General features: G+C 41.5%; 2 protein-coding genes across 4 annotated transcripts in view; one reads left to right on the top strand and one right to left on the bottom strand.

The window, feature by feature from the left end:
* Nucleotides 1–19,213: 19,213 nt before the first annotated feature.
* Nucleotides 19,214–37,702, bottom strand: RCN2 (reticulocalbin 2). The gene is made up of 7 exons (XM_023197635.2): nt 37,364–37,702; nt 36,885–36,990; nt 33,641–33,837; nt 24,924–25,037; nt 21,583–21,679; nt 20,557–20,699; nt 19,214–20,037 (listed from the first exon to the last, which is right to left on the bottom strand). The coding sequence occupies exons 1-7, from the start codon at nt 37,505–37,507 to the stop codon at nt 19,885–19,887; spliced, it is 954 nt and encodes a 317-aa protein (XP_023053403.1). The 5' UTR covers nt 37,508–37,702; the 3' UTR covers nt 19,214–19,884.
* Nucleotides 37,703–71,913: 34,211 nt separating this feature from the next.
* The window catches only part of SCAPER (S-phase cyclin A associated protein in the ER), a 597,115-nt gene continuing 596,939 nt past the window's right edge, over nt 71,914–72,089 (top strand). For 2 of the 3 annotated variants that reach the window (XM_023197631.1, XM_023197627.1), the window contains exon 1: nt 71,914–72,052. The gene's annotated coding sequence lies outside the window, so the exon portion shown is untranslated. Of the gene's footprint in view, nt 72,053–72,076 lie in introns of those variants that run through there. The other variant, XM_023197630.1, reaches the window with a different exon arrangement.

The following is a 72,089-nucleotide window of genomic DNA, read 5'->3' as shown; positions in this document are numbered from 1 at the left end:
CTTGAGCCCAGGAGTTCAAGGCTGCAGTGAGCTAAGATGGCACCACTGCACTCCAGCCTGGGCAACAGAGCAAAATCTGGTTTTAGATATTTTATACACACACACACACACACACACATATATATATATTATATAGGTATATTATATACACATACACACACATACATATATATCCCTAATGACCAACAGAAGCCCGGTGGTTCTATGGGCTCAGTAAATGTTTATGGAATGAATGAATACTTGTCTTGCCTTTCCCTTCAAATAAACAAAAACAGCTCCAGGTCACAGCCGTGCCTCTTGCCAACCAGAGAAGCAGCTGCACTATAACGAAATCTCCTTGGTGTTATTCTTTCTGTTATCCTTCTGAAGGGAAAACATTTTACTCTTGTTAGGTGTTTATGAGAAAGGCTGGCGCTATCATCATTGTGGGGGTGGGGGGAGGAGGAGACTTTCTAATCCAGAAACTCAAGTAGTCCAAGAATTTTATGACAAAGTTCTGGTTCTGTTGGAAAAAACAGACTCAGAGCCAGCAAGTATTGGGCAGACAAAGGCAGGCCCTGGCTGGCGGCCCTCCCCTCTGTGGCAAGTCCATGGGCCTTCTCACATTTGGGTCCTTTAGAGTCTGGGAAGTCCCCCAGGTTCACCTCTGAGATCCCACCACCAGGGCAGACCCTGACAGTCTCCTAGGCTACCTTCAAGACAGGTTTCCCCCAGCATGGCAAACCAGTTCTACCCATGCCCTTCCCATTGGCCCAGGCTTTGGGGCTCCCTGCCTTTTCTCCTGTCTGCACCAAAGGTGGTGAAATGCTCGGTTAAACTCAAATTGCAGCCTCTGCCATCTGCTGCCACTGTGATCCTTAAGCCCAGCATGGAAAGCCCTCACTGTGTGCCATCCCTGGAGAGGGGCATGCGAGGTATGTGGCTGCAGCAGCGCACACACTCACGTCTTTCCCCTTCCCCGTAAACATCTCCACCTTGGTGACACGACATCCAAGGAAGTGTGTGGGCAGCCCAGGAAAAGCCTGGGAGGGGAGCAGAATTTCCAATTTGGAAAGTTCTCAAAGAACCACGGAATCAGAGGAGCCCCTGTCGGAAAGGACTTGATACTCACCCAGGATATTCCAAAGGGGTGTCCACATGGGAGGGCTCCAGATCCCTATTCCAGGGATCACCAAAGAGGCCCCGCTTTGATTGTTTTATAAATTGTGGTACCACGGTGTATTATCTCATTCGAAGAAAGAGTTCTGCTTTAAAACATGTTTTTAAAGTCTGCAAAATATTGACCCTGGTGCAGTTTCTTACCTGATATAAGAATTGCCTTTATTATGGCATCTCTGTCACACAACCATACAGACTTACATACTCCCAGTGCCAGGAGCTCCTTTTTACTCCTAAGATGCCATCCCATTGTTGGGCAGCTCTGTTTATCAAAAGGAGCCCCCAACCGTTTTTTCATGGCTCACTGCATGCCTCCTGTTCCTGGTCCTCTTCCACATGACAGGGCTGTGGCTCCTTGAGACAGAGCCCACATCCCTTCCCTCTCCCCAGCTCATCCCTTCTCCATATTAAGTGTCCTCAGGTCTTTGGTCTGCTCCTTTGATATTTAACAGACCATTACCTGCCCTAAAGGGACTCTCTTGTCAGAAGTAAAAATGTTTTATGGTTATCACCTCAATTTGCTCTGCTACTGTTTCCAAATAGCAATTGCTTTTCTCTTTAGAGTAAATGTTGTTGTTTTTTGCTTGTGAGTTCTTGCCCCTTTTAAAGGTGTGAAGATTGAAGGCTGGCTCCCCCCACCTTCCCCCTGCCCCCCACAGGTTTCAGATTTTTCTCCCTAGGCTTTCATAGTACTCCCCACTCCACCCTCCCCTCCGGTCACAGTTGTTGCTGACAGGGTAACAGCAGCCCTACAATGAGGATACTTCAGGTGCACAGAGTTGTGAAGCAAAGAATAATGACTAAACTACAAGTAAAGCCATTTGATGAACCATCCCAATAGAATCATGTTGAAATCAATGGTTCTGACTGTGCATGAGAATCCCCCAGAGGACTTGTTAAAATGCAGATTTCAGGCACGAAATCTGCACGGTGGCTCACACTTGTAATCCCAGCACTTTGGGAGGCCAAGGCCGGCGGATCACCTGAGGTCAGAAGTTCGAGACCAGCCTGACCAACATGGTGAAACCCCGTCCCTACTAAAAATATAAAATTAGCCGGGCGTGGTGGCATCTACCTGTAATCACAGCTACTCGGGAGGCTGAGGCAGGAGAATCGCTTGAACCCATGAGGCAGAGGTTGCAGTGAGCCGAGATTGTGCCATTGCACTCTAGCCTGGGCAACAAGAGCGAGACTCTATCTCAAAACAAACAAACAACAACAACCAAAAAACCCCACAGATTTCTGGGCTTTCTTGAGAGTTTCTGATTCCGGAGGTCTGGATGGGGCCTGGGTATTTGAATTCCTATCTGTTCCCAGGTGATGCTGATGCTACTGGTCTTGGAACTGCATCCTGAGAGCCACTGGAGTACACAGCTATATTAGTCCACTTTCATACTGCTATGAAGAAATACCAGAGACTGGGTAATTTATAAAGAAAAAGGGGTTTGTTTAATGGACTCACAGTTCCACATGGCTGGGGAGGCCTCACAATCATGGTGGAAGGCAAAGGAGGAGCAAAGGCACGTCTTACATGATGCCAGGCAAGAGAGTGTGTGCAGGGGAACTGCCCTTTATAAAACCACTGGATCTTGTGAGACTTATTCACTATCACTAGATGAGCAGAGGAAAAAACCCACCCCCCATGATTCAGTTACTTCCCACTGGGTTCCTTCCACCGCACGTGGGGATTATGGGAGCTATAATTCAAGATGAGATTTGGGTAGGGATGCAGCCAAACCTTATCAATGGCCATGGAGAAATATCCCCAAAGAGAGCAAGGTTGCAAGGCACAGAACTGTTTCTAAGTGCCCAGTAGGAAAGCGTGTGCCTGAGCCTGCACAATCCACAGCTGCCTGGGCTTACCTGGGCTTCTTCCTGAGGGGCTTCCTCCCTCACCAGCAGCACCCCTCCCTTCCTGAGGGGCTTCCTCCCTCACAAATCAAGTCTCACAGGGCTGGATGCAGAGCAGTCAACACATCTAACCTTACCTTGCTGACCATTCTATCTCAGAGAGCAAAGGAAACTTCTCCTTTGGATCCAATTTTGGCCACTTAAGAAAGAATTGACAAGAAAACAGCCATTCTTGTCTTGGAGGTGGCAATACCTAAGCATGGTCATGCCCTCATCATGCATTTAAAACAGCTGCATATGTTAAATACCTGCAGACATTTCCTAGAGACCTTAAAAAGGCAAATTTCAAAATTCTGAGAACACAGGTTTTCAGGATATGTGACATCCAATGGATGAGAACTACTTTAAAGTAACAATAACAATCACAGCTCTGGAGAAAGAGAAGCCAGATCTGGGTTGACATCAGGGCAAAGAGATGTTAGGATTTGGAGGTTTCTATTGGTTTTAAAATATTTAACACCACCTGAGTATCAAAGACTGACAACAAACTGTGAAATTTCTCAGACCAAGAGGGAAGGCAATTATGTTCAAGGGGCAGAGCTGTCAATTGGTGGCCAATATATGCAGACAAGGAGCCTTCATCTTTTGGCATCTTAACTCCAGTTGCTGAATTCATCTCACCTTGCAGCCTTATCAAAGCTTTGCCCCTACCCTGACCCTGTTTTTTTGTTCCCCCCTCCCCCGCTAGAAAGTCGCTTTACCAAGATCCCGAAACGCCAACGTTTTCAAACCATCATCAGCTCTTATCAGAACTTAGATGGGCTTTAATCAGAATGTATGTATTTCCTGTTTTAACCTTTAAAAGCAGTTGTGCCAGTACCTGCTGAGGTTTGATGAGGATTGTTTTATGACAGCAGGTTCCAGAGCTTTCCTTCGCTTTGTGTTTTGGCCATGCTTGCCTCATCCTTCTGTTATTACCTAGCAGGGAAAGAATTTCCTTTTCTTTTTCTAGTCTAAACATTCTCCCAGGAGAAAAGCCGTCGGCTTCTCTATTGACTAATAAGCCCAAAGAGCCCATTAATAAAAATTAAAGTTCATTTAGAAATTCATGGTAGGTATGAATCAATATCATTCATTATTAATCTTATTTTTGCTACCTGGTAGAGCATGAAAAGTGGATCAGCTTCCTAAGCTTGCACTGAAGGAGCGGATACAGGGTTTGTTTTTTAATGAAGCATATCAGACTAGTCCTGTTGATGGTTCGGCTGCCAAAATGTGCCCACTCTGTTCCCACAACAGTTGCTCTACCCAAGGGCCCATTATTCCCTTCCAGAGGCGTCTACACCCTCCTACTGATCTCCCGACCTACTAATAATCCGTTCTCCACACACTTTCCTCAAAACGCAGATCTGGGCACCAGTTCCTCTCTCATAGCCCGCAGGATCAAATCCAAACTCCTCCTTGGGGAGTGCTACAGAGCCTCCGTCCCCGCCTGACCTGCCTTCCCAGCTTTGCTTCACCCAGGCTCCCAGCTCAGCACACCTGACCTGCTATTCCAGCCCCCTTCCAGCCATTGCTAGTCTCTCAGGCAGGCAGGAGCTCATTCAGTCATTCGTTTCTTCCCTCAGCACACATCAAGCCCCTATTCTGTTCCTGGGCAACAGCTTTAAGAACAACAGTAATAGAGTCAGGAGCAGTGGTGCTGGTCTGAAGTCCCAACTACTCTGGAGGCTGAGGTGGGTGGATCACTTGTGGCCAGAAGTTCAAGTCCAGCCTGGGTAACATAGTGGAAACCCCCGCCTCTAAATATTTTTTTAAAAATTAGGTTGGTGCAAAAGAATCATGGTTTCTGCCATTACTTTTAAATGGCAAAATCTGCAATTATGTTTGCACCAACCTAATAATTAAAAAACAGTAATAACAGCTAACATTTATTGAGGACTTTTTGTGCCAGTCACTATTCTTCAGGTAAGAACTCATTTAATCCACACAATGACCCTATTAGGTAAATACAGGAACTTAACCCCAATTAGCAGTAATTAAAATAGAGACCCAGAGAAACTAAGGAACTTGCCCAAGGTCAGACTTCACAGTTTATGGGTGAAGATCCATAAATGTTGTGGTGGAAGTGTGAAATTATAGTGGAAGACCAAGGGGCTTCAACCATTCATTCATCCATCCATCCACTCATTCACTAAGTGTTTTTTTTGAGCAGCTATTATGTTCCAGGAACTGTTCTAGGTGCTTGGAAATATGAAAGAAGAAAACAAACCTGCCCCCCGGGATCTTCTTATATTCTAGTGGAAGGAAACAGACATTATAAATAAATTATGTAGTGTGTTTGAAGGTGGTGTGCTGTGGGGAAAAAACAAGGGCAGGATTAGGGGCTGGGGATTAAGTATGTGAGTGGCAGGTTGCGGTATTAAATAGGGTGGTAAAGGGCAGCTGCATGGAGCAGATGACTTTCACTAAGAGCTAAGGGATGTAACGCAGTCACCCTACAGCTATCTGGGAGGAACATTCTTGGGAAAGGCAACAGTTCCTGCAAAAGTCCTGAGGCAGAAACTTGGTGTGTTTGAGGAACTATGATGGTGTCCAGTGTGGAGGGAGAGGAGTAAATGAGGGGAAAACAGTAGGAGATTATCCTGTAGGGCTTCTTAGTTATTGTAAGGACTTTGGCTCTTACCCTGAGTGAAATGGGGAAGGGCGGCAGGCATTCTATGCTCTGGTGCACTGTAGAGAGTGAATAATGGAGAAGCAGGTGGAGGGTGGGGAAGAGGCAATCACGTTAATGCAGCCAAGAGATGACCCAGGCAGTGGCAGTGGGGATGGCGAGAAGTGGCTGGATTGGACATGAAGTGAAAGAGGGGAGTCAAAGACTCCAAGGTTTCTGGTTGGGACAGTAAGGAAGGCTTCACTGGGACTGACTAGGAGATCTTAAGGACCTGTCTCCTTGACAGGTAGTTGTGTACAGGTCTCTTCCTCTGATTTGATAGTTAGCTATTAAAGGGCAAGGCCCCTGTGGCAGCCATTTTTCTTTCAGGACCACCATTTTGCACAACCCCAGGGTGCTCCATTCACAGTGTAATCTACGGGCAATGCACAGCTCCACCACAATGTTTCACCTGTGAACAGCTCAATAAACAACGTTTGAAGGAAGAAAGACAGGCAGGCGGGCAGGCAGGCAGGCGGGCGTCTCTCTGGATTATCACAGATTCATTTGAAGTCACACACCCCAAACTGGAAATCGCTCATTTAAATTCATTTAATACTAGCTTTACCCTTTTTAAAAATAACATCTACTTTTTAAAAAATTCCTACAGACTTTTTTTGTCTTTGAAAGTTAAATTGTTAAATTCATCATCTCCACTTTTAAATTCCTCTCATAAAAAGGCAGTGTTTCTTCCTGTCTGTTTAAATCATATTCCACACTGAAATTGGTTATGTAACTTAGGAATGAAAACAATGTCAGGCCTTACTTTTAGTTTGTCCCCTGGGAGGTTGGGCATGGGGGAGGGTGTACGAGAAACTTATTAAGGTAGAGGTGGAAAATCAATAAAGTCACAAACATAAAGCAATTTAATTAACTCATTCTTAATTAACTGGGAAATATAAAATTATTTTCAATAAATGTATCTAGTGCAAAATACACTCCAATTCCAACTGGTTACTAGGGGAAAGCAGGCAAAGAGAAAATGTCAGAGCTGGAAGGAAATGGAAAGATCCACTAGTTTGACCTCTTCCTTAGCCCTCTGCTGGAGAAACAGACCCAGGGAATATGAGAGAGCTACCTGGCAACAGTTTTAATGTTGAACATCCCACTACTGAATGGCGGTCAGAACTTCTGACATCAGTTCAGTGCTTTTCCCAGACACTGTTCTGCAGCTTCCTGTGAAGGCAGACACAGAAAACAAGACGATGGGCTTTCAAAACCAGTCTTTTTGTTTTGTTTTGTTTTTTGAGACGAAGTTTTGTGTTGTTGCCCAGGGGATCTCAGCTCAACGCAACCTCCGCCTCCCAGGTTCAAGCTATTCTCCTGCCTCAGCATTCCCAAGTAACTGGGATTATAGGCATGTACCACCATGCCCGGTTAATTTTGTATTTTTAGTAGAGACGGGGTTTCTCCATGTTGGTCAGAGTGGTCTCGAACTCCTGACCTCAGGTGATTCGCCTACCTCGGCCTCCCAAAGTGCTGGGATTACAGGCGTGAGCCACCGTGCCTGGCCTAAAACCAGGCTCTTAAAGCACCTCAGAGCAACTAGACCAACGGTTCTAAATAGAAGGTGATTTTGCACCCCTGGGACACTTGGGCAATGTCTGGAGACATTTTTGTCTGGCACACCTTGGCTAGGGGAGGGAGATACTAGCATCTCATGAGTAGAGGCCAGGGATGCTAAGATACTACTAAGCACAAGACAGCCCTCCCCGCCCCTCGTGAAGGATTATTCTGCACAAAATGTCAACAGTGCCACCACTGAGAAGCCCTGAGCTAGAACGAGCTTTCGACCCTAGCTGCATATTAGAATCACCTGGGCCACCTTGGACCATCTGAATCAGAATCTCCAGGGAGGGGAGCCAGGCATCGATATTTTTGAAAAGCTCCCCAGATGGTCTTTAATGTGCCCCAAGTTTGAGGATCACTGAGTAAACCTCCACAAATTGGAAAATGAACAAATAATCAAGCATATAAGACATTCATGGGCTGGGCGCGGTGGCTCACGCCTGTAATCCCAGCACTTTGGGAGGCCGAGGCGCGCTGATCACGAGGTCGGGAGATCGAGACCATGCTGGAGAATACTGTGAAACCCCGTCTCTACTAAAAATACAAAAAAATTAGCCGGGCGTGGTGGCTGGCGCCTGTAGTCCCAGCTACTCAGGAGGCTGAGGCAGGAGAATGGCCTGAACCCGGAAAGTGGAGCTTGCAATGAGCCGTGATCACGCCACCGCACTCCAGCCTGGGGGACAGAGCGAGAGACTACGTCAAAAAAAAAAAAAAAAAAAAAAAAAGACATTTAGCCCCTATTACATGTCTGACGGAAACTGAAGGAAACATAAAGAAGTCAGTAACAGTCCCTGCCTCAAGGAGCTTACAGCACGGATGAGAAACAAACCAAGAAGAACTGTCATTCATTGAGGGTAAGTTAGGCAACAAATGAAGAGCAAGGGTGGGAAGAGTGATGGGAAAGGGGGCAGCGCACAGCGCACCGCAGCAGTGGGAAACCAGGACTCCCCGTGGTCTTTGCCAAAGCTAAGCCTATTCGGTGGAGACTGCCTCATTCATTTTGCTTCTTGTTACACCTTTACTTCTATGATCAAAGAATTACTTTCTCACTCTGCTAGAACCAGATTCACCGCTTATCTTTCTCCTAAAATTATAATTGTACATAACTTAATAATATTAAATATAATATATTCTATGAGTAAATCCAGGCCGCATTATTATTTTTCTTTAACGTTATACAAGCAATTTTGTGTAACTGATACATTTAAAAAATAATTGTCCTCCAACTGTGATTAGGTTAAGCCTATCTTTCCTAGTGGGAAGTTGGTTCCTTAAGGATATCTTGGTCAGATTCCTTTGCCTGCCTGTCGTTTTTGTGGCTATAGCTCCCTCATTTCACTATTTAAAACACAGTATTTAAGACACAGTCTTCTTCATTTTTGACTGGTCTCTATTCAAAACTGGTTTCCCTTAGAGGCCCTGGTGGTTCTAGGCAGTGACTGATTGTCAATCCTAAAGAGATTCAGTGCTCCCTTGCTATAATTATGTAGTAGTATTTGCTTTACAATCTTGAAATGAAATTCATGGGTAGTATAACTTATCTACATATAAAAATTTAGAAAGATCAATGTGTACTGCTTACTTCTCTTCCCCTCTCTATTCTGTATCCTCCTATGGCCTGGTCTGCCCTGTGATTACCTCCACAGATTGCATTGGCCTACATCCCTAGCTCTCTGGCTTCATGGTGCAGCAGGCCAGTGGGAGGCACAGACAGGAGATGCAACAGAGGAAGAAAGAGATGAGGGCATTTATTCCCTGACCCACCAAGATACAGGCCTGTCTCTCTGGTCACAGCTCATGGAGGTAGGGGGAGGAGCGGCTGGGCTTCACCAACATCATACCTGTCCCAGGCCCCTTCAGGACAAGGGGCAGTAAGGACTTCTGCTGTTGCTTATCCCAGGGTGTCCCACCAAGCCCAGTTGGTTCCCTTAAACCTGCCCTCTACTCTGCAAATATTGAACCCCCCCATTTTCTGTTGTAGCAGGTGGTAGGGATGGGGGCTTACTGATACACAGTGTACTGCTCTAATTAGAATAGAAAGGAGGAAAAAAAGGAAAGTAATTTTTATTAAAGGAGTATTATTTCAATATGTAAATACTTGAATATGACTTTACCACAGACATATTGAAGTACTGTGGTCACATGTTTGCACCACAAATGGGCTAAGGACAAATGCAGGCAGTGGCAATGTCATTTGTGACTTGGTTTTCTAAATGGCAAATAACTCTTGAGAATGTTCTGAATAAAACAAAGCATCACATTCCTTTGATTTACATAGTAGCTGAATTTCTGGAAATGCTATGTACATGAAAACTGTACAAAAATAGTTTAAAATAGAGTTTAATTCTAGGCTTACATGATCATAAGCAGGCCTTTCATCTCCATCAGGGGTCCACAACCCCTGGGCCACAGACCAGTACTGGTTCATAGCCTGTTAGGAACCAGGCGCACAGCAGGAGCTGAGTGACAGGTGGGCGAGGGAGTGATGCTGCATCTGTATTTACAGCTGCTTCCCATCACTGTCATCACTGCCTGAGCTCCGCCTCCTGTCAAATCAGTGATGGCATTAGATTCTCCAAGGATTCGAACCCTACTGTGAACTGCACATGCAAGGGATCTAGGTGGTATGCTCCTTATGAGACTCTAATGCCTGATGATCTGTCACTGTCTCCTATCACCCCCAGATGGGACCATCTAGTTGCAGGAAAACAAACTCAGGGCTCCCACTGAGTCTACATTATGGTAATTATATTAATATAATTATTTCATTACATATGACAATGTAATAATAATAGAAATAAAAGCACAATAAATGTAATGTACTTGAATCATCCTGAAACTATCCCCACAACACTGGGTCCATGGAAAAATTGTCTTCCACGAAACCCCTCCCTGGTGCCAAAAAAGTTGGGGACTGCTGATCTATATGAATGTACACTGGGATGTTCTAAAACCATGAAAGACAGAGTACAATTAGCTCTTGTACAAGACTGTCTCATAAATTGCAGCATCCTAGGATTCCTGATCCTGCTTTTTTTTTTTTTTTTTTTTTGGGGGACGGAGTCTTGCTCTGTAGCCCAGGCTGGAGTGCAGTGGTGCGATCTCAGCTCACTGCAACCTTCCTCTCCTGGGTTCAAGCGATTCTCCTGCCTCAGCCTCCTGAGTAGCTGGGATTACAAGCATGTGCTACCACGCCTAGCTAATTTTTGCATTTTTAGTAGAGACGGCGTTTCATCGTATTGGCCAGGCTGCTCTCAAACTACTGACCTCAGGCAATCCGCCTGCCTCGGCCTCCCGAAGTGCTGGGATTACAGGTGTGAACCACTGCGCCTGGCCCACCCTGCTCTTTAAATCCTTTCAAAATGTCCGAAGGGTGCTCTCATTGAGCACTAAATTTCAGGGGATTGCAGTGGGGTGGGGTAGTTGTGTAGTCTGCTGGGGGGCAGATGGAGCTGCGGAGGGGGTTGGTGACCATCTCTGGTGAGGATGTGCTTCTCTCTCAGGTGGTCATCACTGTTCTTGGCTCACACTGATTAGTGAAGCCTTCTGAGGAGTGGCTTTCTGGTGGGGAAGTCATGTGAGTTATGTTTTTTCTTTTCTTTTCTTTTCTTTTCTTTTCTTTTCTTTTCTTTTCTTTTTTTTTTTTTTTTTTGAGACGGAGTCTCGCTCTGTCGCCCAGGCTGGAGTGCAGTGGCCTGATCTCGGCTCACTGCAAGCCCCGCCTCCTGAGTTCACGTCATTCTCCTGCCTCAACCTCCTAAGTAGCTTGGACTACAGGCGCCCGCCACTACGCCCGGCTAATTTTTTGTGTTTTTTTAGTAGAGACTGGGTTTCACCGCGTTAGCCAGAATGGTCTCGATCTCCTGACCTCGTGATCCGCCCGCCTCGGCTTCCCAAAGTGCTGGGTTACAGGCGTGAGCCACCACGCCTGGCCTGTTTTTTCTTTTTAAAATGGGCTTATGATGATATAATTCACATGCCTTAAAATTCACTCATGGCCGGGCGCGGTGGCTCAAGCCTGTAATCCCAGCACTTTGGGAGGCCGAGACGGGCGGATCACGAGGTCAGAGGATCGAGACCATCCTGGCTAACACGATGAAACCCCGTCTCTACTAAAAAATACAAAAAACGAGCCGGGCGAGGTGGCGGGCGCCTGTAGTCCCAGCTACTCCGGAGGCTGAGGCCGGAGAATGGCGTAAAGCCCGGGGGCGGAGCTTGCAGTGAGCTGAGGTCAGGCCACTGCACTCCAGCCTGGGCGACAGAGCTAGACTCCATCTCAAAAAAAAAAAAAAAAAAAGAAAATCACTTATTTACAGTGCACAATTTGAGTAAATAAAAATAGAATGATTAAGACTTACTATTTGAGAGCACAACAGGGTAACTATAGTCAATAATAACTTCATTGTACATGTTAAAATAACTTTAAACACTTAAAAGAGTGTAAGTGGATTGTTTGTAACTTAAAGGACAAATGCTTGAGGGGATGGATACCCCATTCTCTATGATGTGCTTATTTCACATTGCATAAGTGTATCAAAACATCTCTTGTACCCTATAAGTACATATACCTACTATGTACCCATAAAAATTAAAAAATAAAAAAAATTTAAAAAATAAAGTGCACAATCCAGTGGTTTTTAGTATACTCAGAGTATTGCGCAACTATCACCATAATCTAATTTTAGAATATTTTCATCACCCCAAAAAGAAATCAGGTACTTATTAGCCAACACTCCATAGCCCCATCCTCAGCTCCAGGTAAACATTAATCTACTTTGTCTCTATACATTTCACATAAATGGAATTATACAATATGTGGACTTTTATGAGTGGCTACTTCACTTAGGATAATGTTTTTACGGTTCATCCATGTTGTAGCACATATCACAACTTTGTTCCTTTTCATGGCTGAATAATATTCCATTGAATATTCCATTGAATACAGCACGTTTTATTTTATCCATTTATCACCTGATGAAAGTACAGACTGATTCCATTTTGGGGGCTATTATGAATAGTTATGCTATGAACATTCTTGTACATGTTTCTGTGTGGATGTTTTCATTTCCCTTGGGTATATACCTGGGAGTGGAATTGCTTGCTCATATGGCAACTCTATATTTAACTTTTTGAGGAACTGCCAAACTGTGTTTTCCAAAGCAAATGGATCATTTTGCCTTCCCACCAGCAGTGTATGAGGGTTCCAATTTCTCCACATCCTCTTCAACACTTGTTGTCTGCTTTTTCATTATAGACACACGTTTAAAAGGATCCGAAGTGGTATGTCAGTGTGGTTTTTATTTGTATTTTCCTAATGAGCATCTTTTCACGTGTTGGTTGGCCATTTGTGTATCTTCTTTGGATACATATCTATTCAGATAATTTTCCCATATTTTAATTGGGTGATTTGTTGTTTTGTTTCTTAGTTCTTGGGCTATAAGAATTCTTATATGTTTATATATTCTAGATATATAAATATAAATCACTTAGCAAGTATATGGTTTGAAAATATTTTCTCTCATTCTATAGGTTATCTTCTCACTTTCTCGGTGGTGTCTTTGAAGCACAAAATTTTTAATTTTGATGAAGTCCAATATATCTATATTTTTGTTTCATTCTTTTGCATGTAGCTATCCAGTTGTTCCAGCATCATTTGTTGAAGAAGTTATTCTTTCCCCATTGAATTTTCTTGATACCCTTGTCTATAAATGTGAGATTTTATTGCTGAACTCTCAATTTGAATCCATTGATCTATATGCCTATCTTTATGCCAGTACCATACCACGCTGTCTTAACTACTGCACCCACATATGTTTCTAAATGGGCCTTACAAGGGCTTCCCCTAATTCATACTTGTCCTTACATGGGGAATCCAGCTCCTGCTCAACCTGTCCAAAACTGACAAAACCCACAGGGCTTAACAAAGAAGTAAATTGGAAATCATGCTGCGCAAGGACACTTCCACGGTCTTGGACACACCCGACTCCCATGAAAACAGCTCATTAAGATGCAGTCAAAGTGTGTAAACCACATGCGAGTTAGTGAACTAACAGATGGGAACACCACAAGAATTAACAGAATAATCCCAAAGTATTTTAAGATATATTTAAATATCCAAAGAGATAAAGAATATGAACATCACAAGAACAGACTAAAAGAGACATTAAAAAATACAGTCACTGAAATAAACTGATATTGTGTCAGCTCTCTCTCATCTTGTATCATTCCATTAGTAAATTTATTCAATGACTATCTAGTATGTCCTAATCACATGCTGGTCAGGGGAGATACAGTGATGAAGAAACAGTTGCAGCCCTCAAGGATCTTACTTTTTGTTTCTTTCTTTCTGAGACAGGGTCTTACTCTGTTGTCCAGGCTGTCATCACAGCTCACTGCAGCCTCAACCTCCTGGGCTCAAGTAATCCTCCCACCTCAGCCTCCTGAGTAGGTGGGACTACAGACACAAGCCACCATGTCCCGCTAATTTTTTGATTTTTTTTGAGGAGATGAGGTCTTCCCGTGTTACCCAGGCTGGTCTTGAACTCCTATTCTCAAGCAATTCTCCCGCCTCAGCCTCCGAAAGTGCCAGGATTGCAGGCATGAGCTACTGTGCCTGGCCTTTTTCACTTTAATGTAGGACAATTGGTTTCCAGATAAACTTTTTACCTTTTCTTTTTGCCAAATGAAATTTTATAAATTAGATTTTCTCACATCTTTAAATTTAGCAGAAGGAAGGTGGCATCAAAGTAAATCATTCTTGCCTCTTTCCTTCTCTAAGCTCCTAGTAATAGTTGTTTTGCTTTGGTGGGTTGTTTGGGAGTTTAGGAGAGTTTTGCCTAGTCATTTGGCATAATAAAGTGGAAGGGCTGAAGACTAATTGCTATATGACAGCGAGGTAAAATAACTGTAAAGTAGCTTAGTCATAGCTCAGCCTCAGCCTAGCCTCCTTACCACCATGAAGGCAGTCCACAATTAACTTCAATCAAGTTTTTCATTACAGAGTAGTCTTACAAAATAAATCACTTGCATGACATCATTTGTTGTAGATGGAACAACAAAGCATTCAGACAGGCCAGCAGCTGGCACAAAAAGACCTTAGTTTATGCTTTTAGTGTGTCATTGTAATGGAACAGTCTCTCTACTTAGGTTACCAATCACTGCTAATGGTACAATAACTGAGCAAAATGGTGATGCCCTCTGCTCATTGGAACCTGGTCTCAGAAGAAAAATATCTCTGTGGAACAGAAAGCAAAAGTAGGGTTTTTTTTAAGGTATGAAAAATCATGATTAAAAGGTATGAGATTTTTAAAAATCCCCGTAATCACTTTAAAATAGTTTTATAAGCTCAAATGGTTTTCTTTCTACAGCTCAGGAACTAACTGGTTAATTTGAGATAAAGAGAGGGCAAACTCTAGGTATTTAGCAGTACTTGTTTTTCTTTGTGCTTGGATCAAGGTTTTGTTTTTTTCCCCCCAAATAAAATAGAGACGTTTTAGTAGCTGCACTGGAGGCCCTTAGGTAATTGGTTACTAGTTATAAAAAATTTTATAGCAGGCAGGAAATCTGGCCAAATATTTATTCGACAAAACTCAAATGTTGCAATGAAGCAAATTAGTTGTTACAGTTGTTTAAAAACTTTTACTCTAAGTGGCTTTCCTAAATCATCTTCCTAAGTGAAAAAGATCTTGTAAGTTTGAGTTGAAATTTCTCACTCAAAAGGAGGTACTGTAACACAAAAACGTTTGAGAAACAATAGCATAAATTTATCCTCACATTTAAATTGCAAAGGAATGATATTCTGGAACAGGAAAAACTGTACAGACAGACCATTAGGGAAATGCAAATCAAAGCCACAATAAGATACCACGTCTCACCCATCAGGATGGCTATTATTAAAAAAACAAAACAAAACAAAAACAGAAAATAACAAGTGTTGATAAGGATGTAACGAAACTGGAACTCTTGTGCACTATTGGTGGAAATGCAAAATGGCACAGCTGCTATGGGAAACACCATGGCAGTTCCTCAAAATATTAAAAATAGAATTACTAGCCGGGCGTGGTGGCTCATGCCTGTAATCCCAGCATTTTGGGAGGCTGAGGTGGGTAGATCATGAGGTCAGGAGATCGAGACCACAGTGAAACCCGTCTCTACTACAAATACAAAAAATTAGTCTGGTGTGGTGGCGGGCGCCTGTAGTCCCAGCTACTCAGGAGGCTGAGGCAGGAGAATGGCATGAACCTGGGAGACGGAGCTTGCAGTGAGCTGAGATCGCGCCACTGCACTCCAGCCTGGGCGACAAAGCGAGACTCCATTTCAAAAAAAAAATAAATAAAAAATATATATACACACACACACACACACACACATAAAATATAGAATTATGTGATTCAGCAATCTCACTTCTATGTATAATATATATCCAAAAGAACTGAAAGCAGGGTCTCAAAGAAATATTTGTACACCCCTATTCATGGCAGCATTATTCACAATAAAAAGTGGAAGCAACCTGTGTCCATCAAAGGGTGGATAAGCAAAACGTGGTATTGCATACAATAAAGTATTATTCAGCCTGAAAAAGGAAATTCTGGTAACAATATGGGTGAACTTTGGGGACATTATGCAAAAAGACAAATACTATATGAGTCTATTTTAAGAAAGACAAAAACTAGAATGGGGCCAGGCACAGTGGCTCATGCCTGTAATCTCAGCACTTTGGGAGGCCGAGGTGGGTGGATCACCTGAGGTCAGGAATTCAAGACCAGCCTTGTCAACGTGGTGAAACCCTGTCTCTACTAAAAGTACAAAAATTAGCCAGGCGTGGTGGCAGGCACCTACAATCCCAGCTACTCGGGAGGCTGAGGCAGGAGAATCGCTTGAACCCGGGAGGTAGAGATTACAGTGAGCCGAGATTGCACCACTGCACTCCAGCCTGGATGACAAGAGAGAGACTCCGTCTCAAAAAAGAAAGAAAAAAACACTAGAATGGGAGGCTGGACATGGTGGCTCATGCCTGTAATTCCAGCACTTTGGGAGGCTGAGGCAGGTGGATCACCTGAGATCAGGAGTTAGAGAGCAGCTTGACCAATATAGTGAAACCCCGTCTCTACTAAATATAAAAAATTAGCTGGGCATGGTGGTGCACGCCTGTAATCCCAGCTAGTTGGGAGGCTGAGGCAGGAGAATCACTTGAACCCAGGAGACAGAGATTGCAGTGAGCCGAGATCACGCCATTGCACGCCAGCCTGGGCAACAAGAGCAAGACTCCATCTCAAACAAACTAGAATGGTGTTTGCCAGGTGCTGAAGGGAAAAGGAAAGGGGGTGTTACTGTTTAATGGATATAAACTTCGGTTTTACAAATGAAGTTCATGGAGATGGAAGGTGGTAACAATTTCACAACATTTTAAGTGTACTTAATACAATTCCACTGAACTGTACAATTAAAAATGGTTAAGATGAATTTTGTTATGTGTATTTTACAATTTAAAAAATTATGAACAGTAAAAGATCAGTGTTGCTAGGGGTTACAGGGAAGGGAGGGATGAATAGGTGGAGCAGAGAAGACCTTAGGGCAGTGGAAATACTCTATGACACTACAATGGTGGGAATATGTAATTATACATTTGTCCAAACCCAGAGCATGTGCAGCACCAAGAGTGAACCCTAATGCAACCTATGCACTTTGGGTGATAATGATGATATGTTAATATCGTTTCATCGATTTTAACAAATGTACCACTCTGGTGTGGGATGTAGGATAATGGGGGAGGCTGTGCATATGTAGGGCAGGGGACATACTGAAACTCTCTGCACTACTTTTTGCTCAATTTTGCTGTGAACATAAAACTGCACTAAAAAAATAAAGCCTATTTTTAAAACTGCAAAGGAAAGAACTAATTAAGGCAAACATGATATGCTGGTTTTTCCTCTGAATGTCCTGGCTTCCTTTAAATTTATATCATAATCTAGACAGTCATTTTCTGTCCTGCAAATTGGCCCAATCAGAACTATGGATGAGCCAACATGTGTACATCCCATCAACTTTTCCCCTCTGAAGTTGTACCTGAAGTCAAATAATGGAAGTGATTAAGTCCTTCAGGCAGAATCAGCCAATGATTCAGAAAGTCTCAAACTATTTTTACTCTCATGCTCAAGGATAAATTCAAATTATCCTAATTATATTAAAACCAAAATAAAAGTTTTATTTTAAAACAGAGTCTTATTTAAAATTCAAATCCAAAAAAAAAGCCTTAAAAAGAAAGTTTTCTATTTTGACTCAGCAGTAGATATAGCATCTTTGTTCAAGCAGACGATTCTTTTTCTCTGCATGCTTATAAAAAGCCAATTGTTAAATGTGAAATCTTCACTCAGTCACAGCAGGAGGGGCTCTGCTGTGGCTAAAAACAAAAAAGCACAACCAAATCTCAGTGGTTTAACATACTAAAAGCTTATTTTTTCATCATACAAAGCCCACTGTGGATCCAGCTGACCTACACAGACTCAAGATCAAAGCCACTTTGATTTTGTGGCTCCACCATTTCAGCTGAGGCCTCCTGCACAGTGCTGTGGCAGAGGAAAGGGGTTTGTCATGAGATAGTCTGATACTGACACACACTAATTCCAGCCATGTTTAGCTGGTCAGAACTAGCCATCGCCTACCTACAAGAGGGCTGGCAAGTGTAGTTTTCTTTATGCTAGGAAGGAAAGTAGTACAGATATTGCATTTCTGCAAAGGACTGAAATAGAATCCGTATCTGATGATCTATTCTGGCATAGATTTTGGAGAAGCTAGAGAGAAAAACAAATAGTTAACACACTAGTCAAACTGGTGATTTCAAATATGCCAGCTTCAGTGAGGCTGACAAATGACAGATAAGTGATAGTGGTAAATTTGTAATTCTTAAACTGCTATAGCTAGACATATATTGTAGGTTAAAATGAAAACCATGTACTACTTTAGATACCTGAGTAAGCAAGTACTCATTAAGGTGTGAAAGCTTACAATTTGCAAGCACACCTCACATCAGCAAAGATGCAGCAGTAGAGAGGTATATAGGTGCAGTCGATTCTATCAAAAAAGTTTCATATCTTCTCAAAGTCATAGGTACTTGCTAAGCCCCCGGAATGCGAAGTGTGCTGTATATGAGACAACTTTAGCCTGGAAAGTGATTAAGAGAATGCATAGCTGATCTCTTCACCCACAAATAAAAGTGATTTAAAGAATGAAAAACTAGAGGCCAGGCACGGTGGCTCACACCTGTAATCCCAGTACTTTGGGAGGCCGAGGCGGGCTGATCACGAGGTCAGGAGATCGAGACCATCCTGACTAACACAGTGAAAGCCCGTCTCTACTAAAAATTCAAAAAAATTAGCCGGACATGGTGGCAGGCGCCTGGTAATCCCAGCCTGGGAGACAGAGCGAGACTCTGTCTCAAAAAAAAAAAAAGAAAGAAAAAGAAAAACTATCTCTGTACATCAGAACTAGAAAAAAATTCCTCCCTTTACTCTTCCCTATCCCATCTCCACCAAAGGTAAATAAATTGACCTACTGAATTAGGTTAAAATTGATTATCATGCTTATCAAGTATGATTTTAATTTCAGTGAAACTGATATTGAGCTCTACTGTTGATATCTGACCAACTATATTGGTAATTCCAACCTGCATTACTCAAGACTATTTCCAGCCCCAAAGAGCAAAACCACAATTGCTACAAGACCAATTAAAATGTGTCAGTTGCACATTCAATATTATGATTGCCTTATCAAAAAAAAGAAAATGCAGCAAGAATAATCTGACAGTTTTGGGAACCACCCACATAAAGGAATGGATGAGGCAAGATAATGTACAATACCACAAAACCTGTGCTAAATTCAATATTTATCTGAAAAATTAAAGAAAAGCAAACAAACATATAAAAAGATAGGACATTTCATTTTTAATCACTCAAAAATGAAAAAGGTTTGGACAATGTCAAATTCCACTCACCATAATGCTATAGTTATACATTAAATATAATTACTATCTATACATATGCAAAAATATAAAGTTCTATTTCATACAATAAAACCCTTTATAGAAACCATTTTAAAATTAAGCAGACCTTCTCAACATTAATACGTGAGGTCTAAGTCCTTCTAAAGGTTTCTTTAAAGGTTTTTAAACAAAATGCTAAACCTAAAAACACGTTCCCAAATTAAATCTACTTAGAACAAAAACGAAAATTTATAGCTCAGTCACATACTACTTAAATAATATTGTTCAGGCAACTCTAAAATCCTCCATGTTTTCAAGTATGGAAATAGAACTCAAATATTCCACAATACAGTACTAAATGGATGGAGTATGTAGGAAAGACTTCGTTGTCATATGGCACAATATTAATGTTTTGTTGCTTCAATACGTTTTGAAATAAATTATCAGGTATTTGGGTTTTTTTTCCTAAAAGACCAAAATTATAATCTACATTAAGATAATTCTGACTGTGGTAAGACTTAAGAGTGTAAAATACGACATCAACATTTTATCACAAAAGTAAAGCTGGTAACAAATTATAAAAGGAGCTAGTACTCTACTGAGACAGGCTCGGCGATTAAAGCTCATCATGATAGAAATAGTCATCATGGAGCTGTCTGCCATAATCTGTGGCTTCACTGGTGAGAAACAAGTCCGGGTTTTCCAGAATCTCTTCTTCAGAGAGCTTTTTGTCACCATTCAAATCCATTTCATCAATTAGATGAAGAGCCTTCAAAACAAAACAAAAAAGTATCAATTGTAACAAGTATTTTCAGCAAGATGTTCACAATTTAATGTGATCTGACTTGTCAAAATTATCCAGGTGTACAAGTACTCATTATTGTTTAAGTATCTAAAAATGTTACACGTAACCAAGTCTGTCTACTGCTTTTCCCATTATCTCCTTTCTTCATTTCTGCTGGGTTCTGTCTCTCTCTACTCAAATCCAATCCAGGATATATCAAGGCAAGGCAAAATTATTATAACATACTTTGAGTCCCTGTAAGGAAATACAAACTATTATTCTATTCACTGTACTCTCAAATTAATACACGACACAATCTTAACTTCTCTGTCTCCCTGACAATCTAAAACACTCTGTAAATTCAAAACACAGCAATGCATCAATCCCAAATAACTCCATTACTTCTTTCTTTGGCTTAAGATTTTGAACTTCTTTTCCTATCAAAACCCCAGCACCAAATCTGGGGGAGGGGGTGGAGAGAAACAGTTGTTCTGTAACACTTACCTCTTCTTGTGCAATGCCCTGATTATTAGGTACTACCCAAGGTAACAGCTCTTGGGGATCAAGCCTGCCATCGTTATCTTTGTCATAATCATTCACGAATCTGTCTTTCTCAACAAGTATCCATTCTGGATCTTCATTTGCAGCTTAATATAAAAAAACACAAATATACATACACAAGAATACCACATGTATCCAAAAAAAAGTTTGGTATATCTCTAGAATAAAGGAAGTGAATTTAAAGTTTACTAAAGAAAGCCCAATAAAACAGAACTACTTAACTGAAAAGTCCTGACATAGGTACAAATATATAGTAATTTTCAAAAGTGACACAAGTCTAAATAACCCAGATTTAAAATCACCGGATGTTAACACAAACTAGTAATTTTGTTAACTGCTATTTGTTCTGATATCTAGTTTTCCCAAATGTGAGTTGGGTAATGTTTTACTGCATATCATGTTTCTATACAAAGTTTCTTACATGTTTTCACAAAGTAATGCCATGTATAATTTTAAAGTGACTATCAGAATAAGTAAAACTGGTGACCAATTTAAAAATGGCATTGTTTGGTGTCTTTAAGCAACATTCTGAAAAAACAGCTGCTTATATAAAAGCGAACTCTTAACTTCAAACACCTATTCACCTTCTACTAAGCTTCTGATATTGTGTTTACACCAGCATTTGTAGTATTTTGTGTTTCCATCTCCTTTAAGATCCACCTGCAACAGCACAGGATTTTGTTTAAAAAGATCTACCTTCCTTCCTTCCCCATTTAAACTGATAATAAAATTAGATTTGTTCGAAAAGAAAGAAAAATGTTTGACTCTAGACATGGAAGTAAAAGTAAGCAAGACAGTGTTCTCAGATAAGCTATAAATCCATTTGTTGAACTTGCATTACAGTTAATGAAACAAGCAGGATCAGGCACAGATCCTCATTACATTTCTTGTCGAAGAGACCTTTCAATGAGCAAGGCTGTCTCTTTCTTCAATTCCTTTTCACCTTTCACATTCTCCCAGGTGACTTACTTGGATCCCACCTGTAATCACCAAGAAATTCTTCCAAACTAACAAATCCATCACCATTTTTGTCATGTTCTTCTAAAGCTTCTTGAATGACAAATTCCTATTCCACATTCATTAGAAAAGACAAAAAAAGGTACAAAATGTTCAGTCTCACCGCCATCTGATTCAATCGTACTACAGAACTTTTAGAAATAAATGATAATTATTGGAGTTCTAGTGGTGCAATCAGCTAGTAAGGTACTTATACAGGAAAAATCATTTTGGTTGTCCGTGTCTTCAAGACAATCCTCCTAAACACTGGAATTTAGAAGCAAGAATAAAACCTAAAGTACTATGTAGCTTCAAATTCAACATCCTTAAGCTTCCGATATTGTGAAGAACTCCACTTTCACTCTCATAAACCACCTCAGTGTTACACTCAGGCTATTTTCTACACATCTCTCCCTCTCAAGAAAGACATCTTGTACTCCCCTTGTCTTTAACTCCATTTGCCCTCTAATCCATAAACAACCCTAAAAGAGCCCTTACCTTAGAACTGCTGTTCTGCCTCCAGATCTAAAATGTGCCAGCCTGCCATTATACCTCAACCTCCTTGCTTCCCCTTTAGCAAACCTCGCCCTATCCATCCCAAACTGCCCCCAAACCTGTTCCTCCCTCTTATCAAAGCTTCTTATCAAACAACCAATCATTTTCCCTAAAGATGACTTGTTCAACGGCCAGCTGTTTCAGTACTTTCCTCAATATCTTCCTATCTCTTTTTTTCAGATGGGGTCTCACTCTGTAGCCCAGGCTGGAGTGCAATGGTATGATCTCGGCTCACTGCAACCTCTGCCTCCTGGGTTCAAGCAATTCTCCTGCCTCAGCCTCCCGAGCAGCTGGGACTACAGGCGTATGCCACTATACCCAGCTAATTTTTGTATTTTTAGTAGAGACAGGGTTTCGCTATGTTGGCTGGGCTGATCTCGAACTCCTAATCTCAGATGATCTGCCAGCCTCGGCCTCCCAAAGTGCTGGGATTACAGGCTTGAGCCACCCTGCCTAGCATCCCCAATCTTTTTTTTTTTAAGATAGGATCTCATTCTGTCACCCAGGCTAGCGAGCAGCGGCACAATAACAGTGGCTCTGTAGGCTCAAACTACTGGACTCAAGTGATCCTCTCATCTCAGTCTCCCAAGTAGCTAGGACCACAGGTGCATGCCACCAAACCTGGCTAACTTTTTTGTAGAGACAAGGTCTGCTATGTTGTCCAGGCTGGTCTTGAACTCCTAGCCTCAAGAGGTCCTCCTGCCCTGGCCTCCCAAAGTACTGGGACTACAGGTGTGAGCCACCATGCCTAGCCCATCTCTGACTCTTACCTTGCCTTAACACTTATTTAGTAAGTCAACATTCCTACATATGCTTTCTTCAAAATGTTGCCCAAATCTATTTCATTCCATTGCCAGATAGAACTCTGGGCCATATTACATAATGCCTAAATTATTTCATTGCTTTTACTGGTAATTGCCCTCTTTAGTCTTCAATTGTTCCTTATTCTCCAGAGAATCAAGATCTACCATCCTTTGCCTGTCACTCCTGGGCTCAATTAGCTTGTCCCAACTTAATTTTGGCACTTAAATTACACCCAGCACTGTTCTTAAACTGGGTCATGTATTCTGTGCCAATGAGAAATTAGAAGCTTCACAACGGCAAGAGAAGTGGTATTAGTAACAGTGTCTTACCACTGAGCTATGGAGAAAAATGTATCTGTAGCCTTGTTATGCAAGGCAGCAGGGTCTACCATGACACATTAAACAAAAAGCTGTATCTCCCCTCCTTGAAATATCCAGGGAACCAAGCTACATAGCTGGAGGCTGATGTCATGCAACAGACTTCAATATAAATGTTTAGTCTCTTTTTTAAAAAGCTATCTGTTACATTAGTCTTTATTTTCCAACGTGATGGTTTATGCTTTCAAGCCTGGCCAAGTCATAATCAGGACTCAATTAATGTTTGTTGAGTTAAACTTAGAATTCAACAAAAGTTTTGAAAAACTGGTACTTCTTTTGAATACTAAAGGGACGAGAGGACTCATTATGCTTAAAATTGCAAAAACATTACTAGTTATAAGCAGCTGCACCCCTACCAACCCTATGAAGAAGAATCCAAACATGACGTTTTTCCAGACCAAAAGCTTTCATAAGTGATACTGTAAATTAAACAGAAATCCTAGTATTACTAATATTGAAAAACCAAAAAAAAAGTCTGAAAGCTACAAAAGGATAAGGAAGGCACTGAAGATAACATAGTTATGAGAGAGAAAATAGCCTGAGGAAGCCTGCTGCTCACACATGGTATAAAGATTTAAAAATTCAGTCCTTCACCTTCTCCCTCCCAATAAGCAACTTCGCCACCACCAGAAAGCCTCCTTACCACTCCTAATTTTAAGTGGGGAGAATTAGGATCATTTTAAATCTGTGTATCTCTTAAAATTCTGGTTATACGATTTATTTTAACAACTTAATGAACAGGTTTTAAAGTTTTGGTCACTTGGGAATGTAAATTCATACAACCACTATGGAGAACAGTTTGGAGGTTCCTCAAAAAACTAAAAATAGAGCTACTGTATGATCCAGCAATCCCACTGCTGGGTATATATATATAAAGAAAGGAAACCACTATGTCAAAGAGGTATCTGCACTTCGATGTTTATTGCAGCACTGTTCACAAAAGCCAAGATTTGGAAGCAACCCAAGTGTCCATCAACAGATGAATGGATAAAGAAAATGTACATATACACAATGGAGTACTGTTCAGTCATAAAAAAGAAAGATCCTGCAACAACATGTTGATCCACGCAACAACATGGATGGAACTGGAGATCATGTTAAGTGAAATAAGCCGGGCACAGAAAGACAAACATCGCATGTTCTCACTCATTTGTGGGATCTAAAAATCAAAACAATTGAACTCATGGACATAGAGGGTAAAAGGACGGTTACCAGAGACTGGGAGGTGTTGGGGGAGGGGGCGCTAAGAACAGTTAATAAGTACAAAAAAAATAGTAAGAATAAATAAGATCTACTATTTGACAGCATAACAGGGTGACTACAGTCAGTAATAACTAATTATACATTTAAAAATAACTAAGAGTGTTCGCCGGATTGTTAGCAACACAAAGGATAAAAGTTTGAGGGGATGGATACCTCATTGTCTATGATTTGGTTAGTTCACATTGCATGCCTGTATCAAAACATCTCATGTATCCCATAAACATACACACCTACTATGTACCCACAAATATTTAAAATATATTTTTTTAAAGTTTTGGTCACTCAGTAATTCTCTTAAAAATGTTTCTTTCTTACCGTCATATAATCAACTTCTTCAGGATGCTCAAAAGCAATAAATTCTTCAAGACTCAAACCGGGACCTGAATCCTGGTTAGCTTTTTCAAATCGCTTCTTGTCCTTTAAGTGAAGCTTTGAAAATTAAAATTTCTCATTAGTATACTACATCATTTTAAATACTTTGAAAAATACAAACTTTGTGAAATTTAAAGTACATTCCCATCCATTATCTCATTTATTTTCACATCATCCCTTTGAAGGTAAGCTACACAAATACATGTATTAGAGGCAGGATAGACTCACAAGCTCTAGAGTCATATAGACCCAGACCTGAATTCCAGCAATGCCACTTACTAGCTGTGGTGTCAGCGCAAACTGCTTAACCTCTCTGGTTTCCCATTTATCAAATTGGGGTAAAAATCTCTAATAAGCAATTGGGATGAGAATCCGTACCACACAATTAATAAACCTTAAGTATTAAGTATTTAATGATCATTGATGGAAAAGCAGATTAAGTGATTTGATAAAAGTCAGAAATATAGCTAAAAATACTGAGCATGGCATAGTGGCACACGCCTATAGTTCCAGCAACGTGGGAAGACTGCATGAGCCCAGAAGTTCAAGGCCAGCCTTCACACCATAGCAAGACCCTGACTCAAAAAACAAACAAAACTACTGAACTTGGATCCTCCCTATTCTTTCTACAGTACTATACAGTCTACTTTAATAATTAATCTCAATACTTTTTTGAATGCCCAAAAGTCAATAAATTTATACCATGTATTAAATCTTGGTAGGGCTTTTAAAAATTGTTTCTGGTCCTCTAAGTGACTTTTCAAAAATACATTATTGTTTCAGAAAAACAGTCTTGTTATGTTGAGAATCTCATAATATTAGCATATGTACCTAATATTTGGAAATCTTTTCCTTTTTTTTTGGGTGGGGAGATGAGGTCTCACTGCGTCATCCAGGTTGGAGTAGTGGTGCAATCTCAGCTCACTGAAACCTCCACCTCCCAGGTTCAAGTGATCCTCCCACTCCAGCTTCCCAAGTAGTGAGGACTGCAGGCGTGTGCCACCACACCCAGCTAATTTTTTGTATTTTTGATAGAGATGGGGTTTCACTACATTGCCCAGGCTGGTCTCAAACTCCTGAGTTCAGGCTATCCACCTGCCTCAGTCTCCCAAAATGCTGGGACTACAGGCATGAGTCACCATGCTCAGCCTGGAAGTCTAGTCTTAGTAGGCTCTTTATAGTGTTAATTCTGTATATTCAGATATAAATACATCAAAAGTTTAAATGGATCCCATGTAGAGGTTTAATAAACACACATCCTTTTCAACTTTCTCTCCCATCTTCCCCTCCGCCCCCTTTTTCTAAATAATTCGGCAGCTATCAGGGACAAGGCTGCTTTTGATAAAATTTTCAATGGTAATTCTGTAATCAAGAACCTTGGGAGCCAATAATGCTATATTGCTAATCCTGCATAATTTCTGTTTTAAGAATTTCTGGGAATACCTTTCCTTCCTATAAACTGATATGTATTAAACTGTGCATTTCTTTAAAGCACAATTTCAAATATTTTAGAAGCTTTTAAGTGTTTCACTACTGAATAAAAATGCCCTTTTCAGTTTTCTAGAATAATAAAGGTCAGGTAGCAGTCATTTACCTAAACACTAGTTCTTTTACAATTACTGATTTACAGCGGCAAGGCTCACCTCTTTCCCCAAAGAATTTGTTTTATTAACATCTAGACTCTACAAGCCAGTTATATTCACCCAATCATGACAGAAAAAAAAAAAAAAAATAACTTGTTTCCAAATAGCTCCTTTTAACTTAATGTTTCATAATTTTAAATAACTAGACCAAATAATTTGTATTTTATGTTCAGGTTTAACATGGAAAAAGCAGACAAACAAGAATTTGAGGTACTCTGCTGAGTCAATCAAATTCTTTTTGAATAAACCATTATTCAAAATACCAAGTACTTAGATTTCCTTATGAAAGAACCCTTCACTTTGGAGCAAAAAGGTCCATGTTTCAGGAGAAGAGCTAAATTTGGCCAAATTTGCCTATGGAAAGAAAGGATCTCTTTCAACAAGCTGAGATTTCTTTAAAAAACAAACAAAAAAAAAAAAGTGAAAGGAGTAGCTTTTTCTGGTTCACATTTCATGGCCATTTGAAGAACACAAAATAAGAATAGCTCACATTAAATCGAAGAAGCCAAAAACAGAAAGACTGTTTTTTACAAAGTGGTAAATTCCTAAAAAAATAACAAAAAAGATGGTCAGTTTCATAAAACTTCAACACTCTTTTTCTTCTATATAAAAACCTTATATTCTAGTAGGGGGTAAAAAGTGTTATGTATAGTAATAAAAAAGCTACCATAATCATTTATTTTTAGATTACAACAGAAACTTATGAGGAACAAAACTGCCATCTTTTGGTAGACTAATGATTCTACATGAGGAAATATATAATGTGTGATACTAGAACAAACGACTAGGTCTTAAAAATTCTGATTAGCCATATGCAAGGTTATATTGTACATAAATAAATACTGCTTATACATGCACATTCAGCAGTCATGCCTGTAATCCTAGCACTTTGAGAGGCCGAGGGCGTATAACCTGAGGTCAAGAGTTCAAGACCAGTCTGGCCAATGTGGTGAAACCCCATCTCTACTAAAAACTTAGCTGGGCCGGGCTCGGTGGCTCACAGCCTGTAATCCCAGCACTTTGGGAGGCCGAGACGGGTGGATCACGAGGTCAGGAGATCGAGATCATCCTGGCTAACACGGTGAAACCCCGTCTCTACTAAAAAATACAAAAAGCTAGCCGGGCGAGGTGGTGGGCGCCTGTAGTCCCAGCTACTCCAGAGGCTGAGGCAGGAGAATGGCGTAAACCCGGGAGGCGGAGCTTGCAGTGAGCTGAGATCCAGCCACTGCACTCCAGCCTGGGCAACAGAGCGAGACTCTGTCTCAAAAAAAAAAAAAAAAAACTTAGCTGGGCATGGTGGCACACGCCTGTAGTCCAAGCTACTTGGGAGGCTGAGGCAGGAGAATTGCTTGAACCTGGGAGGCGGAGGTTGCAGTGAGCCAAGATTGCAGCCTGGGTGACAGAGCAAGACTCTGTCTCAAAAAACAAAAACAAAAACAAAAAACACTTGAACTTTTGCCAGATGGGTCTCCAAACTTTAATTATCCTATGTTGACTATAACTGTTCTTTATATTATAAAGAAATGCTTCTTCAGGCATTTCACAGCCTGAAAGGGTTCTTTATTCTCTATATGAAAACTTACTAAATGTAAGATAAAATTCAGACTGGGCATGGTGGTTCACGCCTGTAATCTCAGCACTTTGGGAGGCCAAGGCAGGCAGATCACTTGAGGTCAGGAGTTTGAGACCAGCCTGAACAACGTGGTGAAACTCAGTCTCTACAAAAAAAATACAAAAATCAGCCAGGCATGGTGGCATGTGCCTATAGTTCCAGCTACTCAGGAGGCTGAGGCAGGAGAATCACTTGAACCTGGGAGGCTAAGACTATAGTGAGCTGAGATGGTGCCACTGCACTCCAGCCTGGGTGACAGAGAGAGACTCCATCTCAAAAAAAAAAAAGGTGAAGTTCAGATATCAAGCTGACTTTTGTTAACCGACTTTCGTATAGAAAACTTTATTTTATTCACATATCCAATTACTTTTCACGATTATTTTATTTAAGGTATAGTGTTTAGTCTATAACTGAGACTGATTCATTCCTCATCCTTTATTTTTAATTTGAAAAATAATGCACTGGGTTCATCTTTACACTCCACATCAGTTTTTAGGACATTCTTTTTTTTTTTTTTTTAAAGAGATGAGGTTTCACTATGTTATCCAGACTGGCCTCAAATTCCTGGGCTCAAGCAATTCTCCTACTTCAGCCTCCTGAGCAGCTGGGACTACACATACACACAGGAAGTTACTTACAGCAAATTCTAAAAACATATGATTAGAACTTCATGAAGATAGAGACATATTCCTAGGCTGTCAAAAAAAAAAAAATAACCAAAAGGACTCCCATTGAAGTGTTCATTTTAGGGATCGATTGATTCCTTTAGGCTGTTAAGATTCATCTAATTCATCCTTTAAAAGAAGAGTGTTATAATCAACACGTTCTAAGTAGCTGGTAGGGAATGCAGAATTAGAACCAGACACCTTTTAAAATAACTGTTCATAAACAATTTATGAGTCATGTATCTCATCAAAGTGAAGATTTTCTTCTCAGCACCATCTATTATATCACCCCCTTCTAAGAATACAGGAACACGCACTTCTTATTTTTTAATGGGAGAGTAATTAAGTCTTTTGGGTAACAAAAAAATAAAAATAGAAAACACAATTAGAATCTAATTCCAGCAAGATTTTAAAATACTGTATTTAACTTCTCTGTTGTTCCTAGGAAGGGAAATCACACCATACGATGCTTTGGCTTTAGATAAGTTGGTTTAAGATAAGTTAATTCCTATAGTAAATGAGGATACTTAATAGAGAGATGATCCCAAATCTCATTATCACCACTTGTTTTTCCTTTAGTATTTACAAGTAGAAAAAGACTGAGTTTTACTAACTTTAGTCCACTATAGAATGAAGACCCAAATAAAAACAAGATACATTTTCCCCTTAAAAAAGAAAACCCTAATTAATCTAAAGGTGATAGTTAACAAATGCATACAGTTTTAAAAAGTTGATTAAATATAAATTTATGTGAACTGTAAATGCTTTCTTCAACAATATTCTTTTAAATCAAAACAGAACTGCTTATCCCTCCAACTGCTACCATTTATTACTATTTATCCACACTATTATAGTCCTAAATAAAGTAGAAATTTTTATTTATTTTTTAGAAACGGGGTCTCTCTGTTGCCCAGGCTGCAATGTAGTGGCATAAATATGGCTCACTGCAGCCTTGACTGCCTGGGCTCAAGCAATCTTCGTGCCTCAGCCTCTCAAATAGCTGGGACCACAGGCATGAACCATCATGCCCATCTATCTAATTTTTAAATTTTGTTTAGGCATTTGCTAACTATACAGCTTTAGATTACTTAGGATTTAATTTTTAAGGGGAAAATGTATCCATAGAGATGGCATCTTGCCACATTGCCCAGTTGTTCTTGAACTCCTGGGCTCAAGTGATTCTCCCACCTTGGCTTCCCAAAGTGCTGAGATTACAGGTGTGAGCCACCACACCTGGCCTGAATGGGAATTATTATCCTCATTTTTGGAGATGAGGAAACTGAGGCACATGAAAGTTTAATAACTTACCAAAAGTTACACAACTGTGAAGTGCTGGAGCTAAATGTGAAGCTAAGCAGACTGGCTCTGAGGATGGAGCCCCAAACCTCCACATTGATGGTGTAGTTATTAGCAGAGAATTAACCAACTTAGAGTTAGTGGTGGCTTACAGAGTTCAAGTGGCCAATATGATTCTAAACAAATAGCACATTTAGAAAGCATTTACCAAGGAGGGAATGGGGTGTTATTGTTTAACAGGTACAGAGTTTCAGCTCCGCAAGACGAAAAGAGTTCCGGGGATTAGCTGCACAACACTGTGAATGTACTTAGCACTACTGAATGGTACACTTTAAAACGGTTACAATAGTAAATTTGTTATACACTCCTCCCTCCATATCTGTGAGAAATTGGTTTCAGAACCTCCCTCAGATACCAAAACCCAAGGATGCTCAATTCCCTGATATGAAGTGGCATAGTATTTGCATATAACCTACACATATCTTCCCAAATATTTTAAATCATCTCTAGATTACTTATAATACAAATTACAATTTAAATGAGGAGTAAATCATTGTTACACAATATTGTTTAATACGATAAATTATAGCCACAATAAAAATTAAAAGCTATATACCATAACAGGGTAAGTTAAGAAACAGAAGAGCCTTGACTATTTTCCAAGCACCTTTGACTAATGTTTCGGGACAGTTTGCAATAGCATGTTTGATTTTATTTTTACTTTTTTCTACACATTAAAAGCTATCTTTAAAAAATTCTTGGTGATAGATACTCTAATTACCCTGATTTGATCATTATATTATATATGTTTGTGTTATATCAAAATACCACATGTACCCTGTAAGTATGTAAATACAACTATCATGTACCTATAAAAATATTTTAATTCTTTAAAATTAGTTTTCAAATACAAAAGTATTTGATACAGCAATTCCTCAAGCTCACAGTCATTTCTGTTGATATACTTTTTTAATAGACTTCCTAAAAGTCTTGACAAAATTTTCTACTAATTCCCCAATAAAATTAGTCTTCCTCAGTTCTGCTTAATTAAGAAGCATATATTTCAACAAATTAAACCATGAGACACATTAGAACTCATAGTGATAATAAATTTTCAAAAAATGAGTACTTTGGGGCTAGGTGCAGTGGCTCACACCTGTAATCCTAGCACTTTGGGAGGCTGAGGTGGGTAGATCGCTTGACCTCAGGAGTTTGAGACTAGCCTGGGCAAGATGGTAAAACCCCATCTCTACAAAAAAAAAATACAAAAATTAGATGGGCGTGGTGGCTCCAGTGTGAAATCCCAGCTACTTGAGGGGCTATGTTGGGAAGATCACTTGAGCCCAGCAGGCAGTGAACCAAGATTACACCACCGCACTTCAGCCTGGGCAACAGAGTGAGATACTGTCTCAAAAAAAAAAAAAAAAAAAAAAGGAGTAATTTTAAAGAGTGTACTCACTATGAAAAATGGTACTGTGGTTTCTCAAAAAATTAAAAATAGAATTACCGTATGATCCAGCAGTATCACTTCCGGGTGTGTACCCAAAACAATGGAAAGCAGGATCCCATAGAGATCTGCAAATCCCAAATCCAAGATGCTTCAATGAGCATTTCTTTTGAGTGTCGTGTCAGTGCTCCAAAAGTTTCATATTTTGGAGCATTCTGATTTTGGAATTAGGGATACTCAACCTGTACATACAACAGAACATTACTTTGCCTTAAAAAGGAAGGAAATTCTGATGCATGCTACAAAATGGAATAATCTTGAGGACACTATGTTAAGGAAAAATAAGCCAGTTACAAAGAGACAAATACAGTGTATGAATCTACTTAGATGAGGTACCTAGAGTAGCCAAATTCAGAGACAGAAAGTAGAATAGTGGTTGCCAGGAGCTAGTGGGAGGAGGGAATGGGGAGTTGTTGTTTAATGGGTAGAGAGTTTTCACTCTGTAAGATGAAAAGAGTTGGGGAGATTGGTTGCACAACACCATCAATGTACTTAACACTGCTGCACTGTACACTTTAAAATGGTTACAATGGTCAATTTGTTACACAGTTCTCCCTCACACATTCCTGGGAAATTGGTTCCAAGACCTCCCTATCAAAATCTGAGAATGCTTAAGTCCCCGATATAAAATGGTGCAGTATTTGCATATAGCCTACACACATCTTCCTGAATACTTTAAATCAGGGACCCTCAATCCCTGGGTCGCGGACGGGTTCTGGTCCGTGGCCTGTTAGGAACTGGCCCACACAGCCAGAGGTGAGTGATAGGCATTACTGTCTGAGCTCTGCTCTGCCTCCTGTCAGATCAGGGGTGGCATTAGATTTTCATAGGAGTGCAAACCCTATTGTGAACTGTACATGTGAGGGATCTTGGTTGCGCATTCCTTATGAGAACCTAATGCCTGATGACCTGAGGTGGAAGGATTTCATCCTAAAACCATTCCTGCCCCCTCTGCCACACACTGTCCTGTGGAAAAATCGTCTTCCATGAAACTGGTCCCTGGTGCCAAAAACGTTGGGGACCTCTCCTTTAAATCATCTCTAGATTACTTATAATACAAATTACAACTTAAATGAGAAATAAATCATTGTTATTTATATTAAACTATATTGTTTAAGGAATAATCAAGAGAAAAAAGTCTGTACATGTTGAGTAGAGACACAGTTTTTTTTTTAATACTTACTTTTTTAGATACGATCCTCAGTTGCTTGAATCCACAGAGGTGGAACCTGTAGATTTTTTTAAGTGAGTATATAAAACTATGTGTTTAAAAATGGGAATGGGCCATAATGGTCTTCTTAATAAAGATAAAACTGATTGTTCGGCCGGGCGCGGTGGCTCAAGCCTGTAATCCCAGCACTTTGGGAGGCCGAGACGGGCGGATCACAAGGTCAGGAGATCGAGACCATCCTGGCTAACATGGTGAAACTCCATCTCTACTAAAAAATACAAAAAAAACTAGCCAGGCGAGGTGGCGGGCGCCTGTAGTCCCAGCTACTTGGGAGGCTGAGGCGAGAGAATAGCGTGAATCCGGAAGGCAGCGGAGCTTGCAGTGAGCTGAGATCCGGCCACTGCACTCCAGCCTAGGCGACACAGCGAGACTCCGTCTCAAAAAAAAAAAAAAAAAGATTGTTCAATGATATTAAAATATTGAGATACACATTCAAAACACATTTAAAAAGCAACTCTGGAAATGAGGACAATTAAATGATGCAGCTGAGAAAAAGAGATACAAGGATCATGTAGATAATCTAGAACAAGAGTCCTAAATCTGGCCAGAAAGGAAGTCATCAAAATGACTGCTGAAGTGGAACAGGTGATTTCCTAGAGAACAAGACAATCCAGCCTATGACCTCAGGCCCTCTCGTGCTCATTCATGCAGGAAGGTAAAGTGAACTGACATGATCAAAAGGAACAGCTTGTACACATGAACTCACCTTCCTAAAGGATTCCTCTTCTGCATCATCCAGAGCAGTGTTCTCATCAAAGTCAATTACACGATCATACATCTGAATGTTATATTCATCCCATGTCACAGTATCATCGCCGTTTTTATCATATTCAACAAACTGTTGTTTTGCTTCTTGCATAGCATAATGCTTAAAAGACATCTGAATCCATGAACTGAGTTCACCTATAAGAATTTCCCAGAACACAACGTATGTGACGTTAATTCTGATACTTAAGAGTAAGGATTTCCAAACCTCTGAAAAGGCAAAATCTTTGATGTTTGCAAATACTGAGAATTGGCCTAGTTGTATTAATAGAAATGGGGTAGGAAAGAAAAGGCTGTTTAGAAGAGCTCATGGAGCTTTTTTTTGAGACAGAGTCTCGCTCTTTCACCCAGGCTGGAGTGCAGTGGTGCGATCTCGGCTCACTGCAGCCTCTGCCTCCCGGTTCAAGCGATTCTCCTGCCTCAGCCTCCTGAGTAGCTGGGACTACAGGTGCGCATCATCACGCCCAGCTAATTTTCTATATTTTTAGTACAGACAGGGTTTCACCATATTGGCTAGGCTGGTCTCAAACTCCTGACCTCATGATCCACCTGCCTCGGCCTCCCAAAGTGCTGTGATTACAGGCATGAGCCACCGTGCCCGGCTGGAGCTTCTATACTATAACATATGATCTAAATATAATGTAAGCTCCACAAAAGTTTGGGTATGTTCTGTTCACTGATGTACATCAACTGCCTAGAAAGTTCCTGGCTCTGTAAGTATTTGTTGAATGAATTACCAACTGGCCAAAATAGCACTTTACTTTAAAAAAAATACTATCCAAAATCTTGCAGAAAACCTTTGCTAACTACCACAGATCTCTCAGGAAGCATAAATATTTTGATAGCTATTTATTTTAATATGTATTATAAAAAATAGTGTTTTATATTTATGAAGGCCATACAAAGTCTTCCTTTAAAATAAATTTTATGTGAGTTGAATTAAAACTATATTAAGAAAATAATACATGGTTAAGTAGATACGGCCTAAATTGTGAAAAGGTATTCAAGTGACTAAGAATACTGCTTCAGTATATTACCTTTATACATGTCGTAAAACATCTGGAGGAAATTTTAACAAAGTTATGGGTAGTGATTTATGCCCTTCCTGCAACAGCTATCTGTCTTAACTTGGTACCTGAAGGCATGGGAAAAAAGTTTCTAAAACTCAAATGTCCACTTTTGAATCAACTTTAAAAAAAATCTATTCAGCTGGGCTCAGTGGCTCACACCTGTAATCCCAGCACTTTGGGAGGCTGAGGCAGGTGGATTACCTGATGTCAGGAGTTCGAGACCAGCCTGATCTCGGGTAAAACCCCGTCTCTACTAAAAACACAAAAATCAGCTGGGCGTGGTGGCCAGCACCTGTAATCCCAGCTACTTGGGAGGCTGAGACATGAGAATCACTTGAACCCGGGTGGCAGAGGTTGTAGTGAGCCAAGATCACACCATTGCACACCAACATGGGTGACAAGACCAAGACTCTGCCTCAAAAAAAAAAAAAAAAAAAACCTACTCATAGAAATATTTACTAAACTACATTAAAGGAAACAGGGAGGGAAGAACACGAATATTTGTTAGGACAGCATGAGTATACCATTTATCAGGTCCCTCTATACTTGTTGCCTCTAATCTTCAAAACAATGCAATTATAATCATCACTATTATACAGGTGAGAAAACTGAGGTTCAGAAAAGTCCAAGCCTTCATAACTAGTAAGTAGCAGAGTCCAGATTCAAACCTGTTTGGCTTCAAAGCCTAAGCTCCTACTGAGTTTTGCCACCTCTTAACATGATTCCAGACCTAGCCCTCAAAGAGTAAATTGCCAAAATTATCTTAAGGGTCCTCAAGTAGAATGAAGGCTTTTGTAAGCACCATGAGTCTTTCTTCTAGTTTATTTAAAGAGATCATCATGGCATAGAAGAAAACAGAATGGAACAGGGATCAGAAAGAAATGTGGGTTCACACTTCAGCTTTGCCATCAGGGGGTAGTTTACCATCTCAAACTTTTCTTCTCATCTGTATAATGAATATTTGGACTAAAATTTTTCTAACTTTAAACTTCTTAAAACCTTACTATTAAATATTTGAACATATCTAGGTCTTACCAGACAGGTACCACGCAGTCTTCCAAATCAACGTGTTGTGTTCTTTGATTACTCTAGTATAACCAAAGATCGACTTATTCTTAGATTGGATAATCAGAGTCCAAAGGTTTTGCTATTATTGTCTAATTAAGTGGAACAAAAAAGCCCTTAATCTTCCACAGGGTTCCAATGTGAATATGTCATTGACAGCACAACTTAAATTTGCCAGTTTTTAATTTTCTCCAGCAACTTCATTCCTTGATGATGAACAGCATTTAAATCAGAGTTACAGAAAAACAGCTAACTTAAGAGTCACAGTAACAACCTGAATTTTTCTGAGGACCCACTTGGAATGCTGACAGGGTACATCATTTGAATTGAACAATGGGGAGAGACAATTGCACAGCAATTTATTTAGCACATTCTTTTAATAGTCTGCACATTTCATTTCTGACTAGAGAATTTACCTGAGAGCACTCAGGTTTTTTTTTTAACTGAAGGATATTAAAACCTGAAATAAGAGCAGGACACCTGGATTCTAGTCCTAGCTTTGCCACTTATTTGTAGAAGGCACTTATCCATGTGCTTCATTTCTTCATCTCCACAAAGTGATGTGGACAATATGAACCTAAGGCCCCTACCAGCTCTAAAATTTTGGTATAATGTTGTAATAAACGTAATTCACAGGCAACAGGTCTTTTTCTACTTGCTTACAAAAAGAAGCAAATTCCTAAAATTTAAATGAAGCATAGATCAAAAGAGCAAATCATTTACTGCAGTAAAGTTTTGGGGCATATTTCTCTAAAATAAATCACATTGTTGACACTAACAAAATTCATGTGAGAAAGAGGGTGTCTCAAGGTGTGACCTGCACATAGAGTATAGGGTCAATGATGTTTATATATAACTGGAGAAAGCACCGAGTTTTACTTGGTTCTCAGGGTCTAAAGATTTGTAGGTATAAAACCTATTCTCCATGTCCTTTTTTCCTTCTCACAGGACTTTCAACTTGGGACACTAGCAATCTATACATTCAGCAGACACCCTTGCTTAACATGTTTGTGTTTGTCTCCATTGTTAGTTGTGTAGGGCAGTCCTTACTTTCAGTGAGAAAGCCATCTGAGTCCAAGTCGATTTTCTTTATGATCGCCTGCAGTCTTTTTTGCTGCTCTTCGTGGCCGAGTTTAACATACTCATCCACATCTTCCTTTGGGGGAAAGGACACACAGGAGGGCCAAGCATTACTATCAGTGGGGCAAAATGGTGGAGAAAAACAGGGCTACTAGAAGACCCCCTTGCCAAAGGGTTTCGGGGTCGCCTGCACCTGCACTTCAAGGCCCCTACTCCCTACACACCCTCCATGATCTGAGGGTAGAAGAGATCCAGCTCTTGGGCCGTGCTATCTCCTCAGGCTTTCCAGGCCCCGGGACCCCCAGAGAGCGAGCGCTGCGCCACACGGCCCCCATTGTCAGGTCCACCTGGCCAGGCCTCGCCCGGCCGCCCCTCTTTGTCCCAGGACAAAGCCCGCGGCGGCGGCGGTGCGAGGCCCGGCCCTCCCAGCACCGGCCTGGCCGCCTCACCTGGACGCCCAGCAGCGCCTCGCGGTCGTAGTCGCTGCGGCGCTCGCCCAGCGGGTAGTGCAGCTCCTCCGCCTTGCAGGCGCCGGCCGCCGCGGCGCACAGCAGCAGCAGCCCCAACGCCGCGGGCCTCGGGCCCAGCCGCATCGCGCCGGCCCGCGGAGGACACCGAGGGATCCGAGGAGGGAGGCGGACGGGGGCCAGGGCCAGGGCCAGGGCCGGGGCCGGGGCCGGGGCCGGGGCCGGCTGCGACGCTCCGCGGGCGGCTACAGAGAGGCGGCGCGGCGTACGTTGAAGGCAGAGGGAACGAGAGGCGGAACCTGCGGTGGCGGCCACAACGCCCAGGGACGGGCCGGGGGCCGATCCACCAATGCGGTGCGGAGGCGCGCCCGGAGGAGGCCTATATGGCCGGCGCCGAGTGGCGGGGCCAGGCTGCGCCGCTGATTGGACAGCGGGGTGCTGGGGGCGGGCTGCCGCGATGTCGGAGTCAGCAGCCACCCAAAGAGCTCCAGGAGCCATGCTGGGACTGCAGAGAGTGGAGACCCCCACGACCCGCGCCTTCTCTTTCCCCCGACACGCTTCGAAAAGCACGCCTCCACCCCACTCCTGCCTTGTCTTCCCGTCAGCCTGTTCCTACCATAAACTCCTGGTTCACTCCATGTGTCACTCCTACCGTCCATCAATGAGAGAGGCTGGAGGTTTCTGTGACAACAATACAATATCGAAAAAAATTGCCTGAGGAATCAGCCAACAGTATTCTTTCCCAGTCTTCAGTGTATCTCTACTTACTTATTTTATCAGAGTAGGACGTACACACTCAGGAAGTGCAGCTAGATGCTTGTATCTGATGCTCAGTTTCGTGATTTACAAGTTATATGACCTTGCTCATTTCTTGGCCCCTGAAAACTTGTTTGCTCATCTATAAAATGGGCATAGTAATAAGACTACCTTAAATAATTGTCGTGAAGATTAAATAATGTCATGGGTTTAGAACAATAGCTGGCACATAAGTGTTCAGTGAATGTAAGCTTTCATCCATGCAAGTAGAGAAACAAAAGATGACTGCACAGAAGGAATAGCTTGGTAAGTACCTAGCAAAACCTTTAGGGACAGAATGCCTATACACATGGCTTCTGTTGCATGTCTATTCACGGGTTTATGTAATTTCTTCACCTCATCCTGAACACATTAAACTCTAAGGAATTTGTAGGCTGCAGCTTGAGCCCTTTTCTTTATTGATTGCTCCACTTAGGATCAGGCCTTTCACACAGAAGAAAAGGCTTTCTGGGTCCTCTTTCATTTCTCTCAGTCTCTGGATTGGGAGCAAGAATTCTGTTCCAAACTGCAAAACTGAGTGGGCACAAGTCGCAGAAATTTCCTGGGTCGGATTGAAATGTATTGTTTGGTCACAGAACATTGAAAGATTCACAGAGCAAAGTGTAAGTTCAATCTTTCCAATGTTATAAAGATCAACGAAGAACAAAATTTTAAATTTCAGAGTATAAATAAAAGCAAATTTTAGAGTTGATTTCATTAAACTAAAAAGAAAACCCTTTATTGCTGGATTTTAATTTTCACTTCCGTTTGGATTTTAAGGAAAAAAAGAGAAAAATGTCCCAATTTAATATAAGGAACTCTGCTTTGTACCTGTTGTTCTCCAGTAAGTAAAAGGTAAACTTTGACCAGCTTCCACTGTGATTCTAATTACAAAAGGTAGGCTACAAGCTACTGTGGAAGTTCTTCTAAACTCAGGAAATCCACAGATGGGAGTTTTGGGGGCCAAGGGAACTTAATGATATCTAAAGAGACAATGGAGTAAACAGTATCAGAAGTCTGGGTTCTGTCTTCAGCCCCTAAACAGGTTGCTTTCACTCCCTGGGTTTATTGTTTTCATATGGAGGAAAAGGATTGTGTTATTTCAGTGGATCTTAATTTGAGATTTTTGGGTTCCTAAGTGGGTCCCTGAATGGTTTTCAGTGGTGTTTATCCCAAAATCTTTGTGCATGTATATATTTCTGGGGAAGAAATCTATAGCTTTGCTTTTATCAGAGTTTCAAAGGATCCATGTGGCAGAAAAAGTTAAAAGTCCCTGAAGAAGGCTCTGAGCAACTTTTTGACTCTTAAAATCCATGATTTTATTGGGATTGTTTGGAAGCAGATTACAGTAAAGGCTTATGCTTAAAAGAGGCAAGACTGATCCAATGTCATTACTTGTGATTAATCCATTTTACTCAGGGAAAAATAAATATCTAAAATAAGTAACCTGTGTGAAAAAAATGTGTTATGAGAATCCAAAGATCAATTTTCTTGACCTATAAAAGCCCATAGCACATAGCAAAATTGGTTTTATTTATATTTTTATTGAGGCATAATTTACATAAAGTACACAAATGTTAAGTATACAGTTTGATCATTTTTTTGGATTTGTTTGCTGTGAGAGCCTTGAGGTAGGGAACTGTGTGATTTCTCCTAAATTTTTGTGAAATGTATGAATTCAGCTATTCTGGAATCTTTTAGAAGTATGTATTATGGATAGTAAAGTTAACTTTGAAACTATTGAAAGAAAGATTTGATTTCTTGCTTTTTGAGTTTGGTAAGATGTGTGTTACAATAAGCAGTGGCTTAAAAAGCAAAGCAATACTTAATATATATGGCGTGGACCCTTGTGTTGCAGGCTGATTTCCACCAGAATGAATGAGATTTGGCACAATAAACAACTTAAGTGGGAAAGCCAACAAACTCAATGAGACTGCAGCTTTGCACAGATGGAAAACACAAGACAAAAGAACAGACTATAAGGCAGTGAATGGGAGAACAACTTAGACTGAATGATCATGCAATTAGGGGGATTTTGTTGGCTGTTTAATCTTTTGTCAGTCTTTTGAGGGGAGACAGAAATGTGAGAATTCCCGGGGTATGGTGGAGTCTCAGAAGGTGACAAGAAAATGTGTAGGTGGGTGGGTGTATTATAATACCTTAAAAATCTTTTCGTTTCCAAGGAGTAGCTGAATGTGTAAGTAGTCACAAAATCTTTATAACCTATTAGAAGTACTTCCAAGAAATTCAATGTAACTGTTTTTCACTGAATAAGATTTCCCTAAATTAAAGATGGATCTGTCCCAATGATAGCTCCATCCTCAAACAGAAGCCATCCTCCACTTCCGGCAATTCACATTTACGGCCCTTGGCCAGTTATACTGGTGCATCTCTTGCCCTAAAGGTAGCCCAAGTGGACAGATATTAGAGTGCCTTCCCTGACTTGCTCCCTATACACATAGGGTGACCATACATCTTGGTTGACCTGACATGATTATTAATCATGACTATTTCACACTCAAAAGTATACCAGAATGGGGTGATAAATTTTATGGTCACCTTACCTTTGGGCCTAACATTCAAACTGTCCAGCCCCCTCCCTGTACTCCTCCCCAAGCCCCAGGCTTTATTATGCCTCAGAACCTTTTCCCACACTCTTTTCCCCAGGTTTTCAACAATAGGATCTTGAAGTCTTAGTCAAACACATTAGCAATAAAAATAAAGAACACTAAGAAAGAGGGCATGAAAAGAGGAATAAGACTGTGGCTTAAGCAAGCGTTTCTTATGAATTATAATGAAATTGATTTACTTTGGCATTACTAAACCAGCTCTGAAGACAATTTCATGGAGGAAATCCAAAGCTGAAACAAGCAGAGTGACTTTGAAAGACAGTACTTCTTGAATTTACAAGTTCTCGAGTGTTTTAAGAAAACTCAGGCATGGCTTTAAAGTCACACCATGCATTCAAGTTTTAGGTATTCACAGATCTCACTGAGGAAGAGAAAATGCAGCTCTGATTGCAACTGCATCACAAGATGGTGTTCAGGGGATTGTGATTGATTTAGGCTTTGGTTTTTTGATTCAGGATCAAACTCAAGTCTATGTGATTTTGAGGTTAATTTCTGTTTAAAAAATAAAACTAAAAATTGGCCAGGCACAGTGGTTCCTGCCTATAATCCCAGCACTTTGGGAGGCTAAGGCAGGCAGCTAGGAGTTCAAGACCAGCCTGGGAAACATGGCAAAACCCCAGATCTGTAAAAACAAAATACAAAAAAGCATATTAGCTGGGTATAGTGGCATGTGCCTGTAGTCCTAGCTACTCAGGAGGCTGGGGTGGGAGGATGGCTTGAGCCTGCGAGGCAGAAGAGGCAGTGAGCTGAGACTGCGCCACTGCACTCCAGCCTGGGTGACAGGGTAGAAACAAAGGAGTTACACAAGTTATGCATGCTTACTTGTTCATTTTTGCTTACTTGTTTATCTTAGGAAAACCAGTATATGCAAATAAGAAAAAGGAAAAAAAGATCCCAAATCCCAGAAATAACTGCTATTACCATTGGGGTTTAACTTTCTAGAGGTTTTCTGTGTGCAGTATATATACTTCTAAAGGCAGTATCCTAGTCCATTCCAGAACAAAATACCAGAGACAGGATAATTTATAAATTTATTTATAAATACAGATTTATAAATCTGTATTTATAATTTATAAAGAACAAAAATTTATTTCTCACAGCTCTGGAAGCTGGAAAGTCCCAGATCGAGGCATGGGCAGGATTCGTGTCTGGCAAAGGCTGCTCTCTGCTTCCAAGATGGCACCTTGTTGCTGCACCCTCCCGAGGGGAAGAACACTGTGTCCTCACATGGCAGAAGGGATGGAAGGGCAGAAACGGCTAACTCCCTCTGTCAAGTTATTTTATAAGGACATCTGGTCCTTTTCATGAAGGCTCTGAATCAATCACTTCCTAGAGACCACACCTCTTAATACTGTTACATTAGGAATTCTGTTTCAATGTGAATTTTGGAGGGGCCAAAAACATTCAAACCATAGCAGGCAGATACACCTTTTGCAAAAATAGGATCCAAAGGAAGCTACTACTGTCAGTGAAATAGCTCAGAAAAGCAGAGAAACTGTCCAGAATGACCTAGAAGGCTTGGGAATCCCTTAAAAATCCTCCGCAAATACACACATTTCATCTCAGGAGTTTCTCTGTATCAATTAATTGTTGTCTGGTATGCTTTTCCTTACCTTTTACCTCTTTGGTGGCATTTATGTAGCTCTTATCACAAATACTGCTTCCCCTGGATCCATCTGAACCCTGGGAATCTGCAATCTATTTTGGAATTGAATATAGCAAGCTAGACCTTTGGGTCCCCTCCAAAATATAACTCCTGGTCTCTACTGTGAGTCTACCCATTATACCCAAAGTGAGAGATATTCCACATCCTCCAGCTAAACAAACTCCCACCTGGCCCTCAATAGTGGAATTAGAATGCAAATGTACAGGGGGCATGGAAACATGCATTTATTGTTTCTGTTATTTATTCTACTAGAGAGATCAGACCTCAGACTTCTGCTACCTGTGCCTTCTTTGAAAGAGTTCCCATCCATGTGCAATAGGGGGAACAAAATCTATATTCTGAAGTTGTTGTTTATAGTTTTCTGTATGTGTCAATTAGTAACATTTGTTAACTGTGCAGTATAGATCTTCACTGTACTGATATTTTTTCTGCTTATCAATATCAGTTACTGAGAGATGTTTTATAATCTGCTCTGATTGTATATTTGTTTCTTTAAGTTTTGTCAATTTTTGTCATATGTATTTTGAGACTGTGTTTTCAGGACTTACACATTTATGATTGTTTTATTTTCCTCATGGACTGCGGTTTAATCATTACAAAGTGTTTTCTTATCTTTAGTAGAGTTTTTGTTGTAAACTCTACCTTGTTTGATGTTATTATTGCCTAGAAGATTTTATTATTATTATTTCATACAATTAAAATTTATTTAGAGTTTCCCACATATTTACCCTTTTCTCTCTCTTTTTTTTTTTTCTTTTTTCTTTTTTTTTTGGAGACAGAGTCTCACTCTGTCACCCAGGCTGGAGTGCAGTGGTGCGATCTCAGCTGACTGCAACCTCCACTTCCTGGGCTCAAGCAATTCTCCTGCCTCAGCCTCCTGACTAGCTGGGATTACAGGTGCACACCACCACGTCTGGCTAATTTTTGTATTTTTAGTAGAGACAGGGTTTCACCATGTTGGCAAGGCTGGTCTTAAACTCCTGACCTCAGGTGATCTGCCTGCCTCAACCTCCCAAAGTCCTGGGATTATAGGTGTGAGCCACCACACCCGGCCACTTTCTTAATCTGAGAAAAAATATCTACAAATCTATTTTACCTAAAGGTAAAATATTGAATGCTTCCCCACTAGAGCAAGTAAAGAGACTAAGATGCTCACTATTTCCTCTTCTAGTCAATATTGTACTAAAGATACAATTCTTGCTAGTGCAAGAAGATAATAAAGGGAAATAAAAGGTGTAAGTATTGGAAAGGAAAAAAATAAAACTGGTACTATTTGCAAATGACATTGTTTTGTATGCCAGAAAATCCAAAGGAATCTATAAATAATCTATCATAATTAAGTAAGTTTGCCAGTATTACTAGATACAAGGTCAATCAATTTAATTTCTATATTCCAGCAATCTAAGTTAGAAAGTAAAATTTTAAAACAATGCTATTCATAATAGTCTTTCAAAAAATCAAATATATTCCATTGAGTATAATGAAAGTTGTACAAGTTACCTACATAGAAAGTTTTAAATGATTTTGAGAGTTGGTGTTTTATATTTAAGGCATTTTGCCTGCCAGGCTATGAGGATATTCTCCTAAGTTATCTTTTGAAAGAGAAATGAAAGAAGACATTTTAAACCCCAAAGTATATACTATGTTCAAGGATTAGAAGATTCAATGTTGTGAAGATGTGAATTCTCCCCAAATTGATGTATATATTAAATGTAATCCCTTTCAAAGTTCCAGCAGTTTTGTTTTGTGGAATTGATGGCTGATTCTAAAACGAATCTGGAAATGAAAAGGACCAAAAACAGCCAGCTCAATCTTGAAGAAGAAAAAGAATGTGGGAGGATTTATGCAACCATATATTAGACTCATTACACAGTTACAGTCATTAAAACTGTGGGATCAGCACTGAATAGTGTCAAGAAACAAACCCACACATATAGGCCCACTTGAGTTATGACAAAGTTGGAACTCCAGAAGAATGTGCTAAAGACGGCATTTCCAGTAAATGTTACTGGGTCAATTAGATGACCATATGGGAAAAACTAAAGCAAAGACAAAACTTTGATCCCTACTTTACACACACAAATTCCAGGTGATTTGTAGATCTAAATGTTATTAGAATAATAAAACTTGTAGAAGTCAACATAGAAAATTATCTGGCCAGGCGCAGTGGCTCACACCTGTAATCCCAACACTTCGGGAGGCCTAGGTGGGCGGATTACGAGGTCAGGAGATCGAGACCATCCTAGCTAACACGGTGAAACTCTGTCTCTACTAAAACTACAAAAAATTAGCTGGTCATGGTGGCACATGCCTGTAGTCCCAGCTACTCGGGAGGCTGAGGCAGGAGAATCACTTGAAACCGGGAGGTGGAGGTTGCAGTGAGCAGAGATCGTACCACTGCACCCTAGCCTGGTGCCACTGAACTCCAGCCTGACTCCATCTCAAAAAAAAAAAAAAGAAAAATATCTTTATGGCTTTGGGGTAGACAAAGATTGTTTTTTATCATTTTTGATTTTGTTTTTTTGGAGATAGAGTTTCACCCTTGTTGCCCAAGCTGAAGCACTATGGCGTGATCTCAGCTCACTGCAACCCCTGCCTCCCGTGTTCAAGTGATTCTCCTGACTCAGCCTCCCGAGTAGCCGGGATTACCGGCGCGTGCCACCACTCTCGGCTAATTTTTTGTATTTTTAGTAGAAACGAGGTTTCACCATGTTAGTCAGGCTGGTCTCGAACTCCTATCCTCAGGTGATCCACCCACCTAGGCCTCCCAAAGTGCTGGGATTACTGGCGTGAGCCACCGCGTCCGGCCTCAAAGATTGTTAAACAAGACACCAAAAGTATGAACATAAGGAAAAGAATTCACAAATTTGACAATATTAAAATTAGGAATGTCTGTCAAAACATACTAGAGGGAAAAGGTTGCCATACTAGAGGATATTTGCAATACATATAATTGACAAAAGACTCAATCAGAATATATATTGAGTTTCCACAAATCAACAATCTGTAAGAGTAGACAATACCCTTCAGAAGAAGACTTTCAAATGTCCAGTAAGCATATGAAAAGGTGCTTAACCCCCACTAGTCAAAGGGAAAATGCAAATTAAAGTTCTAATGAGATACCACTACATAATCATCAGAATGGCTAAACTTTAAAAGAGCAAAATATCAAGTACATTTGAACAATTAGAACTCTCATACATACTCATGAAAAAAGTAGGGGAAATTAGTACCTATCTCAAAGATTTAAAGGATGTGGAGGTTGTTGTCCCTAATTTTTTTTTTTTTTTTTTTTTTTTTTTTGAGATGGAGTCTTGCTCTGTCGCCAGGCTGGAGTACAGTGGCACAATCTCGGCTCACTGCAACTTCTGCCTCCCTGGTTCAAGTGATTCTCCTGCCTCAGTCTCCCGGGTAGCTGGGACTACAGGCCCATGCCACCACACTCAGATAATTTTTGTATTTTTAGTAGACATGGGGTTACACCATGTTGGCCAGGATTGTCTCGATCTCCTGACCTTGTGATCCGCCCACCTTGGCCTCCCAAAGTGCTGGGATTACAGGCGTGAGCCACCGCGCCCAGACTACATACACTCTTAATTTACTATTCTAGCTTTTACTAAAGTCCAATGGATCCACAGTAGTCAAGACAATGTGGTACTGGCATAAGTATAGATATTTAACTCAATAGACTAGAATTGAGAGTCTAGAAATAAATCCATATCTTTATGCTTAATTGATTTTTTTGACAAAGTTGCCAAGACCACTTACTGGGGAAAAGATAGTATTTTGGGCTAATAATACTGAGACAAGTAGATATCCACATGAATGAATCCACCCAAAACAATGAATTTGGATCTCTAGCTCACACCATACACAAAAATTAACTCAAAATGAATCAAAGACCTAAATGTAAGAGCTAAACCTATAAGACTCTGAAAAAATAGGTGAAATTGTTGTGAGCTTGGATTAGGCAACAGTTTCTTAGTATAACACCAAAACACATGCAACCAAAGGAGAAAAAGATAAATTTGATTTCATCAAAATTTAACATTGCTGTAACTCAAAGAACACTGTCTAGATATTAAAAAGACAACTCACAGAATAGGAGAAAATACTTGCAAATCATATATCTGATAAGAGATTAATATTCAGTATGTATAAAGAATTCCTACAACTCAACAACAAAGAAACCAAAATAGCCCAATTCAAAAATGAGCAGAGTCCAAATAGACATTTCTACAAAGACGATATACTTCTTTAAAGAAGAAATGACCAATAAGCACATGAAAAGATGATGTTCAATATTGCTACTTATCATTAGGAAAATGCAAATCCAAACCACAATGAGATATCGTTTCACACTCAGTAGAACAGTTATTCTATATATATAGAGAGAGAATATAACATAAATAATATAAATATAAAGTTATTATTTTTTATATATATATAAAGAATAAGTGTGGGTAAGGATGTGGAGAAATTGGAACTCTTTTGCATTGCTGGTGGGAATGGAAAATGGTACAACTGCTATGGAAGATAGTTTGACAGTTTCTTAAAAAGTTAAATGTAGAGTTACCATATAATTCAGTGACTCTTCTTCTAAACATACACTCCAAAGAATTAAAAGCAGAGATCTAAACAGATACTTGTACCCAAATATTCACAGCAGTATTATTCATAATAGCCAAAAGGTGGAAACAACCCAAATGTCCATCAGCAGATGAATAGATAAACAAAATGTGGTATATATATATACAAGGAATATTATTCAGCCTTAAAAACATATAACATTCTGATACATGTCACAACATGGATGAGCCTTGAGGACATTACACTAAGTGAAATAAGTCACACACAAATAGACAAACATTGTATGGTTCCACTTATATGAGGTACCCAGAATATTCAAATTCATAGAGACAGAAAGCAGAATAGAAGTAGGCTAGGGCTGGGAGAGGGATGACGGGTAGTTATTGTTTAATGAGGACAGAGTTTCTGCTTGGATGATGAAAAGTTTTGGAAATGGATAGCCATAATGTGACACAACAGTGGGAATGTGCTTAATGACACTGAATTTTTTACTTAAAAATGGCTAAAATAGTAAAAGTTATGTTACATATATTTTACCAATATAAGAAAAATAAACATTTTTTAAATTTAAAAATGGTAACTTTTATGGTATATGAACCACATCTCACACAAAAATATTTTAACTCAGTGGATCATGGTGGATGACAGTAGACCACTGCAAACTTAATCAAGTAGTAGTCCCAGTTGCAGATGCTGTGCTAGATGTGCTATCTTTACTAGGATAAATTAATATGCTTGCTGGTGTATGATATAAAGCTATTGATTTGATGAATGCATTATTTTAACTACCCATTAGGCACTGGGACCAGAAGCAGTTCTTTCACATGGGATGGAGAACAGTATACAATATACACTATACACTCAGTGTTGCTCTAATCTAAAGGGACCCAAATCATATGGACATACCATGGAATATCACATTGGGCCACTATACTGGTGATATCATGTTAACCATACTGGACGGATAATAAATGGTATCTACTTTGGATACCTTGGTAGGACAATCCAGTCCAGAGTGTGGAAGATAAATCTACAAAAATATAAGAGCCTGACACATCTATAAAGTTTTTAGGAGTCCAGTGGCCTGAGGCAATCTATCCAAGATAAAAGACAAGTTTTTGTCTCTTGTACCATCTACCACTAGGAAAGAAACACCCACTAAGAAAAAATAAACATAATATTTAGAAAGCCTTTTCAGGTTTTGGAGGCAGCATATTCCACACTTGGGAATGCTGCTTTACACATTTATCAGACGCAGAAAGTTGCTAGCTTTGATTGGGGTCTAGAATCAGAGTTCTATAGCAGATCCAACTGTAGTACAAGCAGTCCTGCCACTAGGACCATATAACCTGGAAGATCCTACAATATTAGAGTTTCTGTGATAGAAAAAAGACACCATCTGGAATATTTGGCAAGTCTCATAGGAGAGGCATAGCACGGACCATTTGGGTTCTAGAGCAAGGCCACGACATCTGTAGCAGAGAACTCTATACCATTTAAAAAGTATCTCCTGGCATGCTATTTTGCCCTGGTAAAGAATGAACATCTAGCTACAATGACATGTTGTGAGGATAGGTTACTATCCTTTATCCTTAAACCAACAGTCATTGTATGGTGCTGCCTTTCCAGTCAATGCAACACATGGGTCTGAGAATCAAAGAGTGGAGTGTGAGTGGCCCTGCTTCTCATCACTCTTGGAGACCCAGAATTTTTTCTGCCTGTCCTCACAATTTTAAGTCTTGCGGTTGTGGAGATTCTGATTTCTGGAAAGGATATACTTCTACCAGTCAACAGAGGATACCACTAAATTTAATACTACAACTGCTTCCTTGACACTTTGGGTTCCTTGTGCTAGTGGAAAGGAGTTACCTTCTGCAGAGAAATTGACTCTGATTATCAGGAGGAGGTAGGGCTGCTGCTGTGTAAGGGGTGCAGGCAGAAGAAATATATTTGGCATTTGGATAATCCACCATCTTGGTCCTCCCATGCCTAATTTTAACTGTATATGGAAAAATTCAGCAAGCAGAGCCTGAGAGTGGCATGGTAATCAGGAGCTCAGGCTCCTCAGAGATAAGAGTCTGAGGCAACCCACCTGACAAACCATGCAGATGGGCAGAAGTACTACCTGACAGTGTGGTGGAGAGAGGTAATAAATATCAGTTAAGGGCCTTGGGTCGAACTGCAGCAGTGGGGTTTGTAATTTGTCTCAAACTTCCCTGTCTTAAGTGTTCCAGAAATTATAACCAACCAGAATCCCAGAGAAGCTGTAACAGGGTGGAGTAAACCTAATGTGAAAAGCACATGGACCTGAATGGTGCAAGAGATGGATGTTTGTGGACATTGTTGATACCTCGCCCTGATCTTCTGGATCCCCTTCCTCAGTCTGGTTCTTGTTTTCAATGCCCACCTGCCACAGATACCTTGGGTAATGGGTCATACCCACAACTTTCTCTAGATGATTTTCTATTTATGTCTGAAGTCTCTGGGGCTAGAGATTCCTGGGAGTAACACTAACCTCTCATTTCATGGACCATGACCAATAACTGTCTGGGGCAGGAATACAAAAATTCCACTCCTTTGTCCAATGCAAGAGGGGCTCTGCCATTCACTTTATACTCCAGAGCTTCCTGTAAGATGTGGCTGAAGCTGGATTTCACCCGGAACCTCGTTCTTGCATACGTTGTTTCCTTTCCTGCTTCACTCCCTCTTACCTGTCTCTCCCAAGTACACCCTTGATAAATCACAGGCACACAAATCCCCATCTCACGCTGTTTCTGAAACCTACTTAAACCACCTGCCAAATAAACTACTCATACCCAAGGCCTTCTCCAAAGCAAGAAAGAAGTTATACATCCAATGGATTTTTAATAGGTGAGAGACCACAAGACCCTAAGTTATTGTATGAAACAATTCCTCAACTTCAACTTTTATAAAAATCATGAACATCAGACCACAGTTTATCTTGGTATAAGTGACTATATTCACACTTTTAAGGCATTTTGATAGACTGTGAGTCACTTTTTATATAGAAGATTGTGTCTGTAGGAACGTCATTAACAATGAAATATAACAGATTTTTTTCAAGATTTGAAATTAGTTTCGAGGGTATAAGTTACAATAAGAAAAATTTCATTGAACACAAAGAACTTTTAGCCATTAGAGTGGCCTCAGGTTAGGTTGAATTTTCTGTTGTCTTAGATTTCTGAACACAAGCTGGATGATCATTTGGTGAAGACTAAACAGAGGGCTCCTCAGGCATCAAGAGGATTGGATTGGTAGCTAGAAACTTAAGTACAGGGCCAGGCACAGTGGCTCACACCTGTAATCCCAGCACTTTGGGAGGCTGAGGCGTGTGGATCACTTGAGGTCAGGAGTTCCAGACAAGCCTGGCCAACATGGTAAAACCTTGTCTCTATCAAAAATACAAAGATTCACTGGGCATGGTGGCTCATGCCTATAATCCCAGCTACTCAGCAGGCTGAAGCAGGAGAATCTCTTGAACCCAGGAGATGGAGATTGCAATGAGGCGAGCTCACGCCACTGCACTTCGGGCTGGGTGACAAAGCGAGACTCCATCTCAAACAAAAAAAACAAAACAAAACAAAACAAAAAAATGAAACTTAAATATGGTATTTTAAACACTTTCAGTTGGAGGAATTACCAAGAAATTATTTCCAGTAATTTACTTTATATGTGTATTTTTTCTTTCTAGCACCCAGTACTAAATTTGTCTTTTGTTTTTTCACACATTTTTCTTTAAGCAAACAACCATTGCTCATTAACACAACCCATACACTAGCCTGTGGGATCCTTCAGTGAATTGTGTTGGGTAGTGTCTCTTACTGATGGTATGAACTGAAAACCATGAACTTCCTACATCTGTAGGTGGCTAAAATCCCAATTTAAAATTTGATCCTGTGGGTTGCTGAATTTAGGCATTTAATGAATTCACAGCCATTCTCTTATATGAAAATAAGGGCATTGGAATGTAGGATGCCTAGAATTAAAGTGGGATGTATTGGAGTGTTTGGATGGTTGCTGTCTGATGGCACCATTCAGTATCCCTGCCTACCATGCCCCTGAGCATAACACCATCCATCGCCCTTAACCATCATGTAACATTGCTTCTAACAAAGAATACACACTTTATGGTGAAAGAATTAAGGCAATGAATGATGTTTATGGAATTGACTGGACTTATCATTTACCCCATCACTCAGAAACAAGTGACCACATAGAGAGTTAGGATGGTTTACTGAAGCCCAGGAATAATGTTGGCAGGGAGATTTTCCAAGGTTGGATGCCATTCTAAGATATGTTATATGCTCTAAGTCAGCAACAAATATGTGGTGTTTTTTTTCATTGCAAAAATACAGGATCCAAGATGGAAGTAGAAAGTAGCTTTTTGCGCATAGCACAAACTGGCAAATTTTTTGTTTGCCATCCACACAACTCTTTAATGTGCTCATTTAGAGGTCTTAGTATTCATGGGAGGAATGCTTCTGCCAGGGGACACAACTATAGTCCCACCAAATTGGAAACTAAGAGTGCCACTTGGACACTTACAGTTCCTCACGTCACCAGGAAAACATGCCGAAAATGGTACTTGCTGAGATGATTAATCCTTAGTATCAAGAGAAGATAAGGGGCCAGTTGTAGTGGCTCATGCCTTTAATCCCAGCACTTTGGGAGGCCGAGGCTGGCAGATCACCTGAGGTCAGGAGTTCGAGACCAGCCTGGCCAACATGGTGAAACCCCATCTCTACTAAAAATACAAAAATTAGCCAGACGTGGTGGCATGCACATGTAATCCCAGTTACTCGGTAGGCTGAGACAGAAGAATCACTTGAACCCAGGAGGAGGAGGTTGCAGTGAGCTGAGATCATACCACTGCATTCCAGTCTGGGTGACAGAGCAAGACTCCGTCTCAAAAAGAAAAAAAAAAGAGGAGATAAAGTTGCTGATAAATATCAGAGGCTAAAAGGACTATGGCTAGAACTCACAGATCTCCTTGGGGTGACTCCTGGTACTGCCAAGGTCTGCTGGCAAAGTTCTCTAGTAACAACAACCTCACGTGGACAAGACCATCAAGGGCTCAGATCCTTTAGGAGTGAAGATTTGGTTCATTGTATCAGGTAATAAAGGCTGGCCAGCTGCTCTGGGTAAAGAGAATGTGAAATGGGTGGTGGAGGAAGGAAAACAGAAATACCAATTACAGTCTTGTGACTACTTGCAGAAATAAAGATTGAAGGTTCTCTAATTTTCTGCATTGTTCAGTCGTGTATATATATTTAACTAATTTTTCTTTCCTTTTTCTGTCCCTTTTCTTCATGGCATGCAACTGACAGTTAATTTTACAATTTCATTTATGTGTTACAGAATACTGAGATAGGATCATAATGCAACCAGAAGAGGACTGAGTGTCACCCAGAGATTCTGTATAAACTGGATGTAGCTGACAATGAGTTTATCACCTTTTTAGAGAAGGGATGAGCACATTGTGCTTTTATAAGGAATAGTAGCATTATGATAATTGGCAATAATTTTTCTTTCTTATGGGAAGAGGGGTTTATGTTAATGTTGGTATGCATAGCAAAGAAGTAAACTCTGGTGAATATTGCCAAATTCTGTTCCATCTAGCATCTGTTTTCTTTTTGACGTTGGAAGAACTCCCCACCTTAAAGTATGCCTCCCACTCTAGAAGATGAAAATGGCATATACTCTCTCTCCTAGCCTTTCTTATATCTAGATTATATGATCTAGGACCCACCACTAACCGAATACAATCTTCCAATTCTCTGAATCAGAGTTAGACACAAGAGGACTGAGAGGAGCTCTCAGACAGCACCAACATCACGGGAAGATCAAATTCCCGTAGCAGTGCTACCTTCACTGGACCAATTCTGGTGTGGGAATTTTGGGTATAGTTTCTGGTTGAATTGTCCTGAGCTCACTGAGATTGATTCTCCAGCCCTCCTAGAAACTCTGGTGTCACAGGATCCTTGGGGTGTCGCTTAGCCAGCTGGAAACCTCTGTGGCTGGTGGTACATTTCTGCCTATTGCTCATTCCTGCTGGGCTTGTTCCACCCACTTGGCCTGGCAGGCTGCACTTGGTTCGCACTACCTGCCTGGATCCCACGCCTGCCAAATGTGAGCCAGGGGCGGAGCAGCAAGGGTTGTGCATGGGTGAGCAAGCACGGGTCCAGCCACTGAACACAGCCAGGTACACTGGCTGCAACAGGGCAGGCAGCTCCAGGTGCCAGCACAGGTGCCGGCTCCATGCCATGCTGCAGCTGGACCAGAAGTACTGCATGCAGCTTCCGCTGCAGGCACCCATGTCTGGGTGAGAGGAAAGCGGTAGCGCCCAGAAGCTTGGAGACACCAGGAACAGCAGAACCCCAAGGAGGGCATCACAGCCCTGGCTCAGGGAACCCTTAGGTCCAGGCTCCCCAAAGGGCCGAAGCTCCTAGGTCTAGGCTCCCCAAAGGGCCAAAGCTCTTCTCGCCTTCACAACACGGCGGGTAAGGAGGCATGTTTCAGCCCTGCTTGTGTTACAGCTCTTTCAGTCCCACCATTTGGTGGGTCCTGAGTTCTTGTCCCACATCCATGGACCTCATGGACTACCTCATAGATGGAGAGGAGCCTTACTGAAGGCAGAGAGACAACAGAAGAGTTCTCAGCAGACCTGAAGCAGGCAGCTCCTTTCCTTTCCACAGGCAGGTCTGGGTCATCCTGACGAGTGTCCAGTCCTTAGTGGTGAGAAGACCTGCAGTGGGTAGCTTCCAGCAGAGAAAAGATGAGTGTCCAGCTCAAGCGTAGCTCACAGCAGAGAGAAAACGAGTGTCTGGCTCTCAGTAGAGAGAAGACCCGCAGTGGGTAACTCTTAGTAACTCCAATTCGCAGGCAGGTCGTCCCATCATCTCTGCAGTCCTCAGCAGAGAGGAGACCTGGAGGGGGTAGCTACCATCTACAGTCAGGTGGTCCTGTCCTTTGCCAGAGTCTGGCTGACTCAGGGGCTTATACGGGCTTCAGATGGGAGGAAGTGTGTGCTGATTGGTCCATGGGTGTCCATGGGCGGCTGGAAAAAGCCCAGTAAGTTCTTACCCGTCTGCGGAACTGACAGTCCGGCCCCCAGGCTTAAGGCCATCCCTGGCTTGAAGTTGGGGCTTCATCGGGACTGCCTGTCTGCCTCCTGCCACCATCAGCCTGCTGTCCATGGCGTCCATGGCGCCCAAAGTGCCCAGGCTATACGTGCCAAGGGACCTGCAGGCCTGCGCTGCCCTTGGCCTCCCTCCTGTGTTTCTCTGTGCCGAGGCGGTAGGAGGCTGGTGCGTTAGTGCTCCTCCAAGAGTGTGCACACCCAGCCAGGTCACGACAGCGCCTGGACTCAACCTCAACTTTGCTCTGAAATTAGAGCTGGCGCTGCCACCGGGAGAAGCCAGCCAGCAAGAGCAGGCACTTCCGAGCCTGTCGGGAAAAGGGGGCTTCTCGGTCCCTGAGAGTGCGGAGATGCACGGTTTGGCAGTTGAAGCTGGTCTGGCTCCCGCCCCTCCAACTTGGAAGGCGGCGGGGCTCCCACCTGTTCGTGCTCTGCCAGTTCCTAGGAACGCACAGCCTGCCTCATGGCAGTGGCTGCTCCAGATGGACTGCTGCTGCCATCGCTGGGAATTACATTTTTGTTTGTTTCTTGACAACTTTTAATTTTGGTATAATTTCATACTTGAGAGCAAAATTACAAGAATAGTCAAGGAATCATATATACAAGGAACCATATAAAGAGAGAATATGGTAAAGCAAATTTGGGCAAAGTGTAAACAACTAGTACATCTAAATAAAGGGAATATGCGAATCCTTAATTATTCTTGCAATACCCACACAAAGACACATTTTTTTTCTGATTCATTTGAGAGTAAGTTGCAAATATTGTAGTTCTATACCTGTAAATGCTTTGGTGTGTATATCATAAAAACAAGGATATTTTCTTCCATAACCACCATACAATTATCTGAATTAGGAAATGTAACTCTGATATAATACTATTATCTATATAATCCACTCCATATTCAAGCTCCTATATCATTTAAACAAATTCGTTTACTTCTTAAATGAATCAGAATTAGCTTCTATGAACTCTGACTAATTCAAAGTCTCAAGTGTCACTCTCTGCAGACATGCTTTTGGACCCTAACTCTGGGTTAGACAGCTCTGTTATATACCATTAAAACATGGAGTACTCTGTCTCCCGGTGTATTTATAACTCTTTATTCCTGTTTACTTTATGTGTGTCTGCCTCTCCTATTTGAATTAAGCCAACTAAGGGCATATATGTCTCTTTTTCACTGGTCTTTCCTCACTGACTATCACAGTGACTAACACATAGTAGATACTCACTAAATATTTGTTGAACAACTCAATCTGCACACTTCAGTGGCAATTTAAATAAAATACATTTAAGTTGAACTTGTCATACACCTTTCTTTCAATTGAAGGCAATGTCATTCAAGGTTCAATGCAGAAAGTAGAAACCATTCCAGGATTTTTTTTTTTTTTTTTTTTTTTTTTTTTTTTTTTTTTTACAGGAATAGATTTATTGCAAGAAATTGATGCTTAGGCTAGCACAGCAAGATCAAGGCTGGACCACTAGAAATGATTCTCAGAAAAATACAGAACTGGACTACTCAGAAACATTCCTACTTCCAAGGTCATTATTTGAACCATTCAAGACATACCACCATAGCTTTGATCCAAAGGTCAGGAAACTAACGAATAAGCAGCTGCTACTGCTATTATGGATGCTGGCACTGCTTTTCCACACACAGAAAGCAGGCAAATGGCCACTGGAGTCCCACTGCAGAAAAAACTCACATTTTCGGCCAGGAGCAGTGGCTTACACCTGTAATCCCAGCACTGTGGGAGGCCGAGGCAGGCAGATTATGAAGTCAGGAGTTCGAGACCAGCCTGGTCAACATAGTGAAACTCCATCTCTACTAAAAATAAAAAAATTAGCCTGGCATGGTGGTGCATACCTGTAGTCCCAGCTACTCGGGAGGCTGAGGCAGAAGAATCACTTGAACCTGGAAGGCAGAGGTTGTGGTGAGCTGAGATCACACCACTGTACTCCAGCCTGGGCAACAGAGTGAGACTCCATCTTAAAAAACAAACAAACAAAAAATCCTCACATTTTCGCAAATTTTCTTTCTTTTTTTTTTTTTTTTGAGACGGAGTCTCGCTCTGTCACCCAGGCTGGAGTGCAGTGGCCGGATCTCAGCTCACTGCAAGCTCCGCCTCCCGGGTTCATGCCATTCTCCGGCCTCAGGCTCCCGAGTAGCTGGGATAACAGGCACCCGCCACCTCGCCCGGCTAGTTTTTTGTATTTTTTAGTAGAGACAGGGTTTCACCATGTTAGCCAGAATGGTCTCGATCCCCGATCTTGTGATCCGCCCGCCTTGGCCTCCCAAAGTGCTGGGATTACAGGCGTGAGCCACCACGCCCGGCCTCATTTTCGCAAATTTTCTAGACAGTATTTAAAAATGGGTTTTTCCTTCACCTCACTTTTGCCTGTCATATTTCGTGAGTTCATCATATTATCAAAGACTAATTCGCATTCAGAAACTTAGTCACAAAGAAGTCCAGAAAGTGTACTTTTCAACTCTCCAGGCTTTGCAGTGCAGGAGGACACCTTGTGGATTGGTGGTTGAGTTAATCCACATTATATACCATGATGGCATCTCTATTCATGAAGCTGCTGAAGCTAGACACTGATGTGCAATCCTCAACTCCTATCTGACACCAAGATGCTTCCCTTGAATTGAGGTGGTTGCACCTCTTCTCCTTGAGGTTAAATCTAGAGGATACTTAGTTAGTGCTTCCAGGGAATGGGATGAAGTGCATGTTGTTCCACTGCTCCAGAATCACTGATCTTTGAGAAGTTTCCTGCCTGAGAAAATGGCAGTCACACAGCCAGTTTACACCTTTCCACCTCTGGAAGTGGCAGTAACATACTGACTCATTTGCCGGGTACCTCAGTGACTTCTAGGGTCAGAGCAATGGGAAAAAAGTGTGGTAACCAAGGTCCAGAGAGATGAGGGACATGTGCAACATAACGGAAAGAGCATGGGCTTTGTAGTCACATGGTCCTCAATTTGAATCCAGGTTCTCCCCTTTACTAAATAGAACACCTGGAGCAAGTTCCTTAGGATCTTTATATCTTGGTTTCCTTGTTTCCAAAATACCTACTTCATAGTGTTGTCAGGAGGATGAAATTAGGTAACATTTGTATAGTGCAGGTACATAAAGTACAAAAAGAAATGTTGGTTCTTTTATTAGTTTCCTAATAAAAACTGTAACAAATTACAGCTACTGTAACAATTTATGACAAACTTAGTGGTTTAAAACAACACACATTTACCTTCTTACAGTTCTGGATGTCAGAAGTCTGAAATCAGTTTCACTGAGCTGAAATCAAAGTGTTGGCCAGGCTGCACTCCCTCTGGAAGCTCCAGGGAAGAGTCGGTTTCCTTGCCTTTTCCACTTCCAGGGTTATTCTCTGTGTGCCTTGATTAAGGCCCCTTTGTTCACATCTGAAGCCTGCTCCAGTCCTCACATTTTCTTCTTTGTCAAATCTCCCTCTGCCTCCTGCTTGTGATTGACAATTAAGGCCCACCTGGCTAATTCAGAATTACTCCCTATCTCAAGATTCTTAACTTAATCACACCCACAAATTTCTTGTTACAATATAAGATAGCATCACAAGTTTCAGAGATATGGATATCTTTTAGGGTCAATTCAGCCAACCATAATCCTTTTGTCACCAATCTTTACTACATTTTTAGGCCATTTGGCATCTAAAGCAGTACACAGTCCAGTAGAAATACAATGTGAGCCACATATATAATTTTAATTATTCTAGTAGCCACATTAAAAAAGTAAAAAAAAAAAGGTGAAATTCATTTTAATGATATGGTTTGTTTAACCTAATATACTCAGAATATCATCAACATGTAATCAATATGAAAATTACTAATGTAATATTTAATATTTTCCTTTTTTCCATACTCAGTCTTTTTTTTTTTTTTTTTTTTTTTGGAGACAGAGTCTCACTCTGTCACCAAGGCTGGAAAGTAGTGGCAAGATCTTGGCTCACTGCAACCTCCAACTCCCAGGTTCAAGTGATTATCTTGCCTCAGCCTTCCAAGTAGCTGGGACTATAGGCAGGCATCACCACGTCCGGCTAATTTTTGTATTTTTTTTTTTGTAGAAACGGGGTTTCACCATGTTGGCCAGGCTGGTCTCGAACTCCTGGTCTCAAGCGATCCACCTGCATTGGCCTCCCAAAGTGCTAGCATTACAGGCGTGAGCCACCACACCCAGCTCATAGTCAGTCTTTGAAATCTGATGTGTAATTTACACCTAGTGCAAATCTCAATTCAAACAAACCTTGTTTCAGTTGCTTGGTAGCCACATGTAGTCAGTGCTTAGTGTAGCATAGTGCAGGTCTAAAGGGTTGTCAAATTAAAAGGGCCAAAGGTAGCTTGGACCATGTGCTCCTCACATCCAACCCATAGCTGTAGCTTTCACCTCTGATACTTAATTCTGCCTGCATTCACCACTGAGATGATGACTACAGCTCAGACCCCTGTCACTATGCCAAGTCGGCCACCAGCAGATTATAAACACCCATAGGGAACCAGACTGGGCATGGGATTAACTAACATTAGGTTATGTATCAGTTAGGTTTATCAAGAAAACATAATCCACCCTAGGTCTGAAAAGCAGAGGGATTTTAGTTCAGAGTTTTACTTATACAAGTTGATAGAAGGGTTGAGAAGTCAAATAGTAGACAATTAGACAAGTCACACATTAGCAACATTACACGGCTACTACCACGTCTAGTGATAGAGGGACAACAGGAAGAGGTAGTGTTACCAGAGGCTGAAACTGGTACTGCTCATGAGCTAGGATCACGGCCAGGTGCTTCGATCATGAAGGAAGGAACTGGTTAGTGAGAGCTGGAGACAGGGAGGAAACATAGCCACTACTGCAGATGATGCCTGAGAAAGAAGTGAGAGATGCCTTGATGATTCCTTACTTCCATACTCTGGTGTTCTATCAGGGTCTTTCATTGGCCAAACATACCTGGAAGCCATTTGTCAAGGGATCCTGGGAAATGTAGTTCCTCGAAAATTAGACCAGCATAGGGGAAGATCAGGGAATGGATCCAAGAACTAACAGGCAAATAAGTGTAACAGTTCACATCTTCTTCTTCTTCTTTTTTTCTCTTTTGGACAGAGTCTCACTCTGCTGCTCAGGCTGGAATGCAGTGGCACGATCTTGGCTCACTGCAATCTCACCATCTGGGCTCAAGCAATTCTCCCACCTCAGCCTTCTGAGTAGCTGGGATTATAGGCATGTGCCACCATGCCCCACTAATTTTTGTACTTTTAGTAGAGATGGGGTTTAACCATGTTGCCCAAGCTGGTCCCAAACTCCTAGGCTCAAGCGATCTGCCCACCTCAGCTCCCAAAGTGCTGGGACAACAGGTGTGAACCACTGAGCCTAGCCAGTCCACACCTTTACTATTTTTCTATATTTACCTCCTATCTTACAACAACTTCATGTTTCTGTCTAACACAATGTAATTATACTTCACACAAATGAAGAGGTCCTCATGGTCCCCTCAACATAGGGAGATTAGTCATCATTGCCATCTTAGAGTCCAAGATGTTTAGTGAATGTATAGTTTTCTTCATCGAACTATGGCTTTTCATGGTCTGGTAATATCTGAACTAACTGGCAAAATGAAATACCATTGATCTTTTTGTACAAAATAGTAAGGAGGAGGAAAAATAATTGGTTAATATTAATATATACATAACAAATATATACATAGTCATTTCCACAACTGGTCCTAAGGGTACAGTTGATACTTACCAGTTCCTTCTTTCACTCTCACTCCCTGCTCCCATTGTCCTTAGTTAACACTTTGGCTGGTCCTTCATCTGAGTAGTGATCCAAACCCTTGTTCTTAAAGGATCTGAGTCCTTCGTGGTCTTACCTTTATTGAGTCTTGCCTTTACTGGGTCTTGTCTTTATTGAGTTCTTCTTTTAACATTTTCTACTGGAGATAGAAGAATAAAATGGTGCCCCAGTGGTTCCCACTGGGTTCTAGATAGGGTCTTTCCTGCCTTCATTGTGTAGCAGCAACCCAAATTTCCTCTGTTAATTGGAACTTATCACTCCATCCATTATAACTCCTCATTTTGCTGTTGGTTCAGTGGCATGAGGACCCCAAAATAGTCAGGTGGTAGTTTCAACTTCTCACTCAATGGGACCATTATTATGTACCCCCAAGATGAGAGCATACCTCCCTTGGGAACTGTATCAGCTGAGGCAGATGCCTCTCTCTGTGTCCCCTTGGCCCACCTGACTTCACTGGCAGCTGTGATAGAGTTTCCTACACAATGACAGCTTTTCCTCATTTCTCCTCTCTTCATGTGGGCTTTCTCTGGTACTCTGCCAAAGGAAAATGCAGAGCACCCTGTAAATTAGTTGGTGGGTATATGCTTTGCCTTCCCATCCTCTTAAAGGACAGTTCTAAACCTAGTTCCATACTATTTTTCAGAGAGTTCTTGGTGAGATTGAGCTTCAGTTGCCCTCAGCAGTCACCTGCTCATCATTACACACTTTATTGGCTTTTCTCCCTTCTCTGACTCATTTTCCTCTTTTCCTGCTTGTGCTTAGTGGGATCACATCCCAGATAAGCTATCTGCACCCACGTTGTCTTAGGACAAGAATCCAAACTAAGACAGGAACCAAGATCTATAAACCATAAGAGTCTCTAGGCGTGGACAAAAGGAAAATACACTTTGTCAGTGGGTCATAAGGTGTAATCGGTTCCAGAAACTGGATATTTGGGCTGTAAGAGAAATAGCACCATCTGTTGGTCACTGGTCCAAAGCGTAGACTCCATCCTGTAGGACAGCACTTGATCTCACAGGGTGTTGTCTCATAGGTGGTGCTCTAATTACGGCTTCAGTAGGCCAATCCACCAGTCTGCCGGGTTGCTTGTTCTCAGGTGATGGGATATGTGATAAAATTAGTGAATTCCAAGAATATGAGCCAGTTTCTCTTGCTTTCAAATGATATCTTTAGAGAGAAGCAACAGTGTATAGGATATCAAGAAAATGAATCACAGCATCATGACATTCCGTAAGTCCACAGATGGTGATGCTGGCAGAACCATTTTGAATAGGGAAAGTTTAAAAAAGTGTCTACTCTAGTGAGGACAAATCTCTACCCCTCCATGACGGAAGAGGTCCAACATAATCAATATGTCCCCTGAATCCCAAGGAATGGTGCATTCAGGAGCTCACTATTGGCTTCTGTTGTTGGCAGGCAGTGTTTTCTGTCTTGGAGAGGGAATTCCATGTTGTTGATCACATGGAGAGCCCCACCCCTGTTGCCATGGTTAGTTACATATGGGCCTACTGAACAGCAACTGGTATAGCTGAATAAAGAAGCTGACCAACATCCACAGAATGGATCTTCTTGCCCATCTGATGATGATGATGATGATGATGATGATGATGATGATGGTGATGATGGTGATTATTTGAGACGGAGTCTTCCTCTGTTGCCCAGGCTGGAGTGCAGTGGCGCAATCTTGGCTCACTGCAACCTCCGCCTCCTGGGTTCAAGTGATTCTCCTGCCTCAGCCACCCAAGTAGTTGGCACTACAGGCGTGTGCCACCACACCCGGCTAATTTTTTGTGTTTTTAGTAGAGACAGGGTTTCACCATATTAGAAAGGATAGTCTCAATCTCCTGACCTCGTGATCTGTCTGCATCGGCCTCCCAAAGTGCTAGGATTACAGGCATGAGCCACCGTGCCTGGCCTGATTATTGAGAGCCTATTCAGTGGATGCTGTTTTGTAAGCATTCGTATGGGTCACAAAAATCCTCATACAAAAATCCTGTCTCCTTCCAGGTAAAGTGGATATCCTAATATATGCTCAAAGTCTTCCCCACTGAGAGGATTGCCTTTCACCATTTGTTCAGAGACACTTCTCAACAGAATGGTAATACTGCAGTAGTCTGCTTCCAGCTGATGCCAACATATTGTACAGACCCATCTTTAAATCAGCCTTAAGTTTTTTTTCCCCCTCTGATAACTGGTTATAAGAAATTCCTTTTGAGGCTATAGAGTCTGAGCCACCTGCCTATGCAACTTACTTGTGTCCTCCTGATCTTCTAAATCCTGACCTTTTATATATCACTTTTTTTTTTTTTTTTTTTTGAGACGGAGTCTCACTCTGTTGCCCAGGCTGGAGTGCAGTGGCCGGATCTCAGCTCACTGCAAGCTCCGCCTCCCGGGTTTATGCCATTCTCCTGCCTCAGCCTCCCGAGTAGCTGGGACTACAGGCACCCGCCACCTCGCCCGGCTAGTTTTTTGTATTTTTTTAGTAGAGACAGGGTTTCACCATGTTAGCCAGGATGGTCTCGATCTTCTGACCTCGTGATCCACCCGTCTCGGCCTCCCAAAGTGCTGGGATTACAGGCTTGAGCCACCGCGCCCGGCCTATATATCACTTTTAATTGATGCTGGATTGTTGCTATGTATGCACACCCAATCTTATGGCAGTTCTTGACGGCCAGCTCAGAGCCCATTGATCTTGATGTCATCAAGACCTAGCCTTTACTAGAATCCAGTGCTCTTCCAGCAGAAAAGAGCACAGCATTGTGTCGAAACTCTGGGATTCTGTGCTTTGGACTCCTATTTTGCCAGGGGATCCATACAGCATCCTTACTTGCCATAGATGCTTTGGGTTTTCTGAATTATTAGGCTTGAGTAGCAAGATAGCTTGCATAGCACCCTGGACCTGCTACAGAGCCCTTTAATTTTCTGGGAGAAAAGGGTTATCAGTAAGTTGGTCAGAGAAATACACCCAAATCTGGTATATGTGCCTCTTTCCTAGTGTTAGGATGTGCAAGATGCAGAAAGTTGTCTCTCACAATAAGTTATAGTAGGGATTCTCGATCTCAATCTTGTTATTTCAGGCTTGATAATTCTTAGTTGTGGGGAGCTATCCTGTGCTTTGCAGGATGTTTATCAGCATCCTTGGCCCCTACCTGCAAGATTCCAGTAGCCACTAATTTGCCCACTCTCAGTTGTGACAACTAAAAATGTTTCTATACATTTCCTGCAAAATGTCCCCTAGTGGACACAATCACCTGGTTGAAAAACACTGCTAAAGAGGGATATGCCAACATTCCTTTCACTGAATTTTTATGTCTCTGGCATGCATGTGCCTTACTAAGGCATCTAGAATATTTGCTGCTTTTTGTTCACCAAGCCAATCAGCATGATGTCATCAATGTGGTGGATCACATGCTGATGTTCTATGGGATGTCTAGATGACCAAGGTCTCTGTGGACTAGTCACAGAGTTTGAGAGCTGGCATAGCCCTGGAGTAAGACGGTGAAGGTGAATTGCTGTTTCTGATAGGTAAAAATTTGCTGCTTTCTGATTTTTCCTGCTAATTGATATGAGGGGAAATGATTTTCCAGATCAATAGCTACATACTAGATGTCAGGACTATGTTGATTTGTTCCAGCAACAATACTATATCTAAATTGGAAGCTGCAAGTGAAGCCACCATCTAGTTTTGTCACTAGTCAAACACAGGAATTACGCAGAAGTGTGGTGAGAATCCTTACTCTTGTAGCTATCAAATCTTTAAGGGTGGCACTAGTTAATGTCTGCAGTTCCCACAGGGATGTGGTATTGTTTTTAGCTTACCATTTGGTTAGAGAAGAACAGTTCCAGTGGCTTCTACTTGGCTCTACCTAACCATAAGGGTCCTCTCTTTATGGGTCAGGGAGCTGGGGCAGGGATTTTGCCAGTTGACAAGTATGGCTAGTCCAAATAACTTCACAGTAGGTCTACAGAACCTATTGAGCCCTCTGAGTGATGGACTTGATTATAAATTTCATTTTCTACTTGACCACCCAAAGCTCTCAATCTATCCAGGGGTTCTCAAGGATTAGCAAAAACTCAGAGTAGTGTGTAATAATCCTTCAAAGCCTAGGTATGCCCCTTTCCTCAGTGCACACTCATCCTGATAATAGCCACAGGTCCTTTTGGGAAAGGCTTTGAGAAATATTTATAGTATACAGTTGTGACAGTGTTGTAGTTTCTTTCCTCAAGGGGACTCAGTTTCTGCTTCAATCCCTGGACCCTGCGTATGTGAAGCAGTTTAGGTCCGGGAACTAAATAAGAGGCTACAATTTCCTTTTGTGACAACTCAAGACAGGTTTCTGCTCACTTGACCTATAGTTTTGCCAGTTGCATATATCAAGTAATACTTCAGCAGGCTGCCCATCTATTTTATTCCTAGGGACCCTGCCATGAGTTAGCAGCCCCACAAATCTCTCAATGTGAAAAGTTTCTGACTGCCTGCTGCCCATTATGGTAATTGTGCCTCCTTGTCTCTGTTGGTTAAGTATTACTACATGGCCCCTGCCACGATGCCAACACTCCTGTAGAAATCAGATAACCGTTTCAATCATCCTTAGTCCAGAGAGGACAGCCATTGCAGAACCTTTGAGGATGCCTACACTTCTCTGACTACTGTTTTCTCAATGTCTTAGTGCCCTCTGGGTCCTTCCAGGAAACATAGTCAGGAAGTGGTTGAACAGGTTACACATAACAAATCCACTCCAACCTTCTCATAACCTGATCCTTTTGTATATGACCCTGTAGTTTGACTTTTTTTTTTTTTTTTTTTTAAATAAAACCCTTTGTTCCAGGCGTGGTGGCTCACTCCTGTAATCCCAGCACTTTGGGAGGCCGAGGTAGGCAGATCTTTAGGTCAGGAGTTTGAGACCAGCCTAGTTAACACAGTGAAATCCTGTCTCTACTAAAAATAAAACAATTTAGTTGGATGTGGTGGCAGGTGCCTGTAATCCCAGCTATTTGGGAGGCTGAGGCAGGAGAATCACTTGAACCTGGGAGGCGGAGGTTGCAGTGATCCAAGATCGTGCCACTGCACTCCAGCCTAGGCGACAGTGGGAGACTCCATTTCAAAAAAACAAAACCAAACAAAATGAAAAACAAACCTTTGCTTTTTCCACATTTGCCAGATGTTCTGGCATCTCAACTCAGCTTCATTTAATGTAGGCCACTACTGAATCCTAGTTTCAGTCAGTCATCAAAGCAAACCATTAGAGATGCTTCCACTTGCTTCATTTATTTATTTATTTATTTATTTTTGAGATGGAGTCTTGCTGTGTCACCCAGGCTGAAGTGCATTGGCGCAATCTTGGCTCACTGCAACCTCCACTGCCTCCTAGGTTCAAGTGATTCTCCTGAGTCAGCCTCCCAAGTAGCTGGGATTATAGGCATGTGCCACCACACCTGGCTAATTTTTGTATTTTTAGTAGAGATGGGGTTTCAACATGTTGGCCAGGCTGGTCTTGAGCTCCTGACCTCAGGTCATCCGCCTACCTTGGCCTCCCAAAGCGCTGGGATTATAGGGGTGAGCCACTGTGCTCCGCCCAGTCGCTCAGTTTAGCACATTAAAATGAGAACCTCAGGTAAGGACATCCATATTGTAAGTTTAGCCTGGTCTGTTATCATATTCTATCTTTTCTTATAAAACACCCTTAGAATCTACTCCCATAAATGTTTTTTCAGGTTACTGCTGGTGAAAATACACGTTTTTGCAGTGGTTTTGGTGTGTAAGTTTCTTTTTCTTGGAATAGGCCTTACATTTCTCTCCTGAGTCACTAGATTTGACTTTAGAAGTGGGTCTGGGGCTGGGCATGGTATAGTAAACAGTTGAGGATTTTTTTTTTTTTTTTTTTTTTGAGACAGAGTCTCGCTCTGTCACCCAGGCTGGAGTGCAGTGATGCCATCTCTGCTCACTGCAAGCTCCGCCTCCCGGGTTCACACCATTCTCCTACCTCAGCCTCCCAAGTAGCTGGGACTACAGGTGCCTACCACCACGCCTGGCTAATGTTTTTGTATTTTTTAGTAGAGACGGGGTTTCACCATGTTAGTCAGGATGGTCTCGATCTCCTTACCTCGTGATCCACCCGCCTCGGCCTCCCAAAGTGCTGGGATTACAGGCGTGAGCCACCACGCCTGGCCAAGTGGATTCTTGTTCCTTGCTTTCCAAGAAGTCTAACTATTGAAGTTCATACAAAATGCTTTGTAAGTCCAGAGGAAGAAGCAACCAAGCCTGCTGCCAAAGGTCAGGAAAGGATATCTGGGGCAAGTCCTAGAGGTGGGGAGGAGTTGATTAGGTAGCAAAAAGGAGCAGGGACATTCTGGAGGGACTCAGGTGTGGAAGTCAGGAGGTGGGAAAAGACAGGGCAGCTGAAGAAAAGAGGGTAGTTATACAGTAGTACCCACCTCATATGTTTGTTGTGAGATTAGATGACAATAGAAACATTATAGTTGGTATAATTTGACCTCTTTCTCTATGCTAAGGCTTTCTAAGTGCTTTCTAAAAATTGATTCATTAATACTCACAAAACCCTTTGAGGTGTATTTTATTGCTCCATTTTAGAGATGATGAATGTGGAGTTTACAGAATTTTAGTAATTTGCTCAAGGTCGCATATTATGTTCTCTATCTCCAAATTCAGGGCCTTAAACTGCTGTGGGATACCACTATTCTATACTTTGAGTGCATGGATTTCTTAATGTGTGTTAAATAAAATCCAGGAAAAGTTCATGCTAATATCCGTTTAGCATAATGCCTATCACATAGTAAATGCTTAACAAAATTCAATTACTTTTAATTCTTAATATAGCATAATGACTCAAAGAAGGGCTTTGGAATCAAATAGACCTAGGTTCAAATTCTGGCCCTACCCCTTCCTAGCACCAGGAAAAGTAAATCTAGGGTCTTTGTTGATTTGTAAAATGGGATATGGCACCTAATTCTCAGGATTGCTGTCAGACCAAATATATACATATATGTGTGTGTGCGTACGTGTGTACATACACACACATATGTATTTTATCTGACAATGCACAAGACGTGTGTGTACACATGCATACACATATATGTCTTGTGCATAGAAAATATTTAGGCAAAGATAGCTATTAATATTATATTAATCCAGTAATAATGAATACTTGGGCAAAGTCAGGTTAGGGGGAGGGAGAAAGAGAGAGGAAGAAGTAAATTCCAGGGCCTGAATGCATTTTATCTTGTCTGGAGGATAGGGTGGTTGAGGGAATGGCCTAAAAATGAGGCTGTATACGTCAAAAAGCCTGATCTTCAGGGCCTCGTAGGACATATTAAGGAGCCTGGAGGGACAGTGGAGCCAGTCACATAGGATAAGTGTGTCCTCTAGGCCAGCCTAGGTTATGCTGCAGTAACAAATATCCCCAAGCATCTGAGTGGCTTACAAAAACAAATGCTGTATTAGTCCGTTTTCACACCGCTATGAACAAACACCCAAGGCTGGGTAATTTATAAAGGGAGGAAGTTTAATTGACTCACAGTTTTGCATGGCTGGGGAAGCCTCAGGAAACTTACAATTATGGTGAAAGGGGAGGAGTCACATCTCATATGGCTGCAGGTGAGAGAGAGATGAATGAGGAGCAAAGGGGGAAGAGGCCCTTTTAAAACCATCAGCTCTAGTGAGAACTCACTATCATGAGAACAGCACGGGGGAAACCACTCCCATGATCCCATCACCTCCCACCAGGTCTCTCCCTAGACATGTGGGGATTATGGGGATTATAATTCAAGATTACATTTGGGTGGTGACACAGCCAAACCATATCAAATGCTACATGTCCACTGGGGATCAGCTGTGGTTCTGCTCCATGTCATCTCTAGTATGGAACTTATGCTGATGGAGTAGCTTCTTTCTAAAACAAATTGCTTGTGGTAGACAGAAAAGAGACATGGTGAACCCCCAACTGGCTCTTAAAACTTCTGCTTGGAACTGACATTCCTGCTTACATTTTATTGGCTGAAGCAAGTCTGCCATCAGTGGGGCCAAGGAGCAGCACATCATGGAGGGGAACCAGACTGTTTGGCATATCATTAATAGGAATAGATTTTGTGGTAAAAGAAAATGAGTGGTAACCTGATTAAAAAATTGGCAAAGGATTTCAATAGGCATTTCTCTAATACCATACACAAATGGCCAATAAGCACATGAAAATATGCTATCAGGGAAGTGCAGATCAAAACTACAATGAGATACCACTTCACATCCACTCAGATGGTTGTAATAAAAAAGACAGACAATGATAAATGTTGGAAAAGATGTGGAGAAACTGGAACCCTTATATGCTGTTGGTGCGAGTATAAAACGGTGGAGCTGGTTTGGTATATCATCTAGCAGTTCCAGAAAAATTTAAAAATACAGTTACTATGTAGCCCAGCAATTCTACTCCTAGGAATATACCCAAAAGAAATGGAAATATATATCCCCACAAAAACTTGTAAATGAATGTGCATAGCAGCATTGTTCATAATAGTCAAAAAGTAGAGATAGTCTGTACGTCCTTCCACTGATGGATAAATAAAAGGTGATTATATATTCTATACAATGTACTATTACTCAGCCTTAAAAAGGAATGAAGTGTTGATGCATGCTACAACGTGGACATACCTTTTTTTTTTTTTTTGAGATGGAGTCTCTCTCTGTTGCCCAGGCTGGAGTGCAGTAGTGTGATCTTGGCTCACTGCAAGCTCCACCTTCCGGGTTCACGCCATTCTCCTGCCTCAGCCTCCCAAGTAGCTGAGACTACAGGCGCCCACCACCACGCCTGGCTAGTTTTTTCTATTTTTTAGTCGAGACGGGGTTTCACCTTGTTAGCCAGGATGGTCTCGATCTCCTGACCTTGTGAGCTGCCCGCCTTGGCCTCCCAAAGTTCTGGGATTACAGGTGTGAGTCACTGTGCCCGGCAACATACCTTGAAAATATGCAAACTGAAAGAAGTCAGTTACAAAATACCACATTTCATGACTCCCTTTATACGAGATGTCCGGAATAGGCAAATCTATGCACACAGAAAGTAGATTAGTGGTTGCCTATGGCTGAGGGAATTGAGGGAAAATGGAGACGTGAGTACTGGGTTTCTTTTTGGGGTGAAGAAAATGCAGTGATGATTGCACAATTCTGTGAATATCCTAAAAACCACTGATTTGTATAATTTAAGTGAGAAAGTTGTATAGTATGTATGTTATATCTCAATAAAGCTGTTTTATATGTATATCTCAATAAAGCTGTTTTATATATATATAAGAAAGATGAATGGTTTTTATCATATTTATTTTTATTAATTCGTGTGGAGATGACCAGTAGGTAGTTAACCATGCGGCCTGGATCCCAGGAGCAGGAATCAGGGCTGGGGATATATATTGGGAAATCCAGAGCGTAAAGATGCTAACCAAAGTTATGTAAAAGGCAGTGGTCACATAGACAGTGTGTCCAGTGGGAAAAGATTGAAGGCTTACACCTATTCCTGTAGGATACCAATATTTAAAGTCTGGAAGAAATAAAAGAGACTTTAAAAGAGATGAAGAGGGAGTGGATAGAGATGGAGAAGTGCTACCAAGAGAGTAAAAATGGAAGGCAAGGAAAAGTATTTCCAGAAGGAAGGAGTGTCATGAAGAGAAATTAAGTTAGATAATGAAGATAATGTCCATAAGATATACAGTAGGGAAATCCCTATGACTTTTTTTTTCTGAGACAGAGTCTTACTCTCTCGACAGGCGAGACACGATCTTGGCTCACTGCAACCTCCGTCTCCCTGGTTCAAGCGATTCTCCTGCCTCAGAATCCTGAGTAGCTGGGATTACAGGCACATGCCACCACACTCAGCTGATTTTTGTATTTTTAGTAGAGACGGGGCTTCACCATGTTGGCCAGGATAGTCTCGATCTCCTGACCTTGTGATCTGCCCACCTCGGCCTCCCAAAGTGCTGGGATTACAGGCGGGAGCCAGCGGCCCAGCCCAACTTTTTTTTTTTTTAAATTGAGACAGAGTCTCGCTCTGTCACCCAGGTTGGAGTGCAGTGGCATGATCTTGGCTCACTGCAAACCTCCACTACCCTGGTTCAAGAGATTCTCATGCCTCAGCCTCCTGAGTAGCTGTGACTATAGGTGTGCGCCACCACACTCGGCTATTTTTTTTTTTTTTTTTGTATTTTTAGTAAATACGGAGTTTCACCATTTTTGGCCAGGGTGGTCTCGAACTCCTGACCTCGGGTGGTCCACCTGCCTCAGCCTCCCAAAGTGCTGGGATTACAGGCGTGAGCCACGGCGGCTGGCTCCTAGTGACTTTGGAAAGAATGGTTTCAGTGGGTTGGTGGGGCAGAAATCAGAGTGCAGTAAGTCCAGACTTGAGTAGTGGTTGAAGAATTGGAGGCATTCTTGTTCAGATAATTGGAGAAATGTATTATAGGAAAGAAAGCAGAGGTTGAAGTGGAGTCTGGTAGGTTGGGCGAGAGATTTAAAGACGGGAGAGACTTCAGGTTGTTTACATGCTTATGGGGATGAAAGGAGGCGGGGATAATTAAGAAATGAGGTCCTGACCACCTTTTATGGAATTGTAGTACGTACCCTACTCTATCCCCCTTATCCTGCTCATTTTGTTTACTGTCGTGCCTATCATGTTATAGAATTTACTTATTTATTGTGTTTACTATTTCTTGTGTTAAAAGCAAAACCTTAGCCAAATTAAACAGAGTTTGAGCAAAGAACTATTCCCGAATCAGGCAGCCTCCGGAGCCCGAGTAGGTTCACACAGACTCCCGCAGAGCCACATGGTGGAGAAAGGTTTATAGACAAAGAAAAAGAAGTGAGGTAGGGAAACAGCCGGATTGGTTATAGCTAGACGTTTACCTTATTTGAACACGGTTTGAACAGCTGGCTGCCTTTGGCCAAAACTTGGTGATTGGCGCAAGAGTAGGCTGCAGTCTGTTTACACCTCCATTTAGGTTATAGTTCACTATTTAGGGAGAAAGTTTCAGGCTGAACTTAAAATATGTAAGGACACAGTTTTTGGCTAAACTTGATGTAACACTTGCCTGGTTTCATCCTGCTTCAAGAAGTCAGAGGTTTTTTTTTTTTTTAGAGATTTCTGTTTATTTTGCTCACATATTAACTCCAAGCATCTAGAATACCATCTGATATATAGTATGTGGTGAATACACATTTGCCGAATAAATGAAAAAGTGAATTTTCTAAGAAGGCAAGAGAGGAAGGGAGCCAGAACATAGCCATATGGTTCCTGCCCCCACAGCACTTGGGAGTCCAGGACTTCCCGCCTACTGAGGGTGAGGAGGGAGAGGGAAGGGCAAAGAGCTGTTTCCCAGCTGGATGAAAAGGGACAGAGAATATTCGTTTGATAATTACGGTTTGCATTGAATCTTTTTTCTATTTTGTTTAGACCAATTTAAATGTTAAAGTATTTAATTCATCATGTGTTTGTCTTTGAAGTAGATGAAACGTATTTTGTTAGGTACTTCGACCTTCCAAGCCTGGCCCTGGTAAAGCCTCTAGGAGGCCTAGTTGTGTTCAGCGCAGCCCGGGGCGTGTTCCTGTCAAGTGCTTTCACCAGTACAGATTTCTGTGAGGCGCGCCTCTGAATCCTTACTCTGTGGATTGACTGTGGTGATAAGACAGGCGGAGGGAAAAGATTGAGTACGAGAAGGCCTTGTGTGACCAAAAGGGGCGGTGTAAGCTTAATCTAGGAAAAGAAACAGCTTCGGAAAAGCCGCGCCGAGACATCGAACCAAATCAACCGTCCCACCTCCCCTCTGGGCGCCCCAACGGCGCGAACGGACGTGCGCCTGCGCGCGGACTACACAGCTCTAGCGGCGCGGCAGCGGCTGAGATCACGTGGTGCATCTAGAAGCCACCCCACCTCTCCGAGGCCTCCCTGCCCCGCCCCGCCCCGCCCCTTTCCCGGCGGGACGCTCTGAGCCACACCGAACTGCGCAGGGCGGTCAGGGGTGAGTGTCCGCGAGGGGCGTGCGTAGCGCAGACCCG

This window comes from Piliocolobus tephrosceles, chromosome 6, assembly GCF_002776525.5.
Source record: "Piliocolobus tephrosceles isolate RC106 chromosome 6, ASM277652v3, whole genome shotgun sequence".
NCBI lineage: Eukaryota > Metazoa > Chordata > Mammalia > Primates > Cercopithecidae > Piliocolobus > Piliocolobus tephrosceles.
Note: the sequence above shows the minus strand (reverse complement) of the source record. Positions and strands in the feature narration are given on the sequence as shown.

Coding starts and splice junctions, on each gene's coding strand:
- RCN2 (XM_023197635.2), bottom strand. CDS start 37,507: ATGCGGCTGGGCCCGAGGCCCGCGGCGTTGGGGCTGCTGCTGCTGTGC. Junction 33,838..36,884: donor AGATGGCTTTCTCACTGAAA/GTAAGGACTGCC, acceptor AAATTCTTATAG/GTGAACTCAGTTCATGGATT. Junction 21,680..24,923: donor AAGAAGTTGATTATATGACG/GTAAGAAAGAAA, acceptor AATGTGGAATAG/GAATTTGTCATTCAAGAAGC.